The sequence below is a fragment of the Coffea arabica genome, chromosome 3c (genome assembly GCF_036785885.1).
Source record: "Coffea arabica cultivar ET-39 chromosome 3c, Coffea Arabica ET-39 HiFi, whole genome shotgun sequence".
Lineage (NCBI taxonomy): Eukaryota > Viridiplantae > Streptophyta > Magnoliopsida > Gentianales > Rubiaceae > Coffea > Coffea arabica.
Genome location: NC_092314.1, coordinates 35,299,027 through 35,369,040, shown reverse-complemented (window position 1 = coordinate 35,369,040; position 70,014 = coordinate 35,299,027). Strand labels below are relative to the sequence as shown.

Sequence of the window (70,014 nt, the reverse complement as noted above, 5' to 3'; positions counted from 1 at the left end):
ATTAAATGCTTGAATTGTGATGGATCAGTTCGAGGAGACATAGGGGGTGCAGGCTTCAGCCTTAGAGATGAGAATGGTGACATCTTAGCAGCTGGGGCTATTGGATTAGGCGTTGACTCAATATTAATCCACAAGTTGGAAGCCATTAAAGAAGCATTGGTGTTTGCTAAACTCAAAGGATGGGAACGTATTAAGGTTCGCATTGATTCAAAGCTTGCTGCAGATATCTTAAATAGCAAAATTGACTGTCCTTGGAAGGCTCTAGTTGTATATTCTGATATAAAGGATTTAATCTCATATTTCAAGGAGCTGACTATATTTTTTGTATATCGCCAATGTAATCAAACTGCTGACTTTGTGGCTAATTATTTCAAAAGGGTTGATAAAGTTATTTTTGAATCAAATTTTCCCCTTGATCTTCTTAGAATTGTAGAGGAAGATAAGAGGGGAAAATTGACAGTTAGGGTGTAAATTCTTATTTTGTTATATAAAGCTCGCCAATTTTCAAAAAAAAAAAAAAAAAAGAGAGGCAACTGATGAGATGTGAGAGAGAAGAGAGATGGGAGAATGGAGAGACCAGAGAAAAGAGAGAGAAAAGATATTATTTTGGAATTTTTTTTGGTGATAGTTAAGCAAAAGTGTCCAATTTGGTCGGGAATCGGGAATACGCACTTTTAGATCTTGCATTATCATTAGATTGATTATTTATAGTAGTGTATCAAACGCTAACAGTGACTATCATTAATGAGTATTCCCATTAAAATCCCCCCTATTCCCCCAACCAAAGGACTGGTAAGAAGGCTTACTATATTTAACTCCAAAATAAACTCTAAAATATGACCAAATTATGGCACCCTTTGTCAATGACAAGTCCTCAACTTAAGTAATGGATATGATAAATTGACAAAAATGCAAATGGTTTCAAAAATTTAATGTGGATAAAAAAACCTTTTAAAAAAGACAAATTTTTGGCTTAAAAGATTAAAAAAAATGCTAGTTAAGGAAAGAGGAAAGTACCATAACCAAACGTAAATAATTTGGAATAAAAATGTTTAAGAACAACAATATGAATATAAATGTTGAAAGACATAAAACAACCACTGGGAGAAAAAACGAAAAGAAAAACAACAACCATATGGGGAAATAAAGAAATTCAAAAAAAAAATAATAACAATTTAGATATAAGGTATTGAAAAAAAATTCTTGTAAAAAATTTCCCCTAATTGTTATAAAACAACTTCCATAAGGATGAGTTGGGTGTCAAAGAGAGATAACTCGGATCTTACACTTACATTTACGGGTGGGCAAAATTATCCGTTAATCCGAAAATTCGTCATATCCGATCCGAAAATTAGGATACCCGATTTGTATTATTTGATCGAGTCAAAAAAGGGTCAAGTATCTGCTAAGATGCGGGGCGGGTTAGGATCATATAATTTAAAACCCGCGAGTACCCGACCCATCAACATATATATTTTTATATTTTTTATTTTTATACACATACTATAAAATAATAATTTCGAACTAAATAAGTAATTTCATCGGACAAATTGCATTACAAATATGAGAGACTATAGTTTATTTATAAGACTTATTTGTAGAGGTCATAATCTTATGTTTTGTAGAAAAGAATTTAATTAATGTAGAACATATATTTTAAAAAATATGCTACTTATTTCAATTTTTTATTGATTTTGAATTCTTTTAATTTTTTTCCTTTATCTTATATTCTCTTCGCATGCTTGTTTCTTGGTGGGAGATTTTTTTTGAGAAAAAATTTTTATTCAATTTTAGATAAAGGTGTAAAATATAAAAATAAATTAGTATAAATCATTTTTAAAAAAATTAAATAATAAATGGGGTAGGGCGGCTACGCATTGACTCTTAGCGGGTACCTTATAATCGGGTACCCGTTGATATGCGAGGAGGGTAAAGGTTAGAAAATGACTGACCCGCAAAGAGTGGGTTGGATCAGCCAAATGGTAAATAGGATGGGTATCCGATCTACGCCCACCCCTACTTATATCTACTTAAAAAAAATTCAGTTCAGACTTCCCTGATGTTGTTACTTATCACTTCGTACATATGATGAAAATTTTTTTTGATCCAAAGAATACAGAAAAATATAAGAAAGTTTAATTATTTTCCTGACAAAAAGATTTACTTCTTACATATGATGAAAATTATTTTTGATCCAGGAAAATGTAAGAAAGGTTTAAGTATTTTCCTGGACAAAAAGATTTTCATAAGGAAAACCTTTTATATCGAACCAAACCAACAAAAAGTTTATATTTTTCTTTCCAACCCCATATTTTCCTTTTCTCCTTACCATCTCCGTCTCCACCTCCGCCTCCGCCTTCGCCGCCCCCTCCCCCATTTGCGGTTGCTAACTTGGCCGCTTCTTTGCTATTCTCGTCAACCACCACACCTGCACAAATAAGCCTTCGTTCTCTTTGCTAGGACAAAAAATAAGAAATCAGATAATCGTGCTCTTTCCTTTTTCTTCTTTCCTCTGAAACCCATCCCCATGCTTCTCCGTACTGACTAGATACTCAGGTTGGGCGTGCCAAGGAGTAGAGGAGGCAAAGGTCGCTGCCATCGCCTCACTGGAGTTCCGCCACTACAGCAGAAATCATCACTCTGTAAAGTTTCCCGCACTCTTGTACTTTTTTCTCCCTTTATTGTATTGTTTTCTTCTTTGTCTGCAATCATGTCAGTTATGCTATACTTTCATCTTGTTAATCGATTTTAAGTGGCTGGAATTGATCATAGGTTTGAGTAGATTTTTAGATTGAAAATTCGGGCTCAAGCTGTACAAGGGATTGATAAAAAGGAAAGTATCAAACTTTTCATGCTCACTACCTGTTTGTAAGTGCGAGTGCCCGTGAGATTGTGAGAAAGCTAACAGAGAGATGAGGGTGATTGGAGTTGAGGGAAATTGTGTTGGTTTTTGCTATTTTGTCACTTTTTCACTAATTTTTCCACTTTTTCTTTCTGAATTTTAATTTGGGTATATTGTGTGGAATCTGTGTGGGAGAGGGTGGAAGTCCGAACTGACCAGAGTTGAGAACCAATCGGAGAAAAGAAGAATGACAAATAGCAGCTGTGGCATTTTGGTACAGTGAAGAAAAACGAAATAAAACAAAATGCAACTTTAGCCCATTGTCTTTCCTAGTTTTCTGTTTTGACTTCTCTTGGTTTCTTTCAGATTGACTCCTTAGCTTTGTGTTAGATGCTTCTAGTTAGGTCCATACTCCTAGACAAGTCAATTATTAGTTTTGTTAGCCTTTCAATTTGTCAAATTAAGTATAATTCAGCTTTAGTTAAGTCTTAATTAGTTGTTTCTTTTTGTACTCATTGTCATGTGATTCCTTGCTAGAGCCTAATATAATTCTACTGTTGTGTTATTCTTTCTTTCTCTAAATTTGTTTTTTATTTTCGTTGTTGTGGAATGGTCATGTGTGCTAGGAATGGTCCATTGTAAACTTGAAATTACAAGTTTTGATACTTTGATCATCCATTTAGGCATTAAGCAAGCTACGCTTTGGTACTCTTTTTTTTTTTGTTTTTTTAATTTGGTGATGCTCGAGCTTCTAAATATCAGTGCAGATGTTAAATTTTCAAGTTTAAACTTTGGTTGTCCATTATAATTCTTGTGGTTTCCTGCTTGTAAAGTTCCATGGCTGTCCATTATGATTCTTGTAGCTTTATTTATTATTATTTTTTTGGGTTCTAGTGGTTACTGAAAGTTTAACGGGGGCATGAATTCCCTATTTGAAGTATTGCATCACCATGTAGAAGTATTTATCGTGGAAAAGGTAAATAGCGTTTGTGGTAGAAAGTGCTGTCAGCTTTCTGCTGTTTGTTATAGTTACAGCTTCAACGATGGCGTTATTACCATCCAATTCTGGTGGATGAACTGCATTTCTTTGGCGGTTGAAGTTGCATATAATTATAGTATTTGTTTGAGCACCTGAACATTTGCTTTTATGGTTGATGTATTCTTCCTGCTTGAGTTATTATTGGATTTCATGAGTTATCTTGATTGTTGATAATTTAATACATGTTAATTTGTGATTCTGAGACTTAAACTTATTTGGTTCTTTTATGCATCAGCTAATATTGCTCCCTTTCATTGAGTATCGCCTGATTGCTAAATTCTTTGTCAAGATTGGAAGTCTTATAAGTAGAATTCATAAAGCGTCAACTCTTGCTATCACTTACATAATTTCAAGTTCAAGTCTTTATCTCTTTGATCTTTAACAGCTGTTGTCTTGGTTAGGAAACTATATGCTATCATCCTCATATCAGTCAAAGCTATCCAAAACATTGGTGCCATCACTTGTTGTGCTATAACTTCTCCACTGATAATCTTAGCAAAGTGCATAGAGGGAAAAGCTTATCACATCCTATAGAAGCATGGTGAATTTGGATCAGCCAAAGAGTAGGGTGGCATTTGTGTTAATTGATGGATTGGGTGATGTATCATTGCCAAAGCTTGGCTACAAAACCCCTTTACAAGCAGCCAAAACACCAAACTTGGACGCCATTGCATCGGCTGGAGTCAATGGCCTGATGGATCCTGTGGAAGTGGGTTTGGCTTGTGGAAGTGATACTGCTCATCTTTCTTTATTGGGCTATGATCCAAGGGTGTATTATCGGGGTCGGGGTGCATTTGAATCAATGGGTGCTGGACTAGCAATGTCACCTGGAGATATTGCTTTTAAAGTATGTGCTTACCTCGTTTCCTATTTTAAAAATGTCTTATTAGTTTGCATGTGATCAATCTATCAGCTATGCAAGGGGTATTCATATTCGACATGACATATGTGGTTTCATCTAAGCTGGTTATCAACTTATCACGTGGTTGCTTCTGAGCTACGTCCTTTTCCAACTTGTATTCTCAGTCAAACTTCGCAACCTTGGATGAGAAAACTGGAATTGTCATTAGCCGGAGGGCTGATAGGCACTTTGAAGAGGAAGGACCTATTCTATGTGCAGCGCTGGATGGAATGAAACTGCCATCTTTTCCCCAGTATGAAGTTAGAGTCAGGTCGAGTGCTTTTACTTGCATTTCTTTTCCATGCAACATGACATACCTTTTATGAGGTTTCAATTATTTGCTTGTAATTCTCAGATTTTTATCCACGTTTCCAAAAAGAGGTAAATATAGGCATAGTATTAGTTAGTCATGATGTTCCAAAGTTTTTACTGATTGGAATAGGTCCTATAAGATGTTTTTCCAAAATTATTTTCTTATGTTGCCAGCCATCAAGTTGATATTCCTGTCAGTCATAAGAACTTTATGTTGCTTTTTATTTTCTCTGTGAAGATAAGAAGCAATGCAAATCCTCTGCTGCAGATATGCAACGGAGCATAGATGTGGGGTGGTTGTAAAAGGACCAAAGTTAAGCGGCAATATATCAGGGACAGATCCCTTAAAGGACAATCGCTTACTTTTACAAGCTCAAGCTCTTGACAAAACTGATGAGGCAAAGCATACAGCTGAAGTGGTTAATGAGTTGTCCAAGGAAATGTCACGAATCTTGGTTGCACATCCACTAAATGCAAAAAGGGCTGTCGAAGGAAAAAGCATCGCTAACGTTGTTCTCCTACGAGGTTGTGGTATTAGAATTGAGGTATGTCTTGTGAATATAAAGAATTCTCTGGTCGTGTTTCCTTTTGGGTGTATGTTCGTAGAAACTAAACTTGCTCCATCAGCTGGGAAGAAAAATTGGAGAAGTAATTATATTTTATTGCACACCACCTTTCACTTTTTACGATTCAGAGCAATTGTCTGTGAAAGTTTCTGATCTTATTATCATTGCATGGTGCAGGTTCCTCAGTTTGAAAGTCTACAAGGGCTATGGCCATGCATGGTAGCTCCAACCAAAATTATAGCTGGCTTGGGTTTATCCCTCGGTATCGACATTCTAGAAGCTCCAGGAGCTACAGGAGACTATCGAACCCTTTTGACTTCCAAAGCAACTGCCGTAGCTAAGGCCCTCTCAGCTCCATTGCAGTCTTGTCCTAATGTTTTTGTACCTGGGGAGGATGAACACAAACCCGGTCGATCAGGAGGCTACGATTTTGGTTTCCTTCACATCAAGGTGGTTTTTCAATGTGTATGCATTTTCCTTTATTTTCTTTCTGCCTCTTTATCTCCTGCAAAGTTTTAGAAGTTGTAGTGCCCTGCAGTTTGGACATCAGCTAGTTTAGAACCCCAACTTGAATTAAATCTATCTTCATGCAGTATTATAACATATCATGTCAAAGGAAAACATTAGCATTAAACACGAAAACATGAATTTTAATTTCAAGAGATTTACAAGAATATCTGCACATATATTTATAGTTAGAGTGATATCTTTCATGCTAACAGTTAGATTTTGTAGGACCTATTAGTTGGCATATGGTCAAATACGGAATTTATAGAAGGATTACACATATAGAAGATTAGAGCCTTGGCATTTTTTGACATAGTTTGGATGCTTGTGGTGCTCTGAATCACTTGAATAGCTTGCCAAAAACATTGATTTTTAACCTTAATGGATCTATAGGCAATAGATGATGCTGGTCATGATAAAGCAAGCATTTTTAAAGTCAAGGGTTTGGAAGCTGTTGATAGAGCTATTGGGCAGCTGGCTAAGCTTCTCTGGCAGACACAATCAACTGGAAAATTCAAATACTTTCTTTGCGTCACTGGGGACCACTCTACTCCAGTTGAATATGGAGACCACAGTTTTGAACCGGTGCCGTTTACATTGTGTCAACTAGAAGATTTTGTGGGTGCACTTGGTGAGTTTCTTCTTTCAGAAACTTCTCTCGAACCGTTTCCACTACCGGTGATCTGTGCTAGTGAGGACATAATGGATGATCTGGGTAATCAAGAAAGTACCAAAAGCAAACAGGCAAAAGCTTTTTCTGGCGATTCTGTTTGTGTGTTTGATGAGATAGCAGCTGCAAGAGGCTGTCTTGGACGCTTTCCCGGAAGTGAAATGATGGGAATTATAAAAGCATATCTGAAACTCAAGTCATAGGCAGCTTTGCTTGGGACTTGCATCTCTGCTTGTGTCTCTTCTCTTGAAGAGATAAGCTTGAATTAGGTATTCAGAATAAGAGGTGATTGGCTAAGTTGGGTCCCTTAATCTGAATAAGTGGTTTTTGTTTGTTAACCAAGTAAGAGTAGGTCATAAAATAAATATAGACTCATTTATATTTTAATTTTAATTTTAATTTTAATTTTTTTCCCCTGGCTCATGTAATGTGATGTTCTATGAACGGCAGAAGAGTTTTTGTCTTCTGTCAATATGTATAGAAGTAATCTTTGAACTATTGGTGATTTATTTTTGCTTTTGTTTGCTGGAAGTGTCATTCAGTGTCATGAAGGGGTCTCTATTATTTGTTTGGTTTAAATCCATCCTTCATGAAGAATTTATTCGTACTTTTTGGCACAGCCAGTGACGTGTGTCTTTGTATCCATTTTCTTGGATGTATGTTTGTGCAGGGGCACGATGTCTGACTGGTATAACTTATTGATGCGTGATGCTAGTTTCACTCTAGGGATGCTCTTCCTGAACTTTGAAAGGGGCATTCTGTAGATTGATTACATGAGCTGGATAGAAACAGCTCTTGCCAAGCTTAGGGTCCGTTTGTTTCGGGTGAAAATGTTTTCCAGGAAAATATTTTTCTAATTTTCCGTGTTTGGTTGCACAAAAGTTACTGAAAACATTTTCCTATGTAAAATATTTTCACTCATCTTATGGAAAACAACTTCCCTTCCAAATTTACTGAAGTTGTTTTCCGAAATGCATGCATCCCGCCTGTAGTATGTTTCAAACTTACTGAAAACATCTTGTAGTATGTTCTTTTTTTTTTTAGTGTAAACAGGAGGACTCGAACCCAAGATCTCTTCCTTACACTCCCTCCCCCGTACCACCCAATCCAACCCAACCCTCCTCCTAGTATATTCAAAATAAAAAAAAAATCTCATCCTGCTCATCCTATGCTAGTAATTAATTATGTATAATAGGGACATTCTTTTCTAAAAAAACTTCCAGCAGTGAGAGTGCAAGATATATGTCACAATAAGCATTGCATGTGATTGATATTTGACACTAAATGCCCAGCAATTTGTTTATTGCTTAAGGAGATATTTTTTATTCATATATACATTTTTCCAAGATTTTTTAAAGTTAAACAATGAGATAAATTTTCTTATTTTGCATGGGAAGAAGTATGTAGTTATAATGTGTAGAAAATAAAGATAGAGATAAAAGTGAAAATATTTCAAAAGTTAAACAAACACCAGAAAAATGAAGTAAGAAAATATTTTCAATAAGCTACCCAAACACCTGAAAATGACGAAAGAGAAATGATTTTCATGGAAAATTACTTCTACGGAAAATATTTTCCCAAGGAAAACATTTTACTTCCAACCAAACAGACCCTTAATGATTCATTGATGAGGCAGTAAATTTATGGAAGCTAACATAAAGAGAAAGTATCGAGCACCATTTTGGATAGAGTGGATTTGGCACCTTAAAAAGGAGAAAGTACGTAGTTGGTAGTTCCGCTAGAGGTGGAAACGATCAGTCTGCAGAAGCTTAATCTGGTAAATGGCTTTGGGCTCCTTAGCCCTTAATCCTTGCTAGGACAGTCAATAGGATTGGATCAGTCTGAGCTCGGCTCGTTCGGTCCGACAAAAAGCTTGATGAACCCGATCTTTTAGTGAGTTGATTTGAGTTTGAGTCTAAAAATTAGGTTCGAATTAAATATGAGTCGAATTTGAGTCTCATTATGCTCAAATTCAATATAGATCTAGCCCTTTAAGACTTATATATATATAATATTTATATTTTGATATTATGTATAATTATATATTCAAATATATTATTACTAAATACTAAATATATGTAAATTACAAAACACAAAAATACCATCTGAAAACTTTTCTATGAGTTTTTTTGAGAGCCAATATTAATAATGCATAACTGAATCTCTAACTTTTCTTATTAGTTAAGTAAATTTTTGTATTGGCATAATATTGGTTGATTTCTTTTTGATCTAGAAACACAAATCATCAAGTGTGTTTGGATTTAAATCACAAGGCTATAAAAAAGTTTCAACTTTCAAAGACGTATTGGTTTATGACCACATGTTTTATTATTATTATTCATGTATTTTGTACGAATTAAATATAAATATTGTTGAAATTTTTTTTATTTATATACTTTTTAAGAACTATTATTTGTTTATATTTAATTTTAATATTATAGTCTTATAAATGTTAAATTAGTTTTACAATTTAATAGTTATAGTAATTATATTAAGAAAATTAAGGAGTAATAAATGAGTTTGGGCTAATTCGAATAAGACTCGCAATACGAATATTATGTGAATTACGTATGAACTTCAGGTTTATTAACTCGAAATTCAAAAATATTACAAATTAAATAAATTGAGTTCGAACTTATGAAAGTGACTCATTAGGCCGGATTAAGAGGCCTAGTCCTTACTAATTGCTATTGCCTCATGGCCATGGGTCATATTTCTTAATAATCACATCCTGTTTTTGGCTACGATGTACTGATTCAGTATAATGGGTGCCAGACGTCAACTGATTATGGTGAGGGAGTCGGAGTATCAATAAATTGAGCACCGCCTTTAACTTTAGACGCAAGGAAAGTGGGAATTGAGATAACAAAGTTGCTTTTTTAAACTTTTCAATCCATCCTTTACTTTCTTGTCTTAATTCTCAGTGGATTGATCACTTTATTCAATTGGACTTGATATTGACAATTATTAGCAGTAGCAACTAGCTTGCATTCCATGCACTGCTCCGCATACACTATGTGTAAAGCTACATAGTCATTCAGCTTTAATTTGTCACTGTCGCTTGTTGTAATTGCGCAACCTCAATTTTTTAGGAGTTGCAAGTTTGATTCCTGAATCATAAGGACACTGTTGAAGTTGCTAGAAAATCAGCTATGTTTGTCACAAGACCACTCTCCCTCTACCGTAACCATCCAAGTGCCCTCTTAGCCCGTCCCCCTTCGGACTCTCCATGTACAGGGTTCATAGTAGTCAGTGATGAGGAATCAGAAGAAATGGATACCTTTTGTTGGGGCATATGCAAGAGCAACAGAATCAAGAGATTACCCTTTCCTCAAGACAGGATTTTGAACATTGTTCACACATCAGACCATGAGCAGTCAAGAGTTTCGAAGGTCTGGTTCATACCAGTCCCTGATCAACCTTTGTCATCCAATCGCTATTATGTAATCAAAGCAGGAGGCTACCACAAAGGGTATGCATAATTATCTGTTTCATATTTTTAGTATTCATAGGATAGTTACTGCTTATTAATGTTAGTGGGAACTCAAGCTTTGGCTGCTTGTGTGTAGGCAAGCATATACATGTTCCAGAGAGGATGGTATCGAAACATGCTGCTACAACAATGTGAGAGTGGATGCAAAGCCACAGCCTTTTGATCACAGGGACGTGTATCAGCAATTTGAGATTCGCCCATATGGAAATGGTGGATTTTACGCGATTCCGGTTGCTTGTGATGGTTTTCCTCCAAAGTTCCTGAGAAAGAGAGGATGGGAAGTTCACATTTCGCATTCATTCAGACTTCACCTAAGAGAAGCTCAAGGCATCCGCACCACTTCTCTATCAGATGTCCCTGAATTTCATGTTCCGCTACTTCCCAGGCGATCCTCTCCCATTATTATAGGCAAGTGGTACTGCCCTTTTGTATTCGTCAGAGAAAGAGCCAAAGCAAAGGAACAGATGAAAGCTTCTCTGTTCTATGAGTTGACTCTTAAGCAATGGTGGGAACAAATTTATTCGTGTGAAAACCAAGGCGACAGGGGCAATATGGTAGTCGTTGATGCATGCGTAAGAAAGTTTGTTACTTTAGTTTATGGGATGGAGGCAGAGAAACAAGATACCACTAGAAATGATGGTGACGGGTTCATTTGGTTTAGGGCCAAAGCCAGATATGGGAAGAAAGCAACTGTTGGTCTGAGCAGAGTTATATATGAGAAATTAAGATGGGTGCAAGAGAGCAGAGGATGGTTTGATGGAGGAGTGGAAGATGTTAGAGTAGAGGGGGAAAACGAGATTAGAAGTGAGAACGGGTGGAGAAGGTTTGGGTGCTATGTGTTGGTTGAGAGCTTTGTTTTCAGGAGAGTGGATGGAAGCTTGCTGATCAACTTCAATTTCAAGAACAGTCATAGGATTCAATGCAAATGCGAGTGATAGTTTGTGTTTCCGCCTATATAAGGCTGTTTGTTGCTTCGTTTCGCAATTGTGGTTTTATTGTATACCCACCACTCACTACTGTAGCCATCCATGCATATCCCTTCTTAGATTCTTTCTATTATTTTCCATAACCATCTCAGCTGTAGCCAAAGAAACATGAAGAGAAGGCAAATTAATGGCTGCTTGGATAATTAAGCTCTCTTTAAACTTTTTCCTGTCCATAATTGAGTTGAGTATATAGATGAGTTGTCTTGGACGGTTTCCTCCCATGAACTGTAGAAGAATTTTTGTCTTCTGTCAATATGTAGTGATTGATTTTTTCTTGGATAAAAAATAAAAAAGCCCCTGTGATAAATTTAATATACAAAAAAGTCTTCCATGGTTTCAAAATATACATAACAGTATCTCATACTTTGAACTAAATAGTAAAGATGACGGAATCCGTTAAAATGAACGAAAACGGATGAAATGACAAAAATGCTCTAATATAAATAAGCAAAAGACAGTTCAACAAAATTATTTGTTTCATTCTCTAGAGAGAGAGAACTAGGAGTTAAGGGGTAGAACAGGTATATTTATTAAAAATTAGGCATAAAAATTTTTTTTAGGTTCCAATAAGTCATTTCCGTTAATTTTAACAGATTTCATCACATTTACAATTTAGTTCAAAGAGGTGTCATTTTGTACGTTTTGAAACTATGAGGAGCTTTTTTATATATTAGGTTTATCACAGAGGACTTTTTATTTTTTTACCCTTTTTTTCTTTTGTTTGCTGGAGGTGTCATTCAGTATCATGAGGGGGTCTCCATCATTTGTCTGGCGTAATCCGTCCTTCATCAAGAATTTAGTGACATCAAGCCTGGGCACTCAAGCGCAATAAGAATTCCACCACCTGGTTCCACTTGGTCCTCTGAGGTGCTCCTGCAAAGCTGGAAAACATTCTGGGATAATTTCCATATCACCACACTCAAAAAGAAAATCCATGAAAAGATTCCTCATAGCCAAGCACGGCCATTGCTTTGAATTCTCAAACTTTTTAGAGTCTGCCCGCTGATTCAAGTTTTCATGCAATGCTTCAATTTCAGCAACGACCACATTGTTTCCAGAATTAAAGAAGACAAATACCCCTTGCAAAAGAATTGTGCATTGCATTCAGAGTTTCAAGAGGCAACTCTTCAAGTCCATCTAACACTCTAGCAGCAGCAGCAGTTCGATGACCAGTTGGTACTGTAATGTATCCATTGCAAGGATGTGCCGAGGATTATTGAGAAGCATGAAAATCTGATTCAGCCTCATTTCAACGTTATGGTTTTCCTTGTTAAGAAATGCAGGAAGATATTATTATTCTTTCGATTATCTTTTTCATTTTTCCAAATGTTTTCTCAAACTCAATCAAGCCTTCTGTCAGCAAGTCAGCAAGACAATACAATCCGCTGTTTGTCATTTTATCAAAGCAAGGATGATAGATTGTCTGAGAGATAATGTGAATCAAAGGATCGCACATCCTCAATAACTTCCTTCCTGATTCTTTACAAAGTTTTGAACTCCAAAAACCCCTTTTAACAAAGGACCCGACACTGTCATATGTATCTGTAAACCAATTATTACTTAGAGAAGGAAAATCTTATACTAAGTGACATACGATTTAAGCGATAGAAGCAAATTAATGGATAGCCCACCTTCTTGATTTTAAGAATTTTTATATTTGTGTTTATTGCTTACGAATGTTATGATTTAGAATCACTTTCTGTAGGCGAACTCTTAATAAAAATATTAATTAATTGTGAACAAAGAATACTCGTCAAAGTATTCAGTAATTTATATAGAAGGCCAGAAGCCACAACTCCAGGCAAACTAAGAGATTTTACGTCATAATAAGCATAGAAAAACAAGTATATATGTTCCTTCTAACAATTAACATGTTCTTTAGGCTCAATTACATGAAACTCCCTTTTTCTCATAAAAAAAAAAAAAGCAAATTTAAAATTTACCTCCCAGTCCTTTTGATACTTACAAAGGATCCTCTGGTGCTTTCGCTAAAACTGAAAATTTTTACTTTTCTGGTAAAGATAATCAGCCAAAAAACAAACTCAGTAACACATTAATTTGGCCCCCGCGTGAATGGTCTAGCGGTAGCACCTCCCATTGGTGATCACTTGGCCCCACGATCGAGTCTATGCTCTACTGGATTCCTCAGCGCACTTATCGTGCTTGCGTAAGGTTTGACCCGGACACTCCTGTGTCGACAAAAAAAAAATTACACATTAATTTGGAATTAAAAATATGCCCTTCAAAAGAATTTACACAAGGCTTAAATTTGACCAGAATATTTTTTTAGGGGTTCAAATAAAATAATACAAAAAATGGGCAAACTTAAAACGTCTTTTTCTTTCTTCTACCAAAATGATCAGATCTCCCACATAATTCCACCACCATGTGCAACCATTTCCCGGTGACTTTAAACAAACACATAATCCGCTCTCATTTCAGCTAAGAGAGAACATTTTATTTGCCATCAAAACAATGAGCCTCAGCCAACAACCACAAACAAACCACCAAAAATCCCATAATTCAAGGTTTCAGTTTTGGCATAGACTCCATTATGAGAAAAAGGATTTTATATCAATTAATTCTTCAAATTCCAGTATCAATCCTTGCATCTAACTCTTAAGCGATGCATCATCACATTTCTTTCCGTTTCTTTTCTGTTTCCACTTGTCAAAACTCTCAACCAAAAGAAAATCGTCCATTTCCCACCCATTCTCTTCTTTTCCTTCTTCTTTTTTAATCCATTTTCTTTCATCCAAACAGATTGTTAGACTAGTAAAGAGCACACAGTTCCAAACTAGATCAATTCAAGAAGCAATAGCTTAAAATTTAGTTTTCTACAAATAATTTATCATACAAAACTTTAGTATTGATAATTGCATGGATTTCAAGTCTCTTCAGATTTTTGAAAAAGAAGATAGCGTACTAAATATCTCTGGCCTATACTAACTGCAAAAGTTTCAATTACCATTAACAAACTTTTAGAAAACATTGCAAATTGACACAATTTCTTTCAAGCTCATTCCCTAAATTAACAAATTACCTCTCTCTTGAAGACATTTTTCATACTTGATCTGGCTGATATTGTTCAATTTAAGAAGCCACGCAAGTTAATAAAAGGTGATATTGTCAAATTTAAATTTAGGCATTAAGAGTTGAAAGTGAAGACTCTTATTACTCCCTTCTCAAGGCTTGAGATGTCAATCTCCTAGCCAAGAAGATAACTAACCGATATCACACCCCACCCCCCCCCCCACCCCCCTCTCTTTTTTTCCGTATGTTGTTATTTCTCCTGTCTTCTTCCATTTCTCTTATGCCCTCTGCATTGTGCGGCCGGTGCTAGCTCATAAAATACACCATGAAGGCAACAAATGGTTTTATCTTGTATAGCTACACGCTTGATAAAGCACTTTCGAGTTATTACTCATGCTCTTATTCACCAGAAAGCGAAATGAACGTTGCCAAGTACCTATAAGTAGTAAGTACTGACAAATTGAAGCAGTAAACCCAGTTCACCAGACCAGAATGCCACATACAGAGAAAGATCAAAATGCAACGGAATGGTAGATTGCACCAGAATAACTTATGCAAATGGTGATACTCTGTGAAGCCGTAAGAACTACTAGTGATTTTCAATGGTTTTCAGTTCTAGTACGCATGCTTTAAGTACAGTATGCTTAGTTTTGCTGCTGACTGCAGTATTCAGAAATCCTAACTTTTAAAAGAGAATAAAATGTCAATTACTACTCAAAAATGGCTCAGCCTGGGAAGCTTTTATCCAGTCACGAAGGTAGCACAAAAGGACCAGGTGCGAGAGAGAGAGTTGAAATCTCCGTTTTCAGGCGATAATTGATCACGCTCCTCTAGAGAAGCATACACCAATTTATCAACAATTAGCTGTTTGCTTGCAGTTTGCTAAACCTTGAGGATAGCTCCAGAACAATTCTTGGACCTCCTCTAAGCACATGGTTCCATGAAAGTAAGTAAAGGTCATGGTTTTCCCTGCCAGAACAAGACCAGGAAAATGTAGATACCTTCTCCAGTTCATCTTCGAACAGCATTTCCACCTCGTGGTGGTGCCTCATATCCCATCCCCACTCCACGAGCAGATGGAGCTGCTGACTCATAAGGTGCATTCCTCACCGGTGCTGCCTGTCCTTGAGACCCTGCAGCTCTTGATGATGAATCGTATCCAACACTTTTTTGGGGATTATAGCCTCCTCTTTGTCCATCATAGCCTGAACCTCTCTGGAAATTGTATGGGGCTGAAGCATTTCCACTGAAAGTGGGGCCATGCCCATCAGAAGCAGTCCTCCGATAAGCTTCATACCCAAGTCCCCTTTGTGCTTCATAACTAGGTACTGCATTTCCTCTCTGTGCATCATATCCAGGGCCACCAACTCCCCTGTGTGCATCATAAGCAGTCCCAGTAGGACCCCTCTGGGTGTCAAAAGTGGGACCTCTTGCTGCATCATAAGCAGCCCTTGTTGCAAGTGGAGCATTTCCAGAGCCAGAGGGAGCTCCAACAGGAGGAGTAGCCCCACCAGTAGCAGCACCAGCAGCATCTGCAGCTGCACCACTGCTTCCATCTCCAGAATGAGGGCCTCTGCCCTGCATTACAGAATACAACCATGTAATCAGGAAACTGTGAAAGCTAAAAGTAGCATCGTGAGATCAAATTCTCTTCAACTCTTTAAAGAAGAGAAAATCAACTTATATTCAGCTATATGGCATCTTTCCCAGGCAACAGATGTCCAAAATTCTAGGACAGCAAACATCTAATACTCCAGAGCCTAAACCCTAAACCTGCCAGCTATAATCACAAAATTAGAAGTATGACATCCTTAACAATACTTGTCTGCTTGTAAGAGTAAGAGTAGCAATCACAACTAAAGAACAGCCAAGTATTTGACATGCCTGCAACACTTGCTTCTAAGCATAGCAATCACACATTACCACTTTGAAATCATCAAGACACAAAAAATCCTCCATAATGAGATGTTTCCATGTATCTAGGAAAACTGATAGGACTAAAAAGCCAGTTATATGATATAAATTTTCAAAATCGCGCAATACTGGCCAAATTCAATTTATTACAGGCAAAGTGAGCATATATTTGCTTAAGTTTAGAAAATATGATGTTTAAAGCATTTTCCAAAAGCAAAGGATGATAAATAGTTACTATTCAAACTATAATTGAAAAAGCTACAAACCTGCAAAACACCATAACCATTGCCATAGGCATTTGGTCCAACTGGGTAATTCCCAGAAGCATCATTCTCACTATATCCCATATTACCACCATAAGTCAGACCTGCATTTGCCAATGCATCATATCTATATGAACCCTCCAGTGTTACAAAAACCAGATTTCTACACGAGAAAAATAGGATATTTAGTTATAATACCAGTTCTCCTGTCAAAATTAGAGGAATTAGCTAAGTCGGCCCTAAGCTTTTCCACCTCTCTGGCCATGGTTAGGTAGTTCTTTTCCATCACCTGAAGAGATTCGAGATGGTCATTATACAGTTTCTTCTCATAGTCATAGGTCGCTCTGCATCAAACGTTCACAAAACATCAGCAGCAGTTAATTCCTAAATTCCAACTAATACTAAATGACAACATTAAGCTACAAAAGCCAAAAAAGTGACAAGCATATTTTAACTGCAACTAATAGGCTAGATCATATATCACTTAGTATAAAAACCCTTCAAGCATTTTTTGATTTGAGAGAGACATGGGGGAGGGGGGGGGGGAAGCGCAAATGAAAAGATCCAATCAAGCGCAGTAATTGGATGTTCAAGCAGATTGACCCTTATTCCAAGGTAGGAATATCAATATCCATCTAGTTTCTTGGCATCTATAAATGCACAAAAGTGCGTTTTTTTGGGTTGGGTGATTGGGGGGTGGGGGAAGAACCTGCAATGTTGATACTCTTGTCTCAGACCATCAAGCTCAGACAGCAGGAAAGGAATCTGCTGTATATCAGAATGAGTCCTCTGAAGATCTTGATTTAGCTGCTGCACATTGGAAATAAGTTCCTGCCTTCCGGCAACCAAGCTCTGAGCTTCAGTTTGAGCTTGATGCAACTCCTTTTTAATCGGTTCTGCAGCTCGGAGTTCAGCCTCCATCCTTGCGATTTTATCCATAAGACCCCTCATCTGCTGTTCCCTCTCAGATTTAATATCCCCTATGTTTGCGTGCAACATTTGCAGCTCATGCTGCGCAGCAGCAAGTTCTTGCCTCAGAGATACATGCGTCGCAGCAAGCCTTTGGTTCTCTGTTGCAAGTTTTTGCATTTCTACATGTTGGGTAGCAAGCTTCTGTTCCATAATTTCCGGTGGAGGCAACATATCAAAAGGAGGGAAACCACCAGGTGGGGGATGAATAACAGGACCAAAGGGGTCCGGATGCCCCATACCAGGGCCGGGAAGTTGCCGCCGCAGATGGGGAGGTGGGATTCGACCTTTGCTTCCCATTTGATATTTCAATTTAACCTGCAGTTTAACACCATAAACACAATCTGACACCCCAATTATGAAATAGTTGTATCAAAGTACATGCGCAAAATTCATTAGAAGCATCAACTAATCCAAGAAATTAGTAGCTCGGCCTATCACTGAAATTTTTCTAAATATTTTTCTAATGTTTCTTTATCATCTTAAGATTTTTCCCCCTCCGACTGCAACCACTTCCACACCTGCAAAATTCTCATGCCCAAGCCTAGAAATTTTTAACGGAGAAACAAAACCTGCCCATTTTTTCAGCTAGCTCCCAAAGCAGAAATCCGATATAAACCACGCCAACCAAAGTAATTTTTTAACATTTTAATGATATGAGAAAATGACGAAAAAAAAAAAAAGACAACATTCTCTGCCAGCACCTGATTCGACACTGCCCAGGAATGAGCAGGAATCTACCAATAGCCAGCCAGTCCACATTCGTCAATTTGATTATTAGGCAGAAAATTATTTACATAAAATAGAAGAAACACTTAACTAGCCCCCAAAAAATTACTCGATACATTTGACAATAAACAATTTGAACTACTCAAATTCGATCGCAAGTCACAAACAATCTCAAGCTAAATTTCACCGGAAATAACGTTCTAAATTCCGAAAAAATATCCGATGCAGAGGGTGCAGTGCTTTTGGTAGAAAACATATAAAAAGGGACATTACCTGGATTTGCTAGTGGCGGGGAAGGGGAGCAGGATGAGATTGAGAGGAAAGAACTTTGTAGGGGGTCGATGGTGGAGGAAGGTAGAAAGGGGCCCAAGCGTGGGGGCACTGGAACGGGTGAGGAGAGACGGGCCGGGGCGGGCTAATAACGCCAAGGGCTTTTTTTTTTTTGTTTGTCTTTAATGCCAAGGGCTTTAAAGTGTTTTACTTAGTCCCGGTCCCAAGATTTAATTACCGCTACAAGCCTACGTATAAAGTACTAGGACACAATCTCACGCGAGGCACGATAGATCGAGGACAAGATACTCAACATCAACTTGAATATTTATCGAGCTAGTTCGATTAGTAGTTTAATCATTAAAAACTGTTCGAGATTGACTTGTCAAATTCGACTTTAAGCTTGAACTCGAGTTTGAAATTCGAGTCTAACTTAACGAGCTCGAATGATGGTGGTGAAGTGGTGGATGGATTGGTGAATTGGTATGAAAGAAAGTGCGACTGCAAGTTGTGGAAAAGGGAAGAGGCAAGAAAAATTAGGATAGCAATAAGAATCCTCGTTTGAGAATTGAAATGACACTAATATCCTTATATTAAGGTGTAATTAGGGTGTAATTATCAGACATGCAATGAAATGACACTAATATCCTTATATTTCGAGTTTGTTAAGTAGTTTGTGAGCCGAGCTGATTCATAAACGAGTACATATAGAACTCGGACTCGACTTATTTACTGAGAAAAATAAACCGAGTCAAACCCTTAACGAGCCTAATCGAGCTCAACTCACGATCTACCCGATTCGATTAACAGCTCTAGGTACTTGTCTGACAAAGGTATCTCTAATAGAAAATTAGACTGATGTTTATTGTAACAATTGTGAGAAATTTAGCTTTCAAATATTTTAAATAGTAAATTTGCTGGGCGTCAAACCTTTTAGTCTAAGTTTACAATGAACTTGTTGTGACAGCTCCATCTCCCCCTATGGCGAATCCAAGAGTTTGGTGGACCGTCAGCCCAACTCTCGCCAAAACTTATGCATTCACTCGAACCAAATCACGGTTTTTAAGCCAAACAATTTTTAAAAATAAGAAAGTACTTGAATAACAATAGCCACAATCCTTAGGTAATAGCATTAACTATTACAACCATAATATTTCAAATACAAATGAAATCTACACTTCTAAATGTCCAAAAGTCAATCAGGAAATCACACTAACTCTAGACAAAAGTTAGCTAGTTTGGCGCCTCCAATTTTTCACTTCAAATTCCTGTTAAGCAATAACAACTTAAAGGGATGAGTGGACGCACAGTGAGGCCAAGATATCAAGCAAACAAGTAGAATAAGTATCATAATTCAACTCAAATAGCACATATACAGAATAACAACAATAGTTTTACGTAAAGCTACAAAAGGACTAAAACACATTCATTAAAAGGATACAGGAGCTCTCAAGAGCTAATCCACAAGCTTGCCATTTTACGATCTTGGATGTCATCTCTTTTGTTGACACTCTGTCAACCATGCAAATAACAAGTCTGTAGAATTCACTTTACATGAATCCCTATCCATCTTTCACCCTCTACCGAGCCCGAATGTCAAATAGAAATAGTAATAGTAATACTCAAGTATACCCAAGCAAGAACAAGTATGGCCGATGAGATAACACTCCAATCGACTTAATCAAGATAGAGGTACTGAGATGGGATGAGAGGTTCGGATTGAGTGTGGTACATGCTGCCGCTCAACACTAGGGTCGACAAGATAACACTCCAACCGACTTAATCAAGATAGAAGTACTGAGATGCGATGAGAGGCTCGGATTGAGTGTGGTACATGTTGCCGTTCAACACTTATAAGTCAAGCACAAGCACAAACACAAATACAGGTCAATCAAGTTCAAGAGAGCACAAAATCATTCAAGAAGGGGAGGACGCGTCCAATAAAGTATACCCCCGCCTCATCAAGTTTCATATTCAACACATAACACGTGGTATCATTCAAATCAAGATATCAAAAAACATGTACTTGACACTCACCAATTTAAGCAAAATAACATCAAAAGTTTGCTCCCGAGTTATGCCTTTGATCACCAATAAATCCTAAGAACAACCAAGATAAAGTATTATAGTTCAATCGTTCAAAATTTATGTGAACCAAAGAAAATCAAGTAACTACTAGTGCAATGATGCAAATATGGTTTTGAAGTAGAAAGAGAACATGTAGATTCAAGGGATATGAGTAACCAAGAATTTTCTTATTCCAATCATAAAACAAAACTCAAAATGGTTTAAAAACCTCTAACTTGAAGTTAGAAGTGAAAGTAAGAATAGTTTTAAGAAAACAAAATTTTCCTAACTTTACGCGATGCTATTTAAAAAATCTTATCTGAAGGTTCTTAAGTTCAAAATTTATAAACTTTATACCGTTCAGAAATAGATTCAAAGGGTTACAATTTCTCAGAAGACATTTTTACAAGATTCTGTCCATAAATCAGTCAAAATGCAATCTCAAGCGACTGCTTTATCCAGTTGAAAGACAAAACAGGAATGAAAATTCAGTCAATTTTGAAAAATCATACATATTCATAGGAGTTGAGAACAATAATTCAGTAGAAAGTACTCTGAATCTAGTTTCAAATGCAATAAGCAGAACTCAATTTGGATTTTTCTATACCAAGATATGATAGATTTCCCGAAACTGCTCAGAGTCTCCTGCGGAAAATTTTCAGCTATGGTTTTTGGTCAAAATGTGAGGTTTAAGCCACTTAAAATACATATTTTTAATCAAATTTCAGCACACACTTGTAGGCTAAAGTAGTATAAAGGATTTTGAACAAAACCAAGTTTAGAATCATGATAAAAATTTCGAAATCTAGGCCGCAACTTCAACCCTTCCATTTGGTCAGCAACCAGAAATTTTTCTTTGAAGTTTTCCAACTTTCCTCCAACTAATTGTCCCAAGTTCAACCAACCATACTGAGCAAATCCATAAAGTTTCATCTCCAACATAACCATAGACACATATGTGGCTATAATCATAACAAGAAACCATCATAATCATACCATAATCATAAACATAATTAAACCCTAGAACTCGAGTATGAAAGATAAGCATCATCAACTTGAAAACTATCGAGATTCACCACCAAATCATGTTTTTATCCAACAATTAACCTTTTTTTCAACATAAGACAAAGAAAGAAGGTTAAACTAGTATTTTACCTCTTTTGTTTTTTAACCAAGATGAATTTCCAACCACCAAATCCTCTCCTCTCCAAGTTTAAGCCAAAATGGATGAAAAACCCTAAGTTACGTTCTTCTTTTTCCCCCAAAATCCAAGTAAGGTTGAAACTAAAATTTGGTAAAGTTTTTCCTCCCTTTTTTCTCTTAACTCGCTGTCTCTCTCTCTCTCTCTCTCTCTTAAGTTTGTTTTGTTTGGTTTCAAGACATGAAAGGAAAGATGAAATGGTTGAAAAGCTTAGACAAAGGTCAACGAAAGAAGCTTAGCTCTCTTATGACGACACATGTCACTTCTAGTAGTTTCTTATTGCACCAAACTCCCTTTTTTTTAAAGTTCCTTTCACATCTCACTAAAAAGGAAAAAGTTCATTTTTACCCCACATACTAATTTTTACATGTAAAATTAGCAAAATTTCTAGGTTTTCACACTTGTACTTTCAATTATTTTCCCCATTAGATCATTAAACTTTGAAACACTCATTTTCTTGTCATACAATTTGAAAGAGCTGCATGACTTGTCAAATGACTCTAGTCAGTAAGTAAATATCTAAATTTGAAGGTAATCACTTCAAGCATTCCTAAAATCTAGAGGTGTCAAACTAGGTGTTTTGGGTAGTTTGGGTTGGTTAAAATGGGTAATGGATATAAGTGAGTTAACACATTTATATCCATTTAATTAGATGGGTATAAATGGGTAAGTCAAAAAATGAATTGGGTAACCCAATTATCAATTTATAACCTATTTATTTTAACTTTTTGTAAACTCATTTAAATTCATTTTTACAAACTAAGTTATCAATTTGTACCATCCTTTGTACCCATCATTTGTTTTAAATATTTACTTATAATGCTCAATAAGTCTAACATAAAAATTGAATTCTATGTCGCAAAATTACATACTATTTAATAATTGAATAATAAGAATATAAAAATTTGAACTAAGTACTATAAATCTAACATAAAAACTTAATTCAAAATTTTTGAACCTCTAGCATTTTTTCGTGTGTAAATTTAAAATTTTATTTTAGAAAGGTAGGAAAAGAGGCTAAAACTTGTCATAAATTGATAATGCTGAAAAATGAGCCAGATAACAAACTAGGAGATAATAAAATGATAAGATAAAACTAACAAATAATGATAATAATAATAATAATAATGAAATAAAAGTAGTTAATATCATGATAAAATGAAAAATCTAAAAAAAAGGGTGGGGAAGAGAGAAGGCATGGGGGAAGACAACTTTAAATGGGTTAATTGAGTTTGATGAATTACCCAATAATACCCATATTATTGGGTAACTCATTTATACGTATATACAAAAATTTAAGATACCCATATCTATCTATGCATGGGCGGGTATGGATAAATTTAGTTAAATGAGTTTATTTACCACCTATACTAAAACCCAACGTGGAAGAATGTTCTTGATAATTAAGTTGGTATGGCAACTTGAAAGCCTGAAATTGCACTCTTTTAAACTCCTAAGCAAAATCCTTTTTGCATGTTTTGCTATCTCTTCTAGCTGTCCTTTTTTATCTGACCAAGATCCGACCCGAAACCCAAATCCAATGACCAAGTCCACCTTCTTCACTTTTGGTTCGGTAAAGGCTAGATCATATCATAGCAAGCATACAACATACCAGTTCAATGCAGTTGATGAACTCTCCTGTAAATTAAATTATCTCCTCATACAAACACAAAATGAAAAAACAAAAAATAAGGTAAAATTGTTAGTTAAATATCAAGAATCTGGATGAAATGCTTAATTAACAACAATCTGTCAAAATTCAATTGTTCAAAATGGAAATTGAAGAATAAAAATATTACTTGAACTGAATAAGATTTTTATTTATCTGCCTATTATAAGGTTCTCTTCGCCTCCCCATCCAATGTCATTGCAAGGATATAGTTGTTTCACTTCTCCTACTTTAACTCTATTCAATTTACATAAAACATTTAGAAAATTTATTTGATCATTTAAGCATAAAGCCATTAGGGACTTAGTTGTGCATAGGCTAACTATAGCAAAATCATAATCTTCAACTAAGTTGTGTTAACGAACTACCAATAAAATCGGCTCCATTTTTGTTAGATTTTCTTAATTGGAAAAATGTAAAAGTTAAGACTTGTAACTTTTTACGTAATCCATGAGGCTTTTCAAGTAGCCACAATATCTAAATTTTTTTTTTTTAAAAAAAAAGGGAATCCCGCAAAAGATTTTATCGTCAATGGTTTGAACCACCAATTTTAACATCTTATGACAGTTATATTAATAGTTTCAATCTTTTAAATTTTTAACTATTCAGTGGGAGAAATGAAAAAAAAACTTCTTCAAAATTTTCTGGCTACAAATCTAGCTCTGGTGAAAATTTTTTCAAAAAAATTCAGTGCCACTTAATTAATTCAAATGTTTAATTTTTGGTTATCAAATGCGTCTGAACTTGTTAAGATCTGAATCCATTAAATTTAAGTGCTGAATTGAATTATCAAACAAGGCCTTAGTACCAACTCAGCCAAGGGCTTTAAATAATTTTTAATATGTTCTTTGCCTTTCTTTTGTGTTGAGTCTATTGGCACAGAACCAATTTGTTTCACCTGCAAATCAGACAATAATGGTTAACTTCCTGTGCACCACTTCCCATCACACAAGCAGTTTCCTATGTATTAAACCATATGAGCACACATAGAACTAACAACAAACTATTGTTAACTTTGGAAGTATTGTATATAAAGTATTAACTTTGGAAGTATTGTATATAAAGTACTTTATATAAAGTGGGAATGGAGCTTGGGTTCTTCCTGGTCTTTCGTCCTCCAACTCTTGTGCAAATCACGTGGCCTGCATCCCATTCTTTCTCTTAAAGTTTGTTGCTGCCTTTTTTGTCCTCCGTCATCATGCACTATTAGTCATCCGTCATCATGCAGTATCTATCTTCTATTTTTTCCCCCTCAATTCAGATTGGTTACTAACCATTATTTGCTTCTTTTTATTACCCCTGCTGTTTTTATTACCCCTTCTTTTATTATATATATACCTATACTCTATTTAGTCTTTTTTGCTCTAAATTCTTATCCCTATATTATTTCGGTATCTAGTATTTGCTTCTTTTTTATATAGTGCCCATGGTTTTTTTCTCTCCTCCTTTCAAATAAATATTTGGTACATTTTTTAAACAATTTTTTCTTTATCCCCTATTTAATATTACTTGCTCTGTTGTTATTTCTACCTGACTATCTTTTTCCCCTTTTGCTCAAATCTTTTTTTCTTCTTATTCTCTATTTAACATTCTACACTTTTTTCCATATTATTATATTGTATATGACATACGTATCTTCTATTTAGTCTATATTTTTTTTTCTCAATTCTTTTCAGTATATTTTTTCGCTATCCAATATTTGCTTCTTTTTTATATACTACCCATGCTTTTTCCCTTTTTCTCTCCTCCTTTGAAATCAATATTTAGTCCAGCTTTTTTTCCTTATTATACTGCTAATACAAATGCTGGATTAGTATACCAACTAAGCAGACCATTAATAATCGCGCCATTAAAAGCAGACGCCTTCCTGTTCTCTACCATTGGTCAGCGGATTCCCCTCTCAGCATACGCAGCCAACAATCCATTAATTTTTATCGGCTCCATGCAAAAAAATGCACGTCTTCGGCCATGCTTTCCCGGGTTCCGGTGCATGCAAGAGAAGCCAGGTAATCATTTCAGCTTCTTTCCCTTGCATTTCAACTTCCTTTTCTTCTTCCTTTACTTCATTTTGTTCCTTGCTTCCACTTCTTCTTACTCGCGCTTTTCTTCTCCTCTGTTTCCTCCTACGCCTTTCTTCAATCAGTGTTCCTGCTATTTTTCTGCTGCTCGCTGTTACATCTGCTGTAAGTGCTGCTCCAGTTTCACTGTCCCTAATCCTGTACTAATCTTTATGTTTTTTCCTTTTGTTTTACTTTTTCCCCCCCAATTCCTTCTACTTATCCTGCTAATCCTGCTTACAGCTTTATTCTGCCTGTCCATGCTATTATTATTCGTCTTGCATTTTTTTAACTGCTGTACACTTCTGTTTGTTCTAACGTTTTCACTTTCATTGCATTTTTTCCCTCTTATTTTTTAGCTCACGGCTTAACTTTAGCTGCTACCCACCATTTTTTGCCCTCTGTTCCTTTTTTTGGTGTCGGCTTCGTGCTCGTACATTGTGTCTGCACTCTATCCATCGTTTGCTTTCTTGGTCATGTTCGTTTTTCCTTTTTTTGTTATTGCTTCTACGCTTTGCACTGTTGTGATGCTTATTGCTTTTTCCCCTGTCCACTCTTAAACCTCCCAGATTTTGCCGTCTGCAACTTGCTACTGCTTTCCCTTGTTTCAGCGGATAAGGTACTTACCATTCTTCCTGTAGTCCAGTCACTGTCCTTGCTAATCCATTAATCTCTGTGCTTCTCCTTTTATCGACCAATGATTTGCTACTTTTCCCTCCATTTTTTTATATGCCCCGTTATCTTCTTTTCCTTTTACTTCCTGTCTAATGTACCTACTCTGCGGTTGGAAATGCCTGTAAACCATTCATGTAGTTCTCTCGCCTGTCTCGTATCATATTGCATCATGGATAGAAATGCGAAACGCCGAAAACGTTATGCAGAAATGCCCCCAGAAAGAAAGGAGAAGCTTTTACGCTGCCAACGGGCAGCTAGCGCGCGTCGTTACGCACAAATGCCACAGGAAAAGAAGGATGATCTTTTACGCCGTCACAGAGAGGCAAATGCTTCAAAGAAGAAAAACATTCCCCCTTCTGTCTCTGATTCTGTGCCAAACTCCGGCATTTCTAACAGAAAACGTCCAGCTTCCACTCCTCAAACTCCATTAGCTCCTGCAGGAACAGTCCTTAGCATTCCTGTTACTTCTGTGCACTCTGCTTCTAATCAGAGTACTGATCTTCTGAGCAGTGATGCGTTAGCAGGTGGAACTCCATATTCTTTAGGAGTTCAGTCAGAAAACGTGTTACCAGGTGTTGAACTAACGCACCTTCTCAGCTCTACAGTTGCTCCATTGGAAAGTGACCAGCATGCTTCCTCTTCTGTTGCCGCAAGTTCCATTCCGTCTGGTTTTCGACAAGGTAGCACTTAACTTTAGTTTTCAGCTTTGCGGCCTTAGTGCCCTTTTCTCATTGTTTATTCCTATTTCTCTCTGCCATTTGCTATTGCAGATTGAACCGTTAAGCTTCTTCTTTTTCCCTCCTGCTTTGTTTTTAAAAAACGCCTCCTGATTGTCTATCTGCCTGTTTTCCCTTCGTCATCTGCATTCGTTTTGTTCATCCCTTATAATTGTAATTGTCTTGCTAGATTCGCATTACTCCCTTCGCCATCCTAATTGTCTTGCTTTCTCCCTTAGCTACAAGCTGTCCCCATCTTCTTACTTTTAAAAAAATATCTTACCTTGTTTTCACTCACAGGGAATGCAGCTTGCTGTGACATTGTCACGGTATGCTCCTGTGTCTACAAAAAACCTGCAGCTCAGTTTGCAGTCTAATTGTGTCCATTTAAATCTCTTATTATTGCCTTTTCACCTTTAGTTCTTGTCCAGCGTATCCATAAAACAGAGACATCAAAACTCTGCCCTTTGTTCCAGGTCAGCCGCGAATATCTAGGAAACCTATTCTCCCTCGCTTAGCCAGGATTCCAGATCATTCTTTGATTCTCCCTGATTCTCCGAATTGCCAGTATTGTGGAGCTATACGGTTCCATTTAGAACCTCCTAATTTCTGCTGTTCAAGGGGGGAAGTTTCACTGGTCACTGCAGCAATGCCTTATGATCTTCGTCGCCTCTTTATTGGCGATGATGAAGAATGTGACCATTTCAGGAAAAATGCTCGTACGTACAACAACAATGTTTCTTTCACTACTTTTGCTGCAAAGTATGATCCAGAATTGACGAAGAATAAGCATGGTGTTTATACGTTTCGTGTACAAGGCCAGGTTTATCACTTCCTCGATGGTTTGGTATCACATCGTCATAAACCATCGGGTATTCAGTTATACTTTTTTGATACCGATGAGGAGCTTGCCAGGAGACTTGATGCTTCCTCTCGGCTCCGCGCAGACACTCTTAAATTGCTTATGCGCATTTTAGCTGCCAATCCCTATGCCAAATTTTTTAAAGATTTGCGTCATGTTCCTGATCTCGAGCGCCATAGAATTGTTCTTAATTGCAATCCTGCTCTTGATCAGCGTTTGTATAATCTTCCATCCGCTTCTCAAGTAGCCGCTATATGGACCGAGACTGATGATGAATCAGTTGATAAGTCAGTTCATATTCAGGTTTATAGTCACTCCGATCAGAGTCATATGATTAAGCATTACTATGCTTGCTATGACTCTTTACAGTATCCTTTATTATTTCCTCGTGGTGAGTCTGGATGGCACCATGGAATCCAAAGGATTACGTGCGAAAATAGGAAAAGATCCCGTCCTGTTTGTGAAGCTGATATTGCTATTGATCCAGCATCTATCGGTAGTCCATCTGATTTGATTAATCTGGAACAAAGAGGCAAGTATAAACTTAGTTTCTTAGAGGCATGGTCATATTTTTCAAACATATTGTCTATTTCTCCATGTTGTTAATACGTAGTTCCATTTTGTTTCAGCCGCTGATCGTGGCAAGAAACAGAAAACTAACGTCACTGCTAGGGAATACTACTGTTATAGGTTTCAGATGAGACATGATGATGAGTCCATGTTGTTACATGCGCTGAGATTGTTGCAGCAGTATGTTGTTGATATCTACGTTAAGATAGAGACATCTAGGCTTGAATTCCACCGGAAAAAACAGAATACCATACGGACTGAAGCTCTTCAAGGAATAATGGATAGTGTCTCTTTAGGCCAAACGTTAGGTTCTAAAGTTGGCCGGCGAATATATTTACCAGCTACTTTTCTCGGAGGCCCGCGGGATATGAGGCGTAGATATCTTGATGCAATGGCTCTGGTCCAGAAATATGGAAAACCTGACATTTTCTTGACCATGACATGCAATCCCCTGTGGCCAGAAATTAAGGCACATTTAAAGTACAAAGAGAAACCTCAGGACAGGCCTGATCTTTTAGCTAGAGTGTTCAGGGCAAAGTTTGAAATCCTGAAAACAGAGTTGGTTACAAAGAAATTATTTGGAGTCGTTGCAGCATATGTTTATGTTATTGAATTCCAAAAAAGAGGCTTCCCTCATGCTCACCTACTGCTTATATTGAAACCGCAGTTTAAACCTCTTAATCCAGAGGCCTATGATAAAATTGTTTCTGCTGAACTGCCTGATCGTCAAGAACATCCTCATCTTTATTCTCTAGTTGTAAGGCACATGATTCACGGCCCTTGTGGAAAAATGAACAAAAACAGCCCTTGTATGAAAAACGGTGTTTGCAAAAGTCACTATCCAAAAGGGTATTCTGAACATACGACTCACGGCGAGGATAGCTATCCGAATTATCGTAGGCGAGACGATGGCAAGAAAATCCGAGTCAAAGGCTATGATTTGGATAATAGGTGGGTCATCCCGTATACTCCGTACTTGCTAGCTCTGATTGATTGTCACATCAATGTCGAAATCTGTTCAACCATCAAATTAGTCAAGTATTTATACAAATACATATTTAAAGGCCATGACCTTGTCAACTTCCACATCATAGCTGATGAAACACCTCAGGATATCGATGAGATCAAGGAATTTCAGCGAGGTCGTTGGGTTTCTCCTCCAGAAGCTTTGTGGCGGATTTATGCATTTCGCTTGAATGAAATGACCCCTGCTGTTTACAGTCTTCAGGTTCATCTTCCTGGTCACCAATATGTTTCCTTCAATCAGGATTCTGATCTTTCACAACTCTTAGAGAAAATTGACTTCTCCAGAACTATGTTAACTGAGTTCTTTAGAATGAACCGTGTAAACAAAAAAGCTCAGAGCCTCAGATGTTTGTATAGAGATTTTGCTCAGCACTTTGTGTGGACACCTGCTACGAGAAAGTGGACAGAAAGAAGTAAGCATAAGGTTATTGGCAGGTTAGTCACTGTCAAACCAAGCGAAGGGGATAGGTATTATTTAAGACTTCTTCTCTCACATGTTCGCGCTCCTACATCCTTTGATGACTTGTTGACAGTTAATGGATGTAAAATGAATTCGTTTAGAGAGGCTGCTTTAGAGCTTGGCCTCTTAGAATCTGATTCCTATATTGAGGCAACACTTGAAGAAGCTGCTGGTTTTCAGATGCCTTCTTCGCTTAGATTTTTATTTGCTACTTTGCTTTTGCATTGTGCTCCAACAAATCCAAGTCTTTTGTGGGAAAAATTTGAAATGGAGCTTTCTAGAGACTTCGCACGAGCGCAGGTACAGACTCATTGTTCAGCTGCTGAAGTAAGGCGGAAAGTTCTGTTTGATATTAACAAATCGCTCCAGCATATGGGGAGGCATATCAGTGAGTATAAGTTGGTTACAGATTCTATTACTCTCAGCTGTCATGAAAGCATGACCAAGGAAGTAGACAGTGAAATGAATATTGTGGTGTCGTCGGAAGATCTCTTGATAACTTCTAAGTTAAATGCAGAGCAAAAACATGCTTATGATTTGATATTGCAGTCTGTTTTTTCGTCCAAAGGCCAGAGTTTTTTCATTGATGGTCCAGGGGGGACCGGAAAAACGTTTTTGTATCGCTCTCTTCTTGCGACACTTAGATCGCAGGGATATATTGCGATAGCTGTAGCAACTTCAGGAGTTGCAGCATCACTTCTTCCTGGAGGAAAGACTGCTCACTCCAGATTTAAAATTCCGTTGGACTTTTCCAGAAATAAAACGTGTCAGTTGAGCAAGCAGAGCAGCATGGCACAGTTAATCATTGAATGTAAGTTATTCTTGTGGGATGAAGCATCAATGGCAAAAAGAGACACTATTCAAGCATTTGACGAATTGTTGAAAGATCTAATGGAGACTAGCGATCCTTTTGGAGGTAAAGTTGTAGTTTTTGGGGGCGATTTTCGCCAAACTCTCCCCGTTATTCAAGGAGCTACCAAGGACCAGCTAATTCAGGCTAGCCTCCTGCATTCTTCATTATGGTCTTGTATGCACAAAATAAAGCTAAAACACAACATGAGGGCTGTCTTAGATCCTGCCTTTTCGCGATTCTTGCTCGCTGTTGGGGAAGGTGCAGAACCTGTTGATGCAGATAACCAGATTTGCTTACCAGGTCATATGGTTATACCATTCCACAATATAAAAGATTCTTTAGACAGGTCCTCTCCATTTCCTGTGCTTCATCGCACATTCCTGTCCTTTTTCATCTGTATTACTTCGTTTATCTTTCACAGATTTCTAACAAAAAAAAATTTCGCCCAGGCTGATAGCTTACACGTTTCCAGATTTGAATCTCTACTCATCTAATCCGTATGAGATGATCAGTAGATGTATTTTAACCCCAAAAAACACCTCTGTTGAAGACATCAATGAAATGATGATTCAGAGGTTTCCTGGACAGCTTTTTACTTATACAAGCTCTGACCAAACTGTTGATCAGAGATTCCAGGCAGATTATGAGGACTTTTTGAATTCTCAAAATCCAAAGGGTCTTCCTCCACACAAGCTCATGCTAAAAGAAAGCTGTCCCTTAATCTTGCTCAGAAATCTAAATCCAGCTGAAGGATTGTGCAATGGCACAAGACTTATTTGTCGGCAGCTAAGACGGCACACTATCTGTGCTGAGATAGCTTTTGGTCAGTATAAAGGGAAAAAGATTTTCATTCCCAGAATCCCATTGCAGACACCTGATAATGAAAAAAATGGGATTCCATTCATCAGAAGACAATTTCCAGTTCGCCTTTGTTTTGCAATGACAATTAACAAGGCTCAAGGCCAAACTCTTGACTATGTTGGTGTATATCTAAAGGAGCCCGTATTTTCTCATGGCCAACTATACGTTGCCTTGTCCAGAGCAAAGACTGCTGATGCAGTTAAAGTCCTCATACTTCCAGGAACTTTTGCTGAAATCAAAACTGACTGCAAAACAAGAAATATTGTGTTTGATGAAATATTGCAGTTGTCTAATTGATCACTTGCACTGTTCGTAGGTAGCTTGCACATTTAAATGTTTTTAGCTTTTGTTTTCAGAACTTATACTTTGATTTTACCTTCCAAACTGAAATCCCTTGCTTATTTACTCTTATTATTGCTAACGAGTGCAGGATGTGCACTATATTATCTATCAATGATGTTGAGGTCGGTATGGAGAAATGGACAGCAAAGGTCACTGTCCAGGAGAAACAGCAAGTTACCTCATCACTTAGCACACCAACTAGGAAACAGAAGTTTATCTTCATTGATTCTGAGGTATTCAGTGCACTTGACCTTCTATTCTCAAAATCTTATGTGATAAACTTAGGACTTTAAACGCTGCTCATTTGTCGACCATCATAATATTTCTTTTCCAGGGATCAAAGGTTGAAGGCATCATATTTAATGCTGATATTGCTATAATGAGCCCTAGAATAGAGGTTTACAAAAAATACCTCATCTCCAATGCTCAGGTCAAAAGAATCCCTGAAAACTTTAGAACCACTGAGCTAGCAGTCCAATGGATAATCACCAGTCGAACAATTATTGAAGAGATTGTAGACAATGAGGATGTTATGGCTGCAAAGTTTACGTATACCAACTTTACGGACTTGGCACAGTACATGGACCGCAAGGACATTTCTGTTGGTCAGTAGCTTTCTTTTTAACCATACTGATGTACCTTGGTTATTATATGCTTTAAGTCTTATTTTTTGAATTCCTCTCACTAGATATTATGGGAATTGTTATTGCTGCTTTGGATGAAAAAACTGTCACCGTAAATTCAAAGGAAGCACGAGTCCAAAAACTAGTTCTTGTTAATGAAGAGTAAGGAATCTTTGCTTTTGTATACAATGACTATCTGGTGTTGCAAATTGCAGCCTTTTCCAAACAAAAAAATTAATAGTTTTTCTGTTTCAAATATGTCAGATTGCAGACACTTATGCTGTCTATGTGGAATGCTTTTATTGACAATGAAGGCTCCAAGATTATTTCGGAAATTCAGAACTATCCTGTTCTTATTGGAAGAAGGCTAAAGGTTCAAAATTATAATGGTGAGTATAACAGTTGCCGGTTACATGTTTTGCCATCTAACCTTTTCCATCTGTTCATTTTTTCAAATCACATGTTGCTTCCCCTTTTCTTTTTTTAAGGAGTGGCTCTTTCTACTTGGTTTGATTCAGCAATTCTTGTGAATCCACCTGTCCAAGAAGCAAGGGAACTCAAGAACTGGTTCTGCTCTTATAGTTTTCAGTATTTGTTGCTTATGGACTTTATATACATTATCTGTTTCTTGACAATCAGAGATACTTACGAGCTGGTGCCACTCTTTTATTTTTCAACCTCGAGTACGCAATAAAAAAATGCTCTTTTCCCTGCTTGCCTTACCATTTTAATAACCTATACACAGGGCAAGTAGAAATGCCAAATGCCTTGCAGACATTGTTGCAAAGAGAACATACAGTCGATACAATCCTGATCTCTCTTTCCAAGCAGATCAAAAAATTACTGATATATCAAATATCAGCTCAAAACACAAGGTACTGTCTTGATTGCAGCATTATCAGTGGATTTCAGCCTTCAAATAGTTTGACTAATTCATATACTAGCTTTATTCTCAGAATGTGTGGGTGAAAGCATCATTCTCATTTGATCACATTTTTCAAAAATTTTGGTACATGGGGTGTGAAAATTGCTTCCGCTCCACGTCTGCTGACTATGGTGTCTTGTTCATGTGTAATACTTGTAAACAAAAGCACAAGTCTGAACCAAGGTCTGACCATCATTACTTTATTTGTTTCTTATCATTTCTTCTGCTACTGCTCATTACATTATCATTTCTTTTCCTCTGTTGTGCCTTATATAAAACTTGCATATTTAATAGGTGTAAATTTGATGTTGACCTCTCTGATGACACCGGAACAGTCACAGCCACAATGTTTGGCGATTTAGCTGAGAAACTGCTAACGTTCACAGCAAAAGAAGCAATGGAGCATTATTTTCAGGTTTACTCTTACCATGCCGCGTCAGCACATATGTATGTGTATTTATGTATATGTATATAAATTCTTTTGTTTTGTCCACTGCAGAATATGGTGTTACCACTTGAGGTTCTGCATGAAGACCTAAAATCCAAGAAATTCCTTGCGTACATTAGACCTGTACAGGTTCCCTTGGCTGATGCAAAACAACGTTTCACAATGGTATACTGCAAGGAAGCTTCTGATGAACAAGTTTCTGTTACAGGCTCCAGTGAACAGGCCTTTACTTGTCCTTCATCAAGTTATAGCCTTTACTTAATCATCTTTGTTTCACATGTGCATGAATAGACCTATTTGTTTTTCTATAGAAGAGGCATCTTACTGAATCAGGTATGGTTACTACTTTTCAGCAGGCGGAACGTCTTCTTCAAAAGCTAAAGTTTGTCTTCTTCAAAAATTTGACGAGTCAGATGAGCAGAGGCAATTAAGCTCTGAAGCTCTTCAGACCAGCCCCAAGAAAAAAGCTAGACAAGCTTAGAATTGTTTCCTTTCCAAGCAAACTATCTTTTTTCCTGCGTTGGCTCCTAGGTGCCTTTTTGTGTGGTGAAGGACACCAAGTCTCAACATTTTTAAGACCACTATCATGCTACTGATATGCCTTGCAAATGCTCAGGGATTTTCATGATTCTGAACTTTGTATTTCTACACACTCTTACGTTTTGCCTGTTAATTTGCATGCCTTTTGCAACTTAATTTGAAAACGCCATAATCTATAATGTTACCACATCAAGTACAATAATCGCTATAATCATCCTGTACCATTCATTTTGTTTGGAATTAGCATTGACTGCCAGCAGCAAAGAACGTTCCACTCTCCAGTGCATTTATCAAAGCTTTTACCTTTCCAATTCATTCCTTCTGGAACAATGTGTGATGACTTAACTGTTGCCTTCAAACATCAAACCACGCTGCATCTTTCCAAGACTGCCTTTTCTGCATCCATTACTGATCCTACAGCTATTAGTTCAGCCACTTTAAATAAATTCACTGGTTACCAGATACTCTTACAGGCCAATTAATGCTATCTGTTCATGTTATGAAGGCCCTATATATATATTTGCCAAGAACAACCTTCTAAAATATTCAGCCTCAAAAGCTAATTACACTTATAACAACCAAGTATGGAGTTCTCTGAAAGCGTTGAATCCTCCAGTCTTCCGCCAAATATTACCGGCAGCATGGAATGCTGCTTCTTCTTTAGGAGTAGCGGTTCTAAGCAGGTACTTTTGATTCTGTATAGTTTTTTTCCTCATGACATGTGCCTTCTTTAACGATAACCAAAGTTTTTCAAAATAATTAGATATTCCCTGCTCAATTTCTGCTGCTTCTAAGAAACCATCAACAGCGTACAATAACTATTCGAGAAGGCTATAGAACATGGACTATCAGCATTTTAGAAACTTGGTTTGGAGAAGGTTGGCAAGACTTCTGCGAGAATAATATCATCCATGAAGACGACACAATGTTCCTTCGACATTCCGGAAACTTGGTGTTCGACGTCCTCCATTACTCAGCAACAAAAACGCATGGCTACTTACCTTGGAGTCATCCACTACCTAGTTTGTTGGATGCTCCAGAACATGTTATCGCAAAAAGTTAGTTTTCTCATGCTTAAACACTTCCAAATTTTTAGCATTGTCCTTGTTTAATTTGCTAGCTTTGTACGCTTACCTTTTTTATGAAACACAGAACAAAGAATGCATTGTCAGAGAGTAGCATCAGCAATGAAACCAGATTTCGTTCAAGACATCGCTGATGGTCTATCATTCTATGAGATCTTCACTCAGGAAAACCAACATAATTTTGTAAGCTTCAGTTATCTCTTGTTTTATTTTTTCATTCGCTGCTTTCTTTCCCACTAATAACTTTTTCCTTTTGGTGAACAACAGAAAGTGCCCAAATTTGTATCCTTCTTCATACACGGTGACAGAACTCCTCTGGTCACCCTACGAACTGGAAACAAGACAATCACTGTTGGAATACGTCGGAGACGGTTTGCAACAAATTGGAACACATTTGCTTTTGAGCATCAGCTACAATTTGGCGACGCTTTAGTATTTATCCCTGAAACAAAGTCCTGCTATACTGTCCTCATCTTCGACAAGCGTGGAGTCGAAAAGTTGTTCCCCTGGTACAATAAGTTCTGCATCTTCTCTGATGCACCAACCAGTAAAACTTAGCCAACTTCTTTTACGTTTATTCCAGGAGAAACCTTGTCCTTCTTATATGTTCACTAAGCATGTGAATGCCAGCTTCTATTGTCTTTTATTTTTTCCATAGGGAATTTACCTTTGCAGTACGCAGATTTATTCCAACCATTCAGGGAATTGCAGCCAAATTAATGTTCTTTAATTCTATCAAATACAGGAAATTATTTTGCCTGCATGGAGTTATCTCTTCACTTTAAATGGCTACAATTTTTTATAAACTTGTTGCACTGACAGTGGGACAAATATTTAAGTTTATTATATTCTACTTTAATTATCCCCTTTTTAACTAATGCCAGGTTCTCCATTTCCTTAATTTATAATTGCATTCCGCTGCTCACCAAATCCCACGTAAGATGGCAACAAATAAATTTCTGCTAGCCTTTGGATTCTTGATTTAGATGGCTGTGTCATTTGAATTAATGGTTAGTGTATCCTTTTTTCCATCTTTTTAATTATCTCCCCTACACCACCTAATTTTTACTCAACATACTACAAATACAAATTACAGTACTTTATTAAATTCATGCTCTGTAACGCTCCTCCTGGGCATTACATTAATTCTTTACCGTGCGCAAGCACGGTATATTTCTGCTAGTTTCATGAATTTACGAACCCCGAAATTTGCCTCCAATCTTTGAAGCATTTAACGAGTTATATCAAGCACGTCTTTTGTCTGAACCAATGACTTTTTGGTAGCTACAAGAAGAGCTTAAAACAATAATTTAAAGTCAAATATTAATAACAAATATGTTTAAAAGCTCCTCTTCATACGTTTCTATAGATTATTAAGTATTAAACCTTTTTGTCATGTATACTACGAAGAAAGGGATCACCTAACTTCCAAAATAACCCGCCTTCAATTTCATTAATTTTTTTCCTCTCTCAAAGTGATCCCCTTGCTCGCAAGATGAACTACAGCATCTGCTGCCCCATGTAAGTTGGAAAGAAAAGTACGCAAAGCGTTTCCCTACTTTCAGTCCAACAATCGAGGACCGAAATGGTAATTTTTTTTAAATTAGGTGTTTGTTGCCACACCACTTTGGTGCGGCAATAGACTTATTTTAAAAAAAAAAAAAAAAAGAAAAATACTTGTGAGTATTGCCGCACAACTTTGCTCTTGTTTGGCAAGCAAGTATTTGGTCAAATTTGTTTGTTACAAATTTTTTAATAACTTTAACTACAGTAATCTCAAAAAATTTTTCAAAATTTTTAAACTATACTCTTCAAAATATTCAAAAATTTATACACTGCAAAATCTTTTACTCTTTTTTTTTTTTGAGCTGTTGTGAATTTATTAAAACCCGACTCATAAAATCTAATTATTGCCACTCTCAACAAGCCGTCTAAAGATAATTTTGCAAATTAGAGGGTCTCCAACTTTAATTTAAGTAAAGAATAGGGGAGGCTAAAGCAACATAATCCGGCATTTTTAAAGCAGCTCCAAACAAGCTCGAAGCATTGGCTGGCAAACGTAACTGGCCGTCCTACCCCCAAAGCTCCTCCTCCCTATTCATCTGCTTCTACAAAAACCCTAAATTTTCCCTCCAAATCCTAATTCCTTTTGAGCCAATCAGATCGCAACCTTTCTTTTCTGTTGGAATAATCAGCCATTGTTATTTCCTCCGATTTTGAATCCTCCCCAGCCATGGTAAGTTTTCATTTCCCTTTTCTCATTTCTATCTTCTCTTTCCCTTTTCGTAGTGTTTCATTCCTCATCTTTGCTTAATTGATATTTAATTAATCTTTAGAGAAAACTTTGAGGAAATTCAGGTTTGTTAGACAAAATTGCGGGATGAATCCTTTCGTTTTAGCTTAAAATGGTATTATGTTTCTATCTTCTTTTTTTTTTTTTTTGGAAGTGCTTACCATGGGAAAGTTTGGTTTTTTGTTTTTTATTCTTTTTTGGGTTTGATTTGCTAGCTATTTGTTATGAATGTCAAGAAAATTTATCACTTGTTATATGTATTTTATGCTTCAATTTAAAATGCTGAAGATAGTTTTTTGGGGGAAAATGTCGAAAAAATGTTTTCTACCTGCCTAATGGCGCCTAGATTGAAGTCAAAGAGAATGTCTTTTTGCACCATAAATTTGGTTTTATCCTCGGATTTAGGGGAGATTAATGTTTTTGGTACAAAGGTTGTCGATTTACATTTCAGGATCATTAGAATGATTGTTTTTAATGCTTCCTAAACCTTGTAGGCGTCAAGATTGGGGTTGATACTTATGCTGTATCATATTAGTTAGTAATGAGAATACTGTTCTGATAGACAAATTAGTCTACTTACATCTCAATGATAAAGATAATTATATTTAGAACTCCCAAAACCTCCTTATGAGGCCACAAACTTGTGCACCAATTAAGAACTTTTAAGTGCATGTCGTATTCTTAAAGTAGAAGCAAGTGTTGTTGCTACTTTTGGGTTGCTTCCTTGGGACAATTTGAATAGAGGGCTTTATCAAGCACAGATAGATGAGAAGATCCCTTATTAGTGCTTCTTAGAACTTGTCATTTTGTTAAAAACCTGGTGCATTTTGTTTTTACGGATGTTGGAAATGCAGTAGCTTTCCATATGTTTTCTGGTTTAATGTGCGGCTGCAGCTGTACTTGTACCTTTTGATGTGTAAGGAGTGTAGTAGATCACGTTTTGATGCTTTTGTAAGTAATTGGGAATTTCTTGAATATTTTAGTCTCTTTCTGCAATAGCTTCTTTGGCCTTCGAAAAATAAAAGTGATTGCAAGTAGAAGATAGACTTAATTTTTATGGTTCATTTCCTTCATCTTCTAGAGTTGGGTTAGTTATGGGAATCAAATCACCAAAAGTGGCAGTTCTTTGTCATCCCATCTGCATATGTGTCCATTGAAGTCAGACCAAGATAGCTACGAATTTATGGTTACCTATGGCTAATTTGCCATATCTTTCATCATGGATACCATATGTTTACGGAGAAAGGTTAAATTACAGTCCGCTACTTCATTGTGAGGTATGGATGATTAGTTGGCAAGGAGCACCAATGGGCAACCAGCTTGTCTAGTTCAATGTGCAACAGTAAAGGTTTCCTCCTTAGTTCTGATTTCTCTAACACCCTTCCTCTTACCTTCTCCATTATTCCAATACTGTCACAATTTCTGCCACAATTGTGTCCAATGGCTAATTAATTCCATGATTTTATGGACTACTTGTGAAATCAAAATTAACAAGGGAACTCCACAAATTGCACGTATCCAGTAAACTTTTCAATCAAACAAATACCTTCATCCCAAAATCACTCTTTTTTTCAAAGCATGTGCATGTAATATACAGCCAGTTGATCATGAATCACGCGATTAACATCCAGATCAGCATGGAAAATTGGAAGGTATTAAAAGGGAGGAGAGGTTGTGAGTAATGAATAGAAGATAAAATAGAGATGGCCATTTGGGGTTTGCAGATTGATGATATGGGATTTGGATTTGGACTTAGAAGAGGGTACGAAAGTGGGAACGAGTGGGAGGAGAAAAGGTGGCAGGCAACAAGCAGGGTGAAAAATAGGTGATTTGGGTGAGGAAGAGGAAGAATGACACAAGTCCTGGAGACATTGCTCGTGAGAGGTAGTGTGGTCTGGTCTATTTTTGATTAACAAAACTATTGGGTTTCTTTTTGAAATTATGAACAACTGAAAAGATTGGTGTCTGTGACTCTTAGATCACAGAAGTCTGTTACCTAAGTACTACTTTTATATGGGATAGTTTCACAAACCTCCCTTGAGGTTTATGACAATTTCAATCCCCTTGGGTTTTACAAATTACACTGACCTCCCTTGTCACAATAAAATGACTATAATGACCTTCGCTTAATAGATAATACACATTATAATGAAATGAGATTAAAAAAAAGAAAGAAACCCTAGCTCTCCTGCTCACAAGTCTCAGCCAATGACGATGATTCTGTTTCACTTATTGTCACTCTATTCTCATCCATCAACCCCTTCCTCCCATAACTTGCTCTCAAATTCCCAACAACCTTTGCCTACAACTACTACAAATCACACCACAATGGATCCCTTCAAACTCTATTGTATATTACCGTTCCTCCTGTCTTCTCTTTGGAATTGCCAAATTACAAGTTCAGTTGATGGATCAGATTTCATGGTTAAAGTAAAATCTGATTACATGGTCAAACTCAAAGGAGATAAAGAGGCTCACAATAATAAAAGAGGAAGAGGAACCGAAGTTGGCGTATTTGCTAATTTGTCTGTGATCCATTCAAAAAACTTTTGTAGGGTGTTGGGTTTCTGTTTATGCTTAGCAATTGTTGGTTGTGGTTTTTGGGAAGGTACTCGTGGTTGAAATCTTGACCTTCCTTCCTCTCAACTGAAGTTTATTTTATCTTATCTTTTTAAAGGAGGAATAGTCTAATTAAAGAATTTTGTCTCAAAAAATAAAAATTTCGTTTTTTGATAGAATTTCTAGCTGACACGTTGTACCTAGGGTCCAATTTTGAATGGCGACTCCAAATATTTGAAAATTTCTTTTCCTAGATTATACCGGGCCATTGATCGTCGCATTTCAAAGTCCCATTTTAGGTCCTTTCTTCTTTTTCCTCTTTGCTTTTAGTTTATATTATTTAAAAATAAAAAATAAAAACTAAAACCACTGGTGGTTATATTATATGTATTGGTCTAAAATAATGTGACACTTCAATAACATCTTATATCTATGTCTAAAGTGTGCATCTCCTCCGACCAGGGAACAAGTGGACCGGGCTATTAAAAGTCTTGATTAATTGTTGCAGCGGGCCTGACCCCGAGCAAAGAAGAAGAAAATGATGACATGGTGGCTGGAAACGAGGACTACTGAAAGGTTGCCGTTGAGTTCTTTCCTGACAGCGTCATTTCAGACATGCATAAAGAGGTCTTGAAGAGTATTCCTATAGGTGGTAGGGATGGTGGTTCAGCCAGGAAAGAAGTCATTGGGATTGTGATCGGCGTTTATGCACTTGGTATTGCAAACATTCAAATAGTGCTTTTGGTTGGGTCTAAGGTTTATTTTATGACAAGTATAATTGGTTAGTATAAAACAAATATATAATTATAGATAAATAACATCCCTTATTTTAGTATAAAAAGTTTTACTTTACATTTGCTAGTTAAAATTTATTGTCCATCTATGTGGAATATCTGGTTCCATTACTATTGTAATTGGACTTGTTTAGGGTTACCTGCTGTTTGGTAGTGTCCTTTGCCGTGTAACCACTTTGAATATTCAATTTAGCACACTAATTCAACTTTCTATTTAGAATTTTGCTACAATAATTTCTTATGTTCATCAAGCTTCTGCCACCAAAGTGCAAGAATTTTTGCCATTTAACAAAATTGTTATTTGCAGGTAAAATTGTTATTTGTGGCTATAATTTCTGTATGGTTCTGCTGTGTGTTGATGAAACTTATAGGATTTGAAAAAACTTGAACTTAAAATGTATTCGTCAACTTTGCTTGGTGTTTGACAATCAAAGATATTAACTTCTGTTTGCCTTTGACTCAGTTTTTATGTCCTTTTGTCTTGACTGCAATTGTACGAACCCTGAAACTATATCCTTTTTGTACACAATATTTATTTTTCTTTTCTTCTGAAAGTTAGATTGCGCAATGTCTTAATCTTGGTTTAGCTTTCAATTTTTTGCACTTTCTCTTAATTTTTTAAGTGTTGACTATGTGTTTGCATGAATTATTGCATTTGCTGCTTGATTTTTTTTATTTTTCGTTGTGTGGATTGTAGAAAGTATGAAAAATTCTGTTAGCTAAAACTTCCAAAGTTACTGATTGGGTTAGCCAAGCAAGTTATTCCAAGAAAAAGATCCCATGTGCTTATTTGCAATTTAATAGCTGTTGTTTTTCAACTAACATTCTATCCTCTGTTTTCCCCCCTTTTTAAACTATCTTTGATTCTGTAAGGAGAATGTAGATGCTATTATGTTTTAACATTTTAAGCAAATCTCTGGATGTCACGGTTCAATAAATTGCTCACAAATCCGTTTTTGCATCTTCTCTTAAATTGTGACAGCAAGTTCAAGACAAGGTCTATGCTTTTTGGTGTTGAGTTTGTGGTAATTGGCAAATTAATTGCTAATAGTTTTTTGCCAAACCCTCTCTATCCTGTGATTTTACCTCCCTTTGAACTGTATCAGAGTTTTGAATGTATATGCTGTTATGAACACCAGCTGCTTTAACACTTACAAGAAAAGCTCTGGATGCCACTGTTCAATTAAGTTGTTCAAGCTTGAATATTTGTTTTTGCTGCTTCTCTTAGATTTTATTAGCACAACATGTTCTAGGCAAGGTTTAGGCTTTTTGTCTATGCTTATTTTGTGGTAATTGATTTTGGCTTTCAGCTGGTGGTACTGTTATAGAGCAAGATTGGACCTTGTACCAATGTTCAGCTCTTTCTTACAGTCTCAAAAACCTGCATTCCCAAAACATGTAGAACTTGTACACCTTTTCCTTATTAGAAGTAATTCTGAGATTGGATGTTTGGCATTTAGGATGTTTTGCATGTATGTAAAATTCATGAATCAGATATTTTGTTTGTCACAATTTAGAGAGTGTGATGAATTTCACATTTTTTGAATTGCTTACGGTACAGTTCTTCTCTGACCGTACTAGCATTCGGACTTGACTTATTTAGGGGTACTGGCTCTTTGCTTGCTCAAGACAGTCTTTTCTGGTGTGGAATTGCTTTTAAATTGGTATGTTAGTCTCATTTGGTTGGCTGTCTCTTTTTTATTCTTTTAACATGACTAATTCTCTGTTTTATTTGTGTGCTATATAAGTAGAGTATGATGTTGAGTTTGAAATGTTCCTTTATGGATTTTGCGTTGCTCTCAACTTACTTTATGTATTTGTTTTTCCCAGATGCCAATTCCATGGTCTGGAAGAACTCTCTCACTTGCGCTGTCTGATCCTTTAGCACCATGATTATAAGATCAACTGCCACTGTCAACCATCTCAACAAGCCAGGTCCATCTCCTCTCATTTCCAACGCAAACCGGTCATGTGTTTGGTCCAGTTCATAGTCTTTGTTGACCTGGGCCAAGAATCGGTCAAAATTGTAAAAATCGTAAAACCCGTTAAAACCGGTTCAACCTGTGAACCACGGTTCTCCAACTTTTGACCGAATTTTCAAATTTAACCTCAATTATCTAAAGTTTAAACCTAATCTTCACTTCTTCAGTTCACTCTTCAGTCGTCAGCCTTCACGACACTCTTCGCTTCGCCGCTTCAACTCAATTCATTTGTTTCGATTCTCATTTCTCAGCTGCTACCCATCAATTCATCAACAGCTTTAGGGACATCACGATTCTCAGCTAGGTTTAGGGACATCAATTCACCAATTCATCTCAGCTGCTACCTTCACGATTCTCAATTCATCTCAGCTGCTACCTTCACGATTCTCATTTAAGATTTACTATTGCACTCCTGAAAGGCCTCAAGCTTATACCAGGTTTGTTTATCCTTTTTCCCTTTTTTTTTCCTTTCGTTGTTGATTATTGGGTTTTGGTTGCCCTTCCGTCCCCTCGGCCCTCTGTATAATGTATATATACTGCCGTAATTTTTGGGCATATGATCCTTATTAACTTGTCATTGCAGCAGCAGCTAAATGATTATATTATAAGCTGATCAGCCTAAATCAATTTTTTTTTGGTTTGTCCTCAAATTAGATAAGCTGTCAGTCTGTTTGTCCTGCAATTTTCGTTTTTTTTGACTCGTTAGATAATTTGGTTGCCCTGTTGTTGAGTTGCGCCGCTGGTGAAACCGGAACTTAATTGGGAGGTAGACTCCCTATTAATGTTTTTGGCCGACAATAAAAAATGTCAATTAATTGGTGGTCAGGTACCAGATGTTGGTACTAAACTGCTAAATTCCCAGTATTTCACTGCTAAATTCCACCAACGGCCTCAGTAAAAGTCTTTTTCTTTTGGTATTATCTGAAAACTGGATAAAAAAAAAGAAAAAAAAAGTCCTCGGTCTTTCAGTTGGACAGCCTATCATTGTGGAGTTGTATTATAATTTGATATTGAAGCATGTAGAAAGTTTCCCTTGCTTCAAGTACTTCCATTTGGCGAATTGGGACGAATTTTTGACACGTTTGGTTACTTGGTGAAGTGAAGTGAGAATTTGACACAATCTTCCAAAACATGTTTTTCAGTTGTTGAACAAATCTTCTTGTTTGTCTTGTCAGGTTAATATAACAGGTTAACATAGATATAATAACCATGACTCTTTCAATAATAATCTCATACTACCATTTATCATAGTTGCCAGTCTTTCAATCTTTAGCTGTTATAGGTAAACACTTAATCCTATAATTAGAAAACTTTATTAACCAAAGTGCAGTGACACAGAGATTCTATGATGAAACAGAATTTGATTTTCTGTACAGCAAGGTTCTTTTCTTACTTTAGCCAAAGCTTTTTCTGCTTCTGTCTATAAGACAAAATGTTTATACATATCTGGTTTCTGTCCTTTTGGTGTATATTCTTCAAATCATCTTTTCTACAATCCACCATCAGTGTATTTCACAGAAGCTCAAATGCTACTCCACTTATTAAATAATATAAGTCCCTTGCTAGGTTTACATGCAACTAAATCATTCCGTGACCTCCTGTTTCTGAAAGGTCAACAACCAAATCTATTGTTGACTAATTAGAGCTCATTAAATTATGCACAACCTACAGTTGGAAAACTATTATGTCTACATATTAAGACTGCTGTCTACTACCAAACATGTACAAGGAGTCTGAATACTAGAGAAGCAACCAAAAGCTGCCACGTGTAACCAAGAATGTTAGAATATAAATTCTATCCTAGGTATAAAAATTCTGAGTTACATGAATATATTTTTGACATCACTAAGAACAATTCTAACCGTGGATGATTCTAGCTATGTTCTTGAGGCTAATGATTCTGCAATTGGCCTTAGTCTGACAACCCTAAAGAAACTGTCCTGGTCAAACCTACTTAAGTACTTGTAAACAGATTCCAAACATAGAATTAAAGACTATCCCAGACAATGGAAGAAAAACCAAAGCTTAATAAAGGACCTTTTGAAGCTTTGTTGTCCCAGAATGAATGATGAAGCTTTGTTGTCAAGATGACTTATCATGATGACGACTTATAAATTGGACTTGTTTGGACCTTTTGATTGTTTTCTAGACTTGTATTGTTTTTTGTTAATTCTAATATTTAGACAATTGGACATGTAAGTTGGATAACTATGTTAATTGTGTGTGTTAATTGTTGGATATTGCTCTTATGTTAATTGTAGTTTAACATTTATATCTTATTCTGTGCATAGATGTGTGTGTGTGTGTGTGTGTGTGTGTGTTTCCTGAGCTAGGAAACTTGCATTTAGATTTAATCTAATTCTGCTGTTCATGGAAAGGCATGTAGATAGTACACTAACAGGAGATGCAAATTAGGATATATATATATATTATTAATTTATTGAACCGGGGTTGAACCGGTCCGACCGGTTGAACCTCGACCCTTTCACTTCACCGGTTCGCTTGACGGTCCGGGTTTTAAAACATTGGTTTATCCTTTGGATGGATGACACATGACCCCCTATCCATCATTCACATGTCCGCCTCTAGCGTCTTTTTCGGCCCACGCCACTAAAGTTACATGGGGCCACATACTCAACCGTCCATTCTTCAGATGGATGATACGTGGCCCTCTATCCACCGTCCACGTGTCTATTCCGAGTATCTTGATAACACGTGGCCCCTATCCACTGTCCATGTATATGTATTTTAATTTCTAGATTATATATGATTTGTCATATAAGCAACAACAGAATTTACATCGAGTCTGTGATTAATTATTAATGGTGAAAACTTAAAAAATTTGACAAAGTAAAAAAAATTAGGCAAAGAAAAGTAAGAAAACTAAGAAATTTAATTCAGAAATTATTTATTTAGATATATGTAAAAATTAAGTTTTGTAATGAGTCAACTATTAGCAATAATATAGGCCCTATTTAGTAAGTGAGTTTTTTGGTTGTTTGGTTAAAACTTTACTGTAACTTACTGTAGAAGTTGTAGAAAAAATTTTTAAAGTATGTAAATTTTTGGATATTTTGAAGTGTATAGTTTAAAAACTTTGAGAAGTTTTTTGAGATTACTGTAGCTAAAGTTGTTAAAAAACTTGTAGCAGATAAACTTGACCAAAAACTTGCTTGTCAAACAAGGCCATATTGTTTTGTAGAGGCAAGAAAGAAAATACAAAATTGTGGAATTACCAAAAACAAAAAATGAGAGAGAATGAGAGAAGATATAGAAAGGGAAACCAAATGAGAGAGAATAAGTGGAATATCAAGGGTAATTTTAACCTTAAAACATAAATTGCGAGATAAAATTGAATAAAATTCTTTCGGGGACAGAGAGCAACTACGGTCATAGTTAATGGGGGTAGACTACAATTACTAACTTAAGGATAATCTAACTCGAATCAAGTTTGAACTGACTAAATCGAGGAGAACGAGCTCGAACTCGAGTTCAAAGATATGCAATTCGTTAGCTCGATTATATCTATATATATTATTTTAATAGTGAAATTACATATATATTCCTATCATTTTATTATTTGTTTAAAAATTACCATTTTATTCATTTTTTTAAAAAATAATTATTTTTTTTATTTTTTAAGATTGAGCTTGAGCTCAACTCGACTCAAATTTGAGGTCAAGGTCGAGTTTGAACTTTACATTGAGAGCTTTCAAGATTGAACTCAAGTTCAAATTTGGTAAAATTAAATCAAGACGTGGCTCGATTGGGCCAAATTTCGACTCGACTCCGTTCGTTTGTAACCATGCTTATATTCTTCAATTCAACGGTTATGTTTAACCCCTCATTTAGTGGGCAAAATGCTCAAAAAAAAAAAACATTAAGTGGGCTTCCCACATTTAACCCCAAAATAAACTCTACAAGTTGACCAATTTATGGTACCCTCTGTCAATGACAATTCCTCAACTTAATTATTGGATGTGATAGATTGACAAAAATGTCCACTTTCGAAAGATTTGATATGTATAAAAAAAGTTTAAAAAAGACAATGTTTTAGTTAAAAAGAAAAAAATGCAAGTTAAGGAAAGAGAAAAGTACCATAACCATACGCAAATAAATTGTTGTAAAAATGTTTAAGGACAAAAATATGGATATAAATGTTGAAAGCATAAAATAACCATCGGGAAAAAAAGAAAAGAAAATCAACAACCATATGGGGAAAAAAAGAAATAGAAAAAGTGAAAAAAAAAATATAACAAATTATTTAGATATAAGGTATTTAAAAATTTTCTGGTAAAAATTTTTTCCCTAGTTGTTACTCCCTCTGTCTCAATAAGTTTGACACTCTTCGAAAATCGTGTTTTTTTTTAAATCAACAGTCACCTCATTTTACGGTTTCGAATCTTTTGTTTCCAAATTAATCTCTATCCCCTCTGTCCCCTTCTTTGTACAGTTGCGATGTATTTCTAATTTTTTAATAACCTAAATTCAAACAAACCGATAATAATCAGTTGACAAGTTTATTCAAAACCAAAACTTGCAATCTTCTTTTTCATGTAAACTAGAGTTGAAGAAATTCTGATTAGGGAACCACGCTTGATTTATCCAAAGAAAAAATAATTTTGAGTCATTGGAACCACTTGATCCAAAGGCAAAAAAGTTTTGAATTATCTGCTTTAATTGGTTTTGGAGTAAAGTTAGAAACACGTGGCAACTGTACAAAGAAGGAACAGAGGAGATAGAGACTAATCTAGGGGCAAAAGATTCGAAGTATAATTTTGCTTGGTTTACTTTTGTATCCCTATTTGTAACCAATTTACGATTAAAGAACGAATGCAATTGTGGGCCTTTAATTTCTTTGGTAATCTATTGATAACCATTTGAAATGTACCTAGCTTCACGCTCTAGAGTTATCATAGTTTCGTAGAAATGACGCTTTGCTATTTTAGCAATCTTGGTAAAGATGGGATGGAGGTGAAGGGTTTAAACCCCACCTGCTGCAAAAAAAAATTCAAGGGAGCACCCTTGATCTAGTCAGACAAAGATGGGATGTGCCATTTGGGACTCACAATAATTATTAAAACCTCTCCTGACCATGTGAAAAAGGGGTAATGTTTGGAAAGACATTAAATTTATTTATAACAAATGGACAGAGAGTTCATTTTTCCCCCCTTATTTCCTTTCTCCTTACTCGCCATCTCCATCTCCGCGTCCGAGTCCGTCTTCCGCCTTTGCCGCCGCCCCACTTCCCTATTTTCAGTTGCTAACTCGGCCGCTTCTCTGCCCTCCTCGTCAACGACAGCACCTGCACCAATAAGCCTTCGCTCTCTTTGCTAGGACAAAAAGAATAAGAAAACAGATACTCGTGCTCTCCTTTTTCTTCTTTCCTCTGAAACCCATCCCCATGCTTCTCCTTACTGACTAGATATTCAGGTTGAGAGTGCGGAGTAGAGTAGGCGAAGGTTGCCACCATCGTCTCACTGGATTCCCGCCGCTACAGCGGAAATCATCACTGTAAAGTTTCCGCACTCTTGTACCTTTTTTCCCCCCTTAATTGTATTGTTTTTTTCTTTGTCTGCAATCATGTCGGTTATGCTTTACTTTCGTCTTGTTAATTGATTTTAAGTGGCTGGAATTGATCATAGGTTTGAGTAGAGTTTTAGATTTAAAATTCAAGCTCAAGCCGTATAAGGAATCGATGAAAAAGAAATTTCAAAACTTTTCATGCTCACTACCTGTTTGTCGGGAGGTTCGAATGAAGAAAGAAGGAAGTTTGCAAGGAAGCTAACAGAGAGATGAGAGTGATTGGAGTTCGAGGAAATTGTGTTGGTTTTTGCTGTTTTGTCACTTTTTTCACTAATTTTTCCATTTTTCCTTTCTACGAATTTTAGTTTGTGCATATTATGTGTAATCTGTGTGGGAGAGGGTGGAAGTCCGAACTGGCCAGAGTTGAGAACCAATCCGAGAAAAAGGAGAATGACAAATAGCAGCGGTGGCATTTTGGTTCAGCGAAGAAAAACGATTTTTTTAAAATAAAAATGCAACTTTAGTCCATTGACTTTCCTAGTTTTCTGTTTTGACGCTCCTTGGTTTTTTTTCGATTGACTCCTTAGCTTTGTTTTAGATCTGTACTACTAGACAAGTCAATTATCAGTTTCAATTTGTCAAATTAAGTATAATTCACCTTTAGTTAAGCTTTAATTAGTTGTTCCTTTTAGTACTTATTGTTATGTAAGTTGTTGCTAGAGGCTAATATGATTCTATTATCGTGTTATTCTTTGCTTCTCTAAACTTATTTCTTACTTTCATTATTGTGGAATGATCTTGTGTGCTAGGGCTGGTCCAACATAAACATGAAATTAGACGTTTTATTACTTTTGATCATCCTTTTTTTTGCATTTTTTAATGCTAATTAAGTACATGTTATTTGTTCAGCATTAGTTAAATCATTTTTGCCTTAAAACTAGAATATTGACAATTTAGGTCTCTTATAATAGCTGGCTCCTCTTCTTTTGTTCACTTATACATATTGGTAACTATTATCTATATTTTCAGTCTTTGACCTGTGCGGTCGCATGCCCACCCACAGAACTCACAAACGAGAAAGCTAAGGCGCAGCTGGTTAGGTTACGATGGAGAATTCTATGAATCTACTATTACAAACTACAAAACAAGATAATCTTCTCAAGCTCAAAAGAAGGTTTCTCTTTGTCTTTTTTCCAATGGATAATATGATTTTATTATTGTCACTATATGGCCCAAAAAAAGAGAACTGTTTGGCACAGGTTGTTGATGGATTTGCCTCTGTCTGGGTTGGAGAAAAAGCTACACAAGGAATTGAATCATCTGGAAGACATGTATGTTAATTGTTATCTTTCATTTTCTTCTGCTTAAAACCTTTTTTTTCCCTTTATTCCTTTCGTTGGTAGCATTTTTGAAAAAATGTTAATAATTATCTAAACTCTGTTCTAGTGTAAACTCATGAATCATATTAATTGGTTTGCTTTAGTAGCTGTAAATATTAGTAGTATCACAAAAGGTATATACAGGGATTGATGCTCCCATATTTGTTAATGAAACTCGCTCTTTATCTTTTAATCACGTGATAATTCACAAATAGCTTTACAACTAGGATTACACCATTTCCTCCTATATTCTAATTGAAATGGAATTTTGGGGTATGTTTATCAAACAGAGTGCCATTAAGAAATTTGGGAGTCCCATTATCAGTAATCCATTTTTAGTTGGTAAGTACAATAAAGAAATAAAAATAAAATGTTATTGGGCAGTATTACTTGAAATATTTCCAATTCTTTCAACCCGATTTGCAATTTAGGTAGTAATTCAGTAAGAGAGTTCTTGGGTTTATTGGTTCTTGATAAAAACTTGTAGCTGCAAAGTACCAAACTTAAGCATGAGAATCAAAGTCTCATGATATTAGCACCTATCTGAATGGAGGAAACTATAGGAAAAGATAATGAATCACTTGCAGTTCTGTTGGCTGTACTTGTGCTTTGGTACCTATATCCTCAAAGATGATGTGCTAACAAATTCGCACGATAAATTTGTGAGATAGAAAGAATGCTAATCAGTCTTGTGATCATTCGTCACTTTTATTAAGAGTTCGTTCATCTTCTTGTTTCTACCCTTGATCAGTTCACCGTTGGTGCTTTACCATACCTCTTCATGTTGTTTGTCTGCCTTAAAATTCCCCTATTTGATTTGATATGTTTTTAATGTTGCTATTCTAGTAACTTTGAGCACAAAGTTATTGAACTGTAAGAGAATAGTGGTATGCAAGTTTTTGTGTTCTTCTTATGATAATGTATGTTAGATGAGGATTGATTGCCATTTTTCATTTTGCTTTCCCTTCCTATGCTGCAGGTTTACACCTGAAACATTGATTAGAGAAGATGATGTAAGTTTCTTTTTTTTTTCCCCTTTTGTTCTTTCTCTTGTTGTGATGATTTGCTTTTTGATAAATCTTATGGTAATACATTATTTCATTGGGTAACTTCCTGGGGATATTGTTTCCAATAGTATCAATTTATTCTTATTTGTCTATTTAAATCACGGGACGTGGCTTTACCTATCTTCTGCAGTTTTAAAATGTCAGGTCCTTGTATGTAGCTCATCCTAAACTGACGGTAAGTTACATTTCAGAATGCATGGATAGCATGCATTTGATTGATGAACCTCTATACTTGAACATAATTTTCATTTTTTTGGCTCCCTTTTTTTTATATATTTCCCTTTACACAGCACAATGGACCACAGATGCCTCTTCTTTTGATTGAGAGTTTATCTTGTTTTATCTCTGCAATATCATTCTAATTTTCCTTGCTTTGCCTTTTTTGATATCTATTTGCAGATTATCTTTCTTCTGTTTTCGTTTCCTGTTGCTGTAGTTTGGTTTCCTGGCTTTTGTCTTTCTTCATTTTTATGCTAGTCAGTTTCACAAGTACTCTCCATCAATCACTAGAACTGTCAAAATGGATGAATGGTATTACTTAATGGGTAGTGGATAAAATTAATATGATTTATATACAACTACTTGATAAATGAGTCTAAATGGAGGAATATTGTTGATCGTATTTATTGCGTAGCTAACGTTGACTAGAACCTACAATCCACTACTCACAAACACTTCACTGCTCTTCCTCATGAGGAGTTGAATCCAGCCAGGCCAGGTTGTTAGGGTTGTCCTTCCTATAAGGTTTTACATGGTGAGTTTGTGCCTGAAACATATAACTCGTGTGCACCAGCTTCATGTCTCAAGAGCAACTGATTTCACTGGTGTTATTCCTGACTTTTTGAATTAGTCATCTTCAGACTAGTCTTAGTGACACTCATTATCCTGTAACTTTCCTCAGTTCTCATTCTTCTTTTGATAATTGGGCATATAGATGGCATGGATAAGTCATTTATATCCACCAACTTGACTGGGTATAAATGGTCATCCATTTAAAGTCACTTTCTTAAATCACAAGTTCATTAAGCTTGGTTTATTTGATTTAGAAGTGGATATAGATTCAAATTTCTGCCTCTAATTACCACCAATCACTTCCCTTAGACTCTCAGAACAATGTAAACAAAATTTGCTGAAAATTGGGTGAAATGAAAAATTCTGTAGTGTTTCCTGTATCAAATTACATTTAGGGATTGATACTCAAATTTGAAGAATTAATTGATATAAAATCCTTTTTCTCATAATGGGGTCGATGGGATTTTTGGTAGTTTATTTGTGGTTGTTGGCTCAGACTCATTGTTTAGATGGCAAATAATGTTCTCTTCGCTGAAATCAGAGTGGATTATGTCTTCTTTTAAAGTCACCAGGAAATGGTTGAACATGGTGGTAGAATTATGCGGGAAATATTGTGTCACTGATGATTGTCAAAGAAGAAAGAAAAATGACCTTTTAGGTTTGCCCAGATTTTTTTGTTGTATTATTTTATTTAAACCCCTAAAAAAATATGCTTGCCTTGAACTCTTGTGGAAATTATTTGAAGGGCGGATCTGTAATTCTAAATTAATGTGTTACTGAGTTTGTCTTTTGCGTGATTAACTTTACAAGAAAAGTAAAAATTTTCAGTTTTACCAAAAGCACAAGGGGGTCCTTTGTAGGTATCAAAAGGATAGGGAGGTAAATTTTAAGTCTGCTTTACCAGGGGAGAGGGGGTGTTTAATGTAATTATGCTTAAAGAACATGTTAATTGTTAGAAGGAAGATAAATATATGTTTTACCATTTTTATTACGATGTAAAACCTCCTAGTTCACGTGAAGTTGGTGCTTCAGTTGTCCTGATTTACTGAATGCTTTGACAAGTATTCTTTGTTCATCATTAGTTGATATTTATGTGAATAATTGGTTTACAGGTATACTATGACAATGTCAGGTCCTTCGTCGAAAGGGGTTTTGGAGTTCAAAGCTTGGTAAAAAATCAGGAAGTTAAAAAGGATGGGCCATCCTTTGATTCACAGTATCTATTGAACAATCTGTCATCCCTGCTTGATAAAATGACAAACAACGGATTGTGTTGTCTTGCTGGCTTGCTGACAGAGGGCTCGATTGAGTTTGAAAAAACTAGGTGGAAAATGAGAAAGTTAATCAAAGAATACCTTCCCACATTTCTTAACAAGGAAAACCATAATGTTGAAATGAGAATGAATCAGATTTTCATTCTTCTCAATAATCCTCAGTATATCCTGGGGTTGGATAGGGTACCAACTGATTATCAAACTGCTGCTGCTAGTGTGTTAGATGGACTTGAGGAGTTGCCTCTTAAGACGCTAAATGCAATGCACAGGAAGCTTAGAGGTCAAAGTGGGTACATTCCTGAGTTAGGTCCCTGTAAACATCAGGTGAAACATGTCTTGATAGATACTGTTAGGAAACGTTGTATGAAGATGCTATCAGAACTGCGTGAAGGGGAAGAGTTACAGGAACCTCTGGTCAAAGCTCTGGCAGTTGCAGGCTTAACGCTAAAATTGATACTTGGCCGCCCCTCTGTAGTTGAATTTCGAACATTTGCACCTCATATAGAATCCCTACAGAATGATATTGCAAGGGCTATTTGTCTTCTTAATTCTGGAAACAGTGTGGTCGTTGCTGAAATTGAAGCATTGCATGAAATCTTGCATCAGTGGGCAGACTCTAAAGTTGAGAATTCAAAGCAATGGTCGTGCTTGACTATAAGGAATCTTTTCATGGATTTTCTTTTTGAGTGTGATGATATGGAAATTATTCCAGAATGTTTAGTGCAGGCAGTTTACTACATTAACAAAAGATTCTGTAATCCAGCTTGTAGGAGCACCTCAAAGGATGAAGTGGAACAGGAGGTGGAATTTTTATTATGCTTGAGTGCTGAGACAAAGCAGGTTGTCTGGAACCTTCTACCTGGACAAGAAGTTGATCAAGATTTTGCTAACGCCTACATGGAGGTATTAGAGGAAAGTGATGATGACGAGGATGAGAAAGGGATTGATCTTCCTCAAAGTTCTAAATCAAGTTTTGATGATTTTAAGGACTTAACAGAGTGTTTTGGTGAAACCAACCCCCGTGATATTGATTCGCCCATCTCTTCAGGTAATGGAGATGGCAGGGCTTCACTTATTTCACCCACGAGTAAGTTAAATAGTAGAATGGAATCCGTGCATTTTGCGAGGGATATGTTTGAGCCCAATGATTCTGTCTATTGCTCTTCTGTTTCACAATCAAAAATGTTAGACAACATAGAAAGCTCTAATGGAAATGAGCGCCAGTCGGCAAGTTTGTTAAAGCTTGAACCAACTGATTTGCATCCTTTTTGCTCTACAGTCAATCAATGTGGATCTTCTTCACCTCTCTCTGCTGGCAGAAGAGAAAGTGGCCATGATCTAAAGACAGACAAAATTGTGAATAACAATGCAAGAAATGGAGATTCCCTGCATTATAGCTCTCCACTGGGAGAGAGAGGTATATTGCACCACAAGCAATGTAAAGGTGTAAATAAGTACCTTTCTATACAGACAGCTTGTGATGAGACAAGTATGGCCATCTACAGTATTATTGGTGGCATGTTAGATGAGTTTGCACAAGCACAACACCTGAACCTAGGCAAGCATCACTTGACATATCTTCAAAACCGTGAATCAGTACCTAATGACTCCAAAGGTACTTATTACTAACATGTTCTTTTGTTCTTTTCACCTTCTGAACACAGTAGATTTTTTTGGTGAGCTTTAGTGTGACAAGACAACTTCAAATAAATAGGAGAATGCTGCGGTTAATGTTCAGGTTCCTGCCTAAAAAAGCAATGCCTACAACGTATTGGCAACAAATACTATGTTAAAATCATCATGTTGTGTACTGGAAGAATCAGAACTTAACTGTTATTTACTTTAGGAATGAAAAGTTGTTATTTGAGTTTTGTGAGTTCCAACTGTGTTTGGTTGTTTAACGATTGCCCTTATGATTAATGTTCTCAAGTGTGGTTCTCTTAGATCTTTATGTTGATGAAAATGATGTATGGAGTGTATGTTTATCTAATGGTGTCAGACAGGTCAATCTGTGAGTCAACTTTGTTTCTTTGTGCATAAAGATTGTGTCAATTGATGAATAATGAGTTTTGTCAGAGATCCCAGATTTGTGTCATTACTTATGTTTATAAATTGACACCATTTGCGCTTAGAATTGATCTTTAAAACCTTGAGAGAATTTATGGAGTTGCCTTTTGAAGAGAGGCTAGGGTGATTAAAGTATTTAGATTGTCATTCACTAACTGTAACAGATCCTTAAGACCAAAACTTACCTTTATTCTTATTTTCTCGATGTCAGTTTAATGTATTTACTGGAAAGTTGGATAGCTAGTCATGAAATCTATGAAGTTCTAATTTCAAGGGAGTTTTTGGGAGAGATTATGCAATAGTAACTGGCTATCACTTATCGGTGCCAATTCACTCATTGTCTGCTTACTTTTCTAGTAGAAAGCAGGATAGCAAGCACTCCAGCACCAATTAGAGTTAGTGGCTAAAGATGGATGTGCATCCTTCCATTTCAGAAACTGGTAAACATTAGAGGATTTGAAAGGGCACCAGCAAAATCTTAGAAGAGGAGACCTAGAAAAATAAGCAAAAGACAGGGTCCATCAATTCAGTGGAGAGATTCTAGTCCAACTAACCTTGTCTGTTCCATTAGACCTTCATGAAAGTAATTGTGTACGTAAAGAAACGAGACTTGAAGGCCGAAAGCTTCCCAGGCACTGAGCAAACACTAAACCTGAGGATGCTTAACATTTTGGATGCTAAAGGCCAAGAAAATTGAGAGTATAAGTTTGACCTGACAACATAAATTTGACTCCAAAAGGAAAGTCCTAATTGTAGATATTGTCCTTTATGGCCTAAGATGATGGCCTAAGATGACTCCATGCCTCGAGAGCTGATGTATCTAGCATTCACTGGATTATAGCAGCAACAAACTCCAATAATCGGGCATTATGTGGGTTCCCTAAACATCCCCATTCTTGATTATGCACTGAAGTTATTTCTATGAGCATCATCTTTATGGCGGCAGACCAGATTTGAACCATTTATTCTCAAATCTTGGTGCTATTTTATTTCTTTATATATATTTCTCCCTTTGAAGTTTCTTTTATCTACTAAATTTCATTATTTCCTTTGACAATTATGATACATCATGCCGCAGGTATGAAGCGTGCTAGGCCTGCATGCTTGCGTTGAGTAATGGATGTAAAATAGTAGGCCGCCACAGCAATTTATTCAGGTTCATGAGAAGGTTGGACTTTCGCAAACTTCATATGCAGGTCAATTTGTGAGAAAAGCAAAAAATGGAGAGCAAAAGAAAGGAATGAGCACATCCTTAGACACTGCAAACCTCGTGTTGTCATCCACCGTAGATGAGTAAGTTCCTTTTTCTTTTTTTTTTTTGGGGGGAAACTTGCCATCTATCTATTTGAGTTGGTATATGGTTCACTTTTGGTGAACCTTTCATTTAGTCAGGAGCAATAAACTACAATAAATTGCTGCAGGTTTGCAATTGAGGATACTCGAATCTGGGACAACAGAGACAGAGATACATCATTAACCATTGCAACCATTGCATATCTTGCGCTGTCCAAATTTTCCTGGATGGAGGCAGTATTTAGCTTTTGGTGTTTGTGCTTTATGGTGTTTTCTAGAGCATATTTCATCGGGATTGGAGATCCAATTCATGGTAAATGTCAAAGACGGTTTACACTTGCCATCCTGGTGTTTGTGCTTAGAGAGTTCTGAATTCAATAAAGCTTAGTTGTCATTAGTGAGTCTTTCTTGGGGAAGAAATCACCATACAATTACTAACCTATTCTGATTCAATCCTACACCAGCCAGTTCGTAGCAATACATTTTGCTTAAAAATGCTCTTTAAAATTTCTAATTTAAAGCATAGCTTCGGTAGACAAATAATTGTAATGACTGGTAATTAAGCAGCTCAGTGTCGGAGAAGATGTGCAATAGCAGTACCTTTGTGGATGAAGGCAATGGAGAACAATTGATAAATTAAAATAAACAACCAAAGGGAACATGTATTATTGCAATTGATTTAGGGAAATTTTGGGAAGAAGCCAACCATTCAAGCCTAATAAGCAAATCTTTCAAAAGTTAATGATAAAGAGGGCATCAATCTCGGATTCTTATAGCGTTCAAGAACATGTTTTTATGTACATGTGGTTTAGTCCATGAAATGCAAAGCAAACTACCGTTTTGCTCAATTTTAGTTTGCGTTATGATGGGCAAGAAGTTGGCCTGTCAAATAGGCTAGGCTGGGCTGCTCTGCTTGGCCCGAAATTGACTGGCTTGAACTCATATTATGTGAATTGAGTTGAATATGGACTATAATATTTTGTTCTATATATATATATATATGAATTAATATTTTTTACACTGACAGTGTATATACTGTCAATGTTAGATGAATGACAACTATACAAAATTTAAATTTAAAATTTAATTTTTGCACATGTGCCATGGATCAAACGTTAATAGTGTATACACTGTCAGTGTATATAGACACACACATATATATAGTTTGTTGCCTACAATTTTTATTCATTATTTCTTTACTCATTTTTGGCATTTTACAAGTTATGTGAGAATTGGGAAGATTTATTTATCTAAATTCAATCAAATAAAAGAGTAATGAGTTTGAATTCAAAATAATGTTTAGAGTATTTTTTAAATTTTTATAGTATTTGAAAAACTCCTAACATGCCTAGAAAAAAGGTAAACAGCTTACTTGATTCTTATCCGATCTTAAATTACTTGAAGATTTCATGCCTATCACAGTAAATATTTTGATCTATACCCTTTTCAGTAATCAGGTTCCAAAACACACCCTTCTGGCTAATAGCGTTATTGTTTTATTGGTAAAACTGTTACTAGAAAACTTGACGATTATACACAAGTTCAACGCACGAAAGGGTAAGTTAGGGTTATAAAATTAGAATGAAGTAATGTTCAAATTCGCCAGGCCACTGGAGATTTTTGTGTACTCAAACCTTTAGTTCATCATTCTTGATGCTTTTAAAATTGCTAGAAAAGATCATATCAATTGCTCTATTGTTATGGTTTGTGAAACATTTCGGGTCACCAAATGTAAAACAACAACAGTAAGGTTTGCCCTGGAAGGGCTTCTAATGCACAACGACAAGGCAGCACAAAATAGGGTAAAATAGAAACAGAAAGTAACAAATCTACTATCCTTTCATACAAAAACATACATTAGCAGAGATATTAGCCCCTGATACTCTCATACTTTCCTACATATGTTTTAACCTAACTTTTATACAGAATGGGTTAGAACACAAACATTTAGCGGCCTAGCTCTTCTAAAGACTGCAAACCTCAGTAACTTCTACATGTACAAAAGTAAAAAAAAAAAAAGATCTAGTGACATGGATGGATTTCAATCAGAAACCTTACTGGAAAAAATGCTAGCCGTTGGCCTGCTTCTTCCTTCTTATTCTTTTATATGCTTGGTTTTTCAGCCAAAGTACAATTGGCACAACCAGTATAAAGACAAAACTCCAGAAGATGAGTGCAAAACAAGATGTTTTTAGTCACTCCTTGAGATCAGCTTCGAAGCCAACATAATTCACTTCAAGAAACAACAGTTATCAGCCTGCGCCGTTGACTTTATGAACCTCCTGTCAAGTAACAATTGCTGCTACCTGAGCTGCCAACGGTCTGAGGTGTATCTCGTACCAGAAACTTGATAGTCCGAGTACCAAGAAAGTCTAGGATCTCAAGACATTCTTGGAGATCTGCATCACTTACCAACATCACCCATTCCTCTTCATCGTCCATGTACTTCAACTGGAACACCCCCAATTGTAGTTTGAACCTCTTTGAAATTTCTTCATAAAGTTGTAAACATCCTGCAGAAGGATCAAATTTAAATCGAATCGTATCGTCCTTATACGTAGCTTTCGCAGTCAGTTTTGAACTGCTGTCTCCGAAGTTTGACTCATTTTTTGAATGCTTTTGTTCACCAAAGTTTCTAGAGCTTGATGAACTGCCATTCATCATTGACCCAGACCTATTTGATGAGTCAGTCATGCTTGAGGAGGTAGGCTGATTATATTCAAGGCCTCCGTCATCACCATCCAATCCATTATCACTCTTCATCTTCGCCTCAATCTCATCAACAACAACAAGAGAGCTCGAACTAAGGGAAATTAACTGATGGTCGGATTTACCTAACTTCTGCCTATCACCATTTAGACACCATTCCTTGTCGCTACTCTTTTTTAGGTAAGAATCAAGAGATGCATTACCAGAATATGGCCAAGGACTAGCTGGCTGTGATTGCCCTGCATCTAATGCAGCCAGTTTGGTGTCATTGCAGCATACTACTGTGCTTGATTGCAGTTTACTTGCTTCCTTACGAGAGTTTGGACTCAGCATATTAGCATTCTGCACTTCAATGGCATCCATATCGCACTCTTCCATTTTGACCACAGAATTCTCGCCATCCATGCAATAAGTTTGACAAGCAGAAGTTGTATCTTGGGTGAGTGAATCAGGGTTTCTGAGAGAAGCACTTTTTACTGGACAGAGCATGCCTTTTCTAGTATCAAAGTCTTGGATGACAGAGCCACCAGCCAATAGGCCCCCAGTAGCTGGATCAAACTTCAGACCTCCTTCCACCCCCTGAACAGAGTCAAGCACACTTTGGATCTTTTTCAAAGAACGATTCACTTTGTTTATCTTGCGGGATGGCCACCTCAAGATGCCATGCTGTCTACATATTCTTTTTAGTGTAGTCGGACAAACTGCAAAAACAGAAACAAAACTGTAAGCACTGAGTGACCAGTGACAAACATTTCATCATTCCAGAGAAAGGGAATTAAGTTAACAAAATTCCATTTACATTATTCTTGCCCCTGTTTCCCTCTTTCTACATGGTCACAAGAGAAGAAAAGCAATGTGGGTGCAAGAGGGGCCAATAGAAACTGCTTTCCATCAATTCCACATAAAGCAGGTTGAAATCAGTGTGATGCAGTTGCTGTTATAATTTTCATTATTCACTACAAGCACTTGAGCAGTTAATACAAAGTAGTATCAGGTCCAAAAACAAGGGGAAAAAAAAAAACAAATAGAACCATTTTCAATTCACAGGTAGCTAACAATGTAGGTAGCAAGTAGAAAGACTTTAGAAGGAACAAGAAACTAAAGATCAAAGTTTAATTTGTTGACATCCTTCTCAAAATTCCATTCACACAGTTCTTATAAAAGCAATCAACATAGTTTCTAGTATAGGCAAAGACAATAAACTTTGGTATGAAAATGAGGAAGAAGTCTCACCACCAATGCTTTTGGCAGCATCCTTCAAGCTCCCACAAAAGTATTGCTGGAGAACACTTAAGCTGACATGCTTTTCCGCTGTGCTTCGCTTTTTCTCAGATTGCCTTTTTGGTCCAGCCATTGCCTACAATAAAAACCAAGAAGCAATAGATGGATCAAACTCCACCAACCACCAAAAAGAATGAATCACAAATATCTGAAAGAAAAAGGAAATTTTAGTCTTTATGCATTGCTAAGCAACATTATCCTATACAAGTGTTTAAAGCGTCTTTATACCACATATAGTAACTCTACTATTTTCATCTCATTTTGCTCTCCTAGGCAGCATGTGACTGCTGTTTAAAACAACTAATTAGAGCTTCTCCCTCACTCCAAACCTCTCAACTTCGCTCCAGACATCGTATGAAGAAGCCAAAAAAGAATCCTTGACAATATCATAGGAAGGAATAATAAACAATGCTCTTAGTCCTATACTGGCTAATCACCAAATAAACATAAATCTTCCAATTACTCAACCTCCTAGAGTTAACAAGAAAGAAAAATGGTTAGGAATCCAAACTTCATGGCTTTCTCTAGATATTGGGTTCATCTTCATCCCTGTTACAGACATAACATTAAGCAGAATTTTAGTGAGTACAGTGAAAGAAGATGGTATAACAAGAATTCTCTATATGGCTCCACAGCATCATGCATCATCTAGGAAGGGGCTCACTACAAAACCTCATCTATGCAATAAATGTTACCCAAGCATATCGGTGGGTCCACATGCAGGAGCTTAACTGCTTTTTTAATTGTACAATATGAATTTTTTATTTTCCCAAATATGTAAAACCCTAATTGTAGCTTGTCAAATTTGATTTGGTTAAATAACATAATGGGGGAGGACTTAAAAGCATGTTTACAAAGATGATATGAGCTAAGATGGATTATGACCCAAGTCAAGTAACACATTGTCAATTGGTCGATGATATGAGCTAGTTTATGTAACATGGAATATAAATACTTGGAAGTCGAGAACAATTAATCCTAAGGCGAGACATACAGCCAGAAGTTATCCATGGCCTTGTTGTGTCACTGAATGTCCATATGAAATTATTCCAGGAAATGGAATTACGTGAATGTCTTAGAACAAGAAAAATCAGTTTTGAAACAGGGCTAGCTATAAACCAACAAGAGGTTACTGTTTGAAACCAAACTCCACCCTCAACTGATAAAAAGGACAAGAGATACAGGCGACAAAATCATGTTTGGTTTGTCAATTAAGCTGCATGTTACTAATTTGCTTCATCTTCAACTGTAACTGTAACTAAGAAATATAAGACACAAGATACTAAATAATCAGAAAGATACATTATCACTGAAAGGCCTAGAGTCTTGGGTCTCATGAAGCACTTGAAATCAACTAGAGGAGAACAATAAAAGAATTCAAACATAACCCCAATATGTCCCACAGGGACTGAGAATAGATGAAGGAAATCAAAGCAATAAATGGCACATATCAGGACAACTAGAAATAATACTGAAAGATTAAGAGGAAAAAGAAACAAGAGATCGTATTTGAGGTTAAACATGAACCTCTTTCTTTCTAAGCTAAACATATCATGGCAACTAATTGAGACAATTCGACTAAAATAATGTCAATCGTAATACTTAAGCTACTACAGTTAGTATCTAATAAAATCTTAAATTCCTCAGAGTAAATCATACTCAACGGACAACAAATGCGCCCCAAATCTTCAAAATCAGAACAATGGATTAAAGAAGTACTAAAATCTAATAAGAAGGCAAGAAAGGTAATGAAAGCAGAATACCTGCTCACCAGAAGCAGTATCTCCCTTATGAGAACTCTTTGTCTCAGATGTACCTGTGAACAAATGATCCGAAGAACTCGAATTGCTATTCAACAGAGATTGTTGAGAGCAGTTCCTCGGTAATGCAGTTGTAGGTAAGTTATTGACTGACCTATTGGGCAACTCAACTTTAATATCGTCTCCCCCAATCAATTCTGCATCTGACACTGTCCGCAAACTCCTACAGATCCGTTGCATAGTACTGGAGAGGTTATTTAACAGAAGCTGCTGCTCTGAACTCCCTCTCATATTGACAGGAAGAAAGAATTCTAATATGTAGTCATCATCACCAGTATACGTGCTCCTTAGCCTAATTGCTACAGCAGCATTCAGGTTAAATTTACGTGCATGATGAACAAGCGGATATTCACTTATATGGTAATCTTTCACGTCAGGGAAGAAGAATGGATGATTAGATTGAAGAGCTTTCCCAGCAATACCTTGTCCTTCCTCAAGATAATGTTCCATGCACACATGCACAAATCCTTCCATACTTTGATCATTAACATAACAAGCAGTATCTTCAATGCACAGTATGGAATTTTCATTAGAACTGGCAGCACTTCCTCCAACACGTAATTTTACAGGTTCATCAACAGCTTCAGTGTAACTACATGGAATCCATGTCAGAGCCAAAGGCAACCTATGTGCATGACATACAGCTCGTAAAACGTCAGTTATCTCAGCTAATGCAACTCTTTGATTCTTCGATAGACACTGCAAATCATCCAACAGCAGAAGCCGCATTACAATCCAATTAGATTGAACATGCAAGACTATTTTTTTTCCTAATAGAGTTTAATTCTCTTTTTCCTAATAGAGTTTAATTCTCCAATCAAGAAATCTTCATGATACCTGGGGATATAGTCGAGATGGTGCAGCACTCCTCAAGTTTACAGCCTGCAAATGGTTAAAAGACCAATTTACTATACATCTCATGGCTAAAAAATAAAATAAAAAATAACCAGTGTCTAAATATAAAAAGGATCAGATTCCCTAGGACATACTATGCCAATTCCAAGCAAAAACTAGACATGTCTACAACAACAATAATACAAATACTTCAATTAACATTTTCATGACTCTCTTTAATCATGATAAGAAAATTGAAACAAAGAATTATGAGCTTTCACATCCATGTTTGCAGTGTCTTACATAAATGCTCCCATAATTTTAATTTCTTATTGTCATACAAAGAAGAATGTTTACATGTATGGACAATTAATCAATTGGAATTGCAAATTTTTTACCAATTCATCTTATCATTTATCAAAGGACCCATGTTCAATGGGAAAAAATGTCCTCTCTTGGTCTGTGATTTACTGTCATTAAGAGGCAGTTGAGTCTAGGAAGTTACTATATTCATAGTCAGAAGCAGAGGTTCTTGATCTGCTGTCTGCAACACACATCAATTATTGCTCTTTCCATCTGTCAAAAGTAAATTCCATTCTCTCTAAGCAAAACACAAGATTCACACAAGAGAGCAGATTAGCTTCTCATGGAAATAACATGTATCTATTTGGTGTTACAGCTTACTGCCATCACACTAAAAACAATTTGGCATTTTCAATTCGACAAGCCACAAAATTGGGTCAGTTATAGGCACCAAGTCATGTTAATGACTTGTCCAATCAAATAGCATAGTCAAATGCATGGAAGGGTACTTGATTCAACCAAAGTTCAGATTACACCTAAAGCACAGTGTACATACCAACAGGCATCAACAGCCATCCATTGGGAATTTTAAATAAAAACGAATGTGGAGTTTTGTATACAAATTACTTATGTTGCTCACATGTTAGAAGCATCTAAAAGATAGTACAAAGAGCAGGATATATTGCACTTAGCTAACAAATACTTCCATAGACAAGCGAACTCCACTATCCCTATAATGTGTAGCAATCCACTTAACTACTATGAAACCATTAACTAACAGTTAAGCTTGACACTTTTCATACAATGTTTCATGAATTAAATTGTCCTCCAAGAGGCAAAAAAATGAAAAAGGTGATTAGAAGATGTTAGTCATACTAAATAAATTTTTCCTACATATAGAAGATTATAAGTGAGCATTGAATTGATTACCAACTTATTCATGCAAGCACAAAATATATCTGGAAAGGAAAAGAAGACACAGACAAATTGATACTATAAACATTTAAGGAGTATGACGTTGAATTACAAAAATCAATTCAACCTTTCTTCAGTTTGTAATCCAAGTGAAACAAAAAAAAAATGGAAAAATGAACATAACTAACTTGATATCTTCACAATTAACTTAATGGCCAACAAACAGATATGTGGTTTAACATGATCTCTAAGAAGCAGGCGGCAGGTTATCCATGCAATTTTTTAATCAGAAGAAGTCATTGGCTTCCCTAGCCTACACCCTCAGGACCCTTGGTATCACAGATTATATTTGCAAAATCTGTATGTACCAAAATTTTCCTACAAAACAAATCACCAATGGGGAATTCTGACAGTATTAATCATCATGACAAGTAACTTTCTTTTCAAATCTGTAAAGCTTTCTCAATAGTAATATATATTAATTATGCTTATGTATTAATCTCTTGTACACTGTGCAATTCCATACTTAAAAAACAAGTTTCATCAACTTTGGTTTCCCTGGCACCTTTAATCATGCTAAAGGCAAGACCAGCTGCATGAGAAATCCTGCCTTCCCATTCCCACTTTCTCTTTCCAGTCAAGGTCGGTAAAAGAGTAACAGATAATAGTGGACAGTTTAGCTAAAGCATCATAGAAAACCATCATGCCTAGTGATAAGTTCCATAAATTTGCTTCATATTCGTAGATGTCACAGTTAATACTCATTCTAATCAAGCTATTGAGATGCTTCAAAACTGTGGAGGTCCAGCAAACAGGCTGAGTTTTTTTTTTTTTTGGGGGGGGTTGTTGGGTGGGTAAGTATATGGGCCCGGAAATGGAAGACATCTTCCTTAAGCTGCCAAAAATGACTGAAATTTTTAGAAAACATCAATCATCAAAAAACAGGAGTAGAATAAACAGTCAGAAAAGCAGGAGCAGAAAACCATTCAAAGCTTCACCTTTAGCAATATTTTTTCAAAAAGTTAATGAAAATATCTCCTTCCCCTAGAATCCACTCTCGTTTGCAGAAGCAAGTAGTCCAACTTCAGGTTGACCCTCATCCTCCTTAACCATGTATGGTCAATGAACTTCTTGCTTTACTCTCTTAACTTCTGATTACATATTTAAAAGATAATCTGAAGATGGCAAAACGGAATCATCAATGTGAACTAAGTGCACCTATGACACCTTGAACGTCAACAACCACCCCCCCCCCCCCCCCCCCCAAAAAAAAAAAAGAAAAGAACTGAAAAGAAAATGCACAAGCATTTTAAAGTTCATTGCATCCACTTCACCACATGGCATCTCTTTGAGCACCCTCAATGATAGTTTTGCAGGTAACACAGAGACCAAATTTGCCAAATTATCTAGTTACGAGCTCTGATAGAAAAGCATAAAGTAACATAATCTAGAAGCAATATGAGACAACAAAAGATCACAAAGATTCACCTGCAGTGCACGACAAACACTATCCATCTCCAAATCAAAGTGTGGCTGTTCTTTAATTGTGACAAGTTCCAGCACTGCACAGCATGACAAATCAAAGGAATCATCCTCAAAAACAGGGAAAGCAATTGATCCACATACTTCATGGTCAAGAGCATGTTGCACTCGCAAATACTCAGCTTCCTTGTAATACATAACGTTCGATGTCCACTCTGGAACTCTAGAGGCAAATACACGTCCAGGAAGCCCCAAAAAAGACCCTGGTTTCACTTCTGCAGAAAAAGTGAATGCCCTGGACACTTCACGATAACCAGAGAGAGCCTGATCAAGCAAATAAGGTTGTTCACAAGTGCTTAAGATGTATGTGTTACCATCCCTAATTGGAATCCAAACTTGCGCCAGAATACCCCCTCCAGCTGACTCTTTAAACAGAGACAAGGCCTTGAGCATTTTCTCAGGAAGAGTTTGGGAAGGTGGCCTTGAAATCAAAGAGTTCACAGTGTTCACAACATCATCATCATGCTGTCTACAGCTCTTATCATTTCGACCAGTGAGGTCAACCCCTTCACTAGCTGTATCCATCGGAACATGGAACCGGTTCTCCAAATCCTGACGGATCATTTTATCTTCCCCACCAGAAGAAGAACTTCCCCCGGTCTCACCATCTGCCACCCGGAAGCCCTCAGTACTCTGTTCTCCAAAGTTCATTCCATCTAAAGGCACATAACTTGAACTCATGGGAGACAAACCAAAAGGACCGAAAAACTGGTCCGCTGAACTTGGACTATTACACCATCCGGCATATGCATCGAAATTCATCAATTCTTGAAACGAATCTTCCAAATTCCAGGTCCTAGTACCACCATCAAATGATGCATTTCCATCTTTCTGAGCCCGAGGCGATGCCCAAAAACCACCCTTTTCCGTAGATGGATAAGGGTACTCCATTTTTACAACCCAAAATTATAAAAGCAAAGACAAAGTGTAAAATCCAACCCTCCACAAAAGAGGATTATCCAATTTCTATATTAGTTCAGCAAATGTTAAAGAATCCTCGAAATCCTCAAACCAAAACCTCCGTCCCTAAAATCTTCCCCTACTTGAACGCCAAGAACCCAACATTTCAACCTCAAACTCATCTAAACTCAGCTCCTCTCCACTGAGAATTCCCAGCTTGAAAAATCCAATCGACCAATCTATCGCTATCCACACCAAACCCTGAAAAACTATGATGAAAATCACTCTCCAGAACCAGTTTTGTAGCATAAATATCATCAATAACCAGACAAATAAGTTTTCTTAAATCCCTTTTATATTCTTTGAGCCTCAGAAAAGAACAAAGTGCAGCTTTGAGGGAGGACTGACCTGAGGGATTCAGAAAATTGGCAAAAGATATTTCCGCCTATAAAAAGCCTGAATTCTGCAAGATGGGACGAAAACAGGAAAAAAAAGGACAGAGCCTTGAATTAGTGCTTTGGGAAAAGAGTTTTCAAAAAAGTCCAAGAATTACCAAACAAACAACAAATCAAATGAAAATCCCACTTCTCTACCATATGCGCAGCTAATACATAGCTCAGAAACTCCGATAAAACCATGTCCAGATTCATCACATACATAAAATAAAGGGTCATACATAGAAAAAAAAAAATCTCAGTACTGAATAAAGCAACAGCCTAAAACGAAAAAAGACCAGAAATTCTTTGACTAATATCTTACTACTCTACTCTCTCAAATAAAAAAAAAGAAAAAGAAAAAACTTACTATTGTACTTTGCATCTGTTAATAAGTAAAAAATACATGGATAGATGTCGACAAAAATGGAAGGCTGAGTATGTTGCGTGGTGTGTGAGAGAGAGAAAGATGAAGGGCTGTTCTTGAAACTAAGCAAAATTGCGGCTGAGCTCACACAAGAGAGAGAGAGGGGCAGAGAGAGAAAAGAAAAAACAGAAGTAGAGTCATATTTGGGTAAGTCTGAGAAAAGAAAATGCGAAAGAGAAAATTGCCGGTAGGGGAATCTACGGCTGCTGACTTCAGCCGTTCAGGGACAGCTTACTTACTGAAAATAGAAATATAGGAAGAAATGATTCTTTCCTTTTCTGCTTATTGGCTTATTCAGAGAGAGTCTCAGGAGCGTACGTTTCTTTCCCAGGTTTCATCCCTTCACTCTAGAGTCTCTCTGGTTTGGTTTGGTTTTTTTTTTTTTTTTCAACAAATTGAAATCACACAAAAACAGTTAAATTAGAAACGCTCAAAGATAATCGAAATCTTGATGCAAAGCACAATCTTACCAATTGGTGGTTTGGTTTGGTAGATTATTACATTTTTGTTCAATTCTTTTGGTATGGGTCGAAATAGGACAACATTTTTTAAATTTGCTAGATTTGTAAAATTCACTTTGTACTTTAGATCGAGCCGCAACCCTCGTAGCCTAATTTAGAAGGTTAATTCGGATACGTTTATGTTTTTATTTGAGAAAGGTTAACTCTAATGCGTAAGCGTTTATTTCAGGAAAAAATGTATCATGGGGTAATCGGAGGAAAGATATCATTAAAACACTATTCAACATTTACAAAATAGGAAAAAATATCTAACAAGAAGTTGCACAACACACTTGGAAAGGAAAATTCTATGTTAAATGACATACGACTTAAGTGATGAAAACTAATTAATGGATACCCACCTCATATTTGTATCTATCGTTTAAAGAATGTCGTGATTTAGAGTCCATTTTTATAAGTGCACTCCAATGATGAGCTGTCGTTTTTGCCACATATGTTTGCCTCTAAGAGCATCCACAATGCTATTACACTTTGTGGAGTGTAATCCACATGCCACGTCAGCATTCCACTTTCTCCTCTTTTATTACACTTTCACTCACAATGGATTACACTCCACAAGGTGTAATAGCATGGGTCCACAATTAATCAAATATTTATTTTAATAATGCATAACTCATATCCCATAAATAAATAAAGTAATTTTTAAAACTAATTTTGTTATTTTTAAAAAATAAAGTACTAACTTTCGTTAAATTTTGTACATTTTGAATTTTTTTATTTTCTAAAAATGATATTATTAATTTTTAAGTTTGAATAATATATCTTTTTCTATGTTTCAAAAATAATATATTGTTAATGTTGCCGTTGGAAATCCTCGCTGAAATTTTACCGTTGCCATAGGAAGAAAATTCAATGGATTACACGCATCACACAGGTGATGCGTGTAATATCCATGACACGGCTCCAATGGGGAGCCGTGTCATGGAGGGGTGTAATGGGGAGCCATTACACCCCCATTGGAGCTGCCCTAAGTTGGCATGCTTAAGTACAGCTTAAACAATAGAAGCATATTTCATGGGGTTGTAACGTTAGTAGTTTTAATCAAATCAATCGCAACATAGTGCACCAACTTCAATCTCCACAGCCTGTTGATTTAGAGATTTAGCAAGAGATCATCCATCTCTTATCTCCCTTTAACTCCGCCAAAATATTAGCAGCATAACGAAGATTTCTGGAGAGTCTAGCTACTCATCTACCGAGTAAAATCTCAAAAAGTGCTACTTCTTAAAAAGAATTCCCAAAGAATGATGTTTTTTTTTTTTATATCTTTTCGAGTGAAAAATGTATTTAGCAAATGCAACTTTTTCGATGTATGTAACTTTTCATTTTTCTTATGTATAATTTCTTAAACACTGCGTCCCGTGAATGCGTTGTTTAAAAAATGTATTGAATAAATGTTTCTTTTCTTAAAAAAAAACCTTCAGTTACTACTCACTAAATTCTGATTCGGTTCCAAAGAGGAGTATTCAAAAGTGATAGCAATTCAAAAGTGATAGCAAGGGTGCTCTCCTCTGATGAGCATTAAATCTTAGTTGAGGTTCAAATATTGCCTTATTCCTGGCAACCCAAAGGTTCCAGCCGAACCGAGGAGCTAATCAACATCTGCAATTTGCAATCGTTAATAGAGGAGGTGGAGTTTTTTCATTTTTTGTTTTGGTATAAACCACAAGTATCAGCATCCGTTTTATAATTTTGCAACTAATTCTGTTTGAGTCAGGTTAAATCCTTTGTGGGGAGAAACTTTTTCAATCTTATCCTTTTATTCCCGTAGATTTTCAAACCTAAGATTAATGAGTGCAAGTCTCTTCCATTTGCACCAACATCCGCC

General features: G+C 36.4%; 6 protein-coding genes and 3 long non-coding RNA genes across 21 annotated transcripts in view; 6 read left to right on the top strand and 3 right to left on the bottom strand.

Annotated features, from left to right (window-relative positions):
* Positions 1-471, top strand: part of LOC140037924 (uncharacterized) — a 1,155-nt gene extending 684 nt beyond the window's left edge. Inside the window, exon 2 of the mRNA XM_072083097.1 lies at positions 29-471. Within this exon, the coding sequence (XP_071939198.1) occupies positions 29-471 (443 nt within the window). The remainder of the gene's footprint in view (positions 1-28) is intronic.
* A 1,841-nt stretch (positions 472-2,312) lies between these two features.
* Positions 2,313-7,335, top strand: LOC113734979 (uncharacterized). Its single transcript, XM_027261791.2, has 6 exons — positions 2,313-2,642; positions 4,283-4,728; positions 4,908-5,053; positions 5,363-5,639; positions 5,838-6,110; positions 6,561-7,335. Exons 2-6 carry the CDS (start codon positions 4,420-4,422, stop codon positions 7,038-7,040), a joined length of 1,485 nt encoding a protein of 494 aa, XP_027117592.2. The 5' UTR covers positions 2,313-2,642; positions 4,283-4,419; the 3' UTR covers positions 7,041-7,335.
* Positions 7,336-9,830: 2,495 nt separating this feature from the next.
* On the top strand, positions 9,831-11,475 carry LOC113734978 (uncharacterized). The gene is made up of 2 exons (XM_027261790.2): positions 9,831-10,309; positions 10,407-11,475. The coding sequence occupies exons 1-2, from the start codon at positions 9,990-9,992 to the stop codon at positions 11,263-11,265; spliced, it is 1,179 nt and encodes a 392-aa protein (XP_027117591.1). The 5' UTR covers positions 9,831-9,989; the 3' UTR covers positions 11,266-11,475.
* Positions 11,476-14,914: 3,439 nt separating this feature from the next.
* LOC113734977 (protein FLX-like 2) lies at positions 14,915-18,634 on the bottom strand. The gene is made up of 5 exons (XM_027261789.2): positions 18,498-18,634; positions 17,236-17,813; positions 16,725-16,870; positions 16,530-16,630; positions 14,915-15,927 (listed from the first exon to the last, which is right to left on the bottom strand). Exons 2-5 carry the CDS (start codon positions 17,793-17,795, stop codon positions 15,361-15,363), a joined length of 1,374 nt encoding a protein of 457 aa, XP_027117590.1. The 5' UTR covers positions 17,796-17,813; positions 18,498-18,634; the 3' UTR covers positions 14,915-15,360.
* Positions 18,635-19,601: 967 nt separating this feature from the next.
* Positions 19,602-21,929, bottom strand: LOC140038120 (uncharacterized). Its single transcript, XR_011841936.1, has 3 exons — positions 21,717-21,929; positions 20,532-20,594; positions 19,602-19,762 (listed from the first exon to the last, which is right to left on the bottom strand). It is a non-coding gene; the product is annotated as an uncharacterized lncRNA (long non-coding RNA).
* Positions 21,930-26,075: 4,146 nt separating this feature from the next.
* On the top strand, positions 26,076-33,274 carry LOC113735066 (uncharacterized). Of its 3 annotated transcripts, none has more exons than XR_011841935.1 (5): positions 26,076-26,107; positions 31,942-32,458; positions 32,741-32,865; positions 32,995-33,043; positions 33,222-33,274. It is a non-coding gene; the product is annotated as an uncharacterized lncRNA (long non-coding RNA). The 3 variants fall into 3 exon arrangements; XR_011841934.1 differs by having other exon boundaries at positions 32,965-33,043; XR_011841933.1 differs by lacking the exon at positions 32,995-33,043.
* A 1-nt stretch (position 33,275) lies between these two features.
* LOC140038119 (uncharacterized) lies at positions 33,276-34,063 on the top strand. Its single transcript, XR_011841932.1, has 3 exons — positions 33,276-33,351; positions 33,696-33,816; positions 33,901-34,063. It is a non-coding gene; the product is annotated as an uncharacterized lncRNA (long non-coding RNA).
* Positions 34,064-37,495: 3,432 nt separating this feature from the next.
* LOC113734976 (uncharacterized) lies at positions 37,496-56,978 on the top strand. 9 transcript variants are annotated; one of them, XM_072082578.1, is made up of 11 exons: positions 37,496-37,710; positions 40,789-41,041; positions 42,724-42,784; positions 42,951-43,055; positions 43,354-48,616; positions 49,658-49,802; positions 49,888-49,959; positions 50,987-51,020; positions 52,979-54,755; positions 56,286-56,500; positions 56,629-56,978. In XM_072082578.1, exons 6-10 carry the CDS (start codon positions 49,735-49,737, stop codon positions 56,318-56,320), a joined length of 1,986 nt encoding a protein of 661 aa, XP_071938679.1. In that variant the 5' UTR covers positions 37,496-37,710; positions 40,789-41,041; positions 42,724-42,784; positions 42,951-43,055; positions 43,354-48,616; positions 49,658-49,734; the 3' UTR covers positions 56,321-56,500; positions 56,629-56,978. The 9 variants fall into 9 exon arrangements, with proteins under 9 accessions (XP_071938679.1, XP_071938678.1, XP_071938677.1 ...); XM_072082577.1 differs by lacking the exon at positions 42,724-42,784; XM_072082576.1 differs by lacking the exon at positions 42,724-42,784 and having other exon boundaries at positions 43,270-48,616.
* Positions 56,979-58,321: 1,343 nt separating this feature from the next.
* On the bottom strand, positions 58,322-67,749 carry LOC113734975 (protein NLP9). 3 transcript variants are annotated; one of them, XM_027261774.2, is made up of 7 exons: positions 67,398-67,538; positions 67,213-67,267; positions 65,851-67,065; positions 63,148-63,192; positions 62,254-63,009; positions 60,443-60,566; positions 58,322-59,910 (listed from the first exon to the last, which is right to left on the bottom strand). In XM_027261774.2, exons 3-7 carry the CDS (start codon positions 66,793-66,795, stop codon positions 58,772-58,774), a joined length of 3,009 nt encoding a protein of 1,002 aa, XP_027117575.2. In that variant the 5' UTR covers positions 66,796-67,065; positions 67,213-67,267; positions 67,398-67,538; the 3' UTR covers positions 58,322-58,771. The 3 variants fall into 3 exon arrangements, with proteins under 3 accessions (XP_027117575.2, XP_071938674.1, XP_027117574.2); XM_027261773.2 differs by lacking the exon at positions 67,398-67,538 and adding an exon at positions 67,609-67,749 and having other exon boundaries at positions 58,559-59,910; XM_072082573.1 differs by having other exon boundaries at positions 65,851-67,606.
* Positions 67,750-70,014: the final 2,265 nt, after the last annotated feature.

Bases quoted from the DNA above. Each gene is read 5' to 3' on its own strand.
- LOC113734975 (XM_027261773.2), bottom strand. From the start codon at position 66,795: ATGGAGTACCCTTATCCATCTACGGAAAAGGGTGGTTTTTGGGCATCG. The intron at 63,193-65,850 runs GTGAATCTTTGT...AACCATTTGCAG, and splicing joins GTGTTTGTCGTGCACTGCAG to GCTGTAAACTTGAGGAGTGC. The intron at 63,010-63,147 runs GTATCATGAAGA...GATGATTTGCAG, and splicing joins CATCTCGACTATATCCCCAG to TGTCTATCGAAGAATCAAAG.
- LOC113734976 (XM_072082579.1), top strand. From the start codon at position 49,735: ATGGAGAATTCTATGAATCTACTATTACAAACTACAAAACAAGATAAT. The intron at 49,803-49,887 runs GTTTCTCTTTGT...TGTTTGGCACAG, and splicing joins CTTCTCAAGCTCAAAAGAAG to GTTGTTGATGGATTTGCCTC. The intron at 54,756-56,285 runs GTACTTATTACT...ATCATGCCGCAG, and splicing joins AGTACCTAATGACTCCAAAG to GTATGAAGCGTGCTAGGCCT.
- LOC113734978 (XM_027261790.2), top strand. From the start codon at position 9,990: ATGTTTGTCACAAGACCACTCTCCCTCTACCGTAACCATCCAAGTGCC. The intron at 10,310-10,406 runs GTATGCATAATT...GCTTGTGTGTAG, and splicing joins GCAGGAGGCTACCACAAAGG to GCAAGCATATACATGTTCCA.
- LOC113734977 (XM_027261789.2), bottom strand. From the start codon at position 17,795: ATGGGAAGCAAAGGTCGAATCCCACCTCCCCATCTGCGGCGGCAACTT. The intron at 16,871-17,235 runs GTTCTTCCCCCA...CGTTTGATGCAG, and splicing joins CAAGAGTATCAACATTGCAG to AGCGACCTATGACTATGAGA. The intron at 16,631-16,724 runs GTATTATAACTA...TGGCAAATGCAG, and splicing joins TAATTTTGACAGGAGAACTG to GTCTGACTTATGGTGGTAAT.
- LOC113734979 (XM_027261791.2), top strand. From the start codon at position 4,420: ATGGTGAATTTGGATCAGCCAAAGAGTAGGGTGGCATTTGTGTTAATT. The intron at 5,640-5,837 runs GTATGTCTTGTG...TGCATGGTGCAG, and splicing joins GTTGTGGTATTAGAATTGAG to GTTCCTCAGTTTGAAAGTCT. The intron at 6,111-6,560 runs GTGGTTTTTCAA...ATGGATCTATAG, and splicing joins TTGGTTTCCTTCACATCAAG to GCAATAGATGATGCTGGTCA.